The sequence below is a fragment of the Helianthus annuus genome, chromosome 8 (genome assembly GCF_002127325.2).
Source record: "Helianthus annuus cultivar XRQ/B chromosome 8, HanXRQr2.0-SUNRISE, whole genome shotgun sequence".
In the NCBI taxonomy this organism is placed as follows: Eukaryota; Viridiplantae; Streptophyta; class Magnoliopsida; order Asterales; family Asteraceae; genus Helianthus; species Helianthus annuus.
In genome coordinates this window covers 112463959-112536047 of record NC_035440.2, presented here as the reverse complement: position 1 = coordinate 112536047, position 72089 = coordinate 112463959, and the positions used below count along the sequence as shown (strand labels likewise).

At 38.3% G+C, this 72089-nt stretch overlaps 2 protein-coding genes across 5 annotated transcripts; both read right to left on the bottom strand.

Moving 5' to 3' along the window:
- Positions 1 to 27647: 27647 nt before the first annotated feature.
- On the bottom strand, positions 27648 to 37937 carry LOC110873682 (myosin-2). Of its 2 annotated transcripts, XM_022122674.2 has the most exons (24): positions 37095 to 37934; positions 36881 to 36982; positions 36634 to 36777; positions 36390 to 36540; positions 36272 to 36299; positions 35989 to 36157; positions 35843 to 35906; positions 35706 to 35719; positions 35537 to 35621; positions 35354 to 35457; positions 35123 to 35258; positions 34541 to 34647; positions 34302 to 34454; positions 34122 to 34211; positions 33237 to 33314; positions 32987 to 33142; positions 32729 to 32896; positions 31851 to 32056; positions 31622 to 31754; positions 30373 to 30502; positions 30146 to 30259; positions 29323 to 29438; positions 29019 to 29231; positions 27648 to 28450 (listed from the first exon to the last, which is right to left on the bottom strand). In XM_022122674.2, the coding sequence occupies exons 1-24, from the start codon at positions 37431 to 37433 to the stop codon at positions 27959 to 27961; spliced, it is 3492 nt and encodes a 1163-aa protein (XP_021978366.1). In that variant the 5' UTR covers positions 37434 to 37934; the 3' UTR covers positions 27648 to 27958. The 2 variants fall into 2 exon arrangements, with proteins under 2 accessions (XP_021978366.1, XP_021978367.1); XM_022122675.2 differs by lacking the exon at positions 36634 to 36777 and having other exon boundaries at positions 37095 to 37937.
- An 811-nt stretch (positions 37938 to 38748) lies between these two features.
- LOC110873683 (myosin-2) lies at positions 38749 to 51731 on the bottom strand. Of its 3 annotated transcripts, none has more exons than XM_022122677.2 (22): positions 50888 to 51729; positions 50674 to 50775; positions 50427 to 50570; positions 50183 to 50333; positions 50065 to 50092; positions 49782 to 49950; positions 49636 to 49699; positions 49499 to 49512; positions 49330 to 49414; positions 49147 to 49250; positions 48916 to 49051; positions 48334 to 48440; positions 48095 to 48247; positions 47915 to 48004; positions 47030 to 47107; positions 46780 to 46935; positions 46522 to 46689; positions 45644 to 45849; positions 45415 to 45547; positions 44166 to 44295; positions 43939 to 44052; positions 38749 to 38902 (listed from the first exon to the last, which is right to left on the bottom strand). In XM_022122677.2, the coding sequence occupies exons 1-22, from the start codon at positions 51224 to 51226 to the stop codon at positions 38847 to 38849; spliced, it is 2727 nt and encodes a 908-aa protein (XP_021978369.1). In that variant the 5' UTR covers positions 51227 to 51729; the 3' UTR covers positions 38749 to 38846. The 3 variants fall into 3 exon arrangements, with proteins under 3 accessions (XP_021978369.1, XP_021978368.1, XP_021978370.1); XM_022122676.2 differs by lacking the exon at positions 38749 to 38902 and adding an exon at positions 43314 to 43476 and having other exon boundaries at positions 50888 to 51731; XM_022122678.2 differs by lacking the exon at positions 38749 to 38902 and having other exon boundaries at positions 43774 to 44052; positions 50888 to 51728.
- Positions 51732 to 72089: the final 20358 nt, after the last annotated feature.

Sequence of the window (72089 nt, the reverse complement as noted above, 5' to 3'; positions counted from 1 at the left end):
TCGACAGAATTGTATCAGTTACACTTTACACATTCATCGGTTACGTACTCTAGTTCATACGATCTAAACCCTAATCCATACTTTCACAACATCGAATCAAGTCAATCATGAATATTTTTGACAATACAATCATATAAATCATCAAACAGTGATTACACAATAATCAACATCTATTGGAAACACAGAACTATCATATGATGAACTAGGGTTTACACATACTACAAGAATCAAAAATAGATGACAATCAAACAATCAATAAACAATGATTAAGCAATTACCTTGATTCGATTCTAGATGGATTGGCAATCAAACTTGATGCAAAAGACTTGTGAAACCAAGAAGGATGAGGAGATGGTTGTAGAGAGGATTAGAGGAGGTGAAAGTACGTGTTTTGATTCTTTGTGAATGATTAGAGAATGATTAGGGAAGGGGATTAGGGTTATGAGTTGTTAAAGTTTCACTATCATCCCTAAGCACCCTTAAGTATTATTTATTACAGTTTCAACACCACATTCCATTGTTTGTCAAATCTTTCACAAGTAACACATAACCATGCACAACCACAAAACACTATATTATATCAAAACGTATACAGTTTCATAGCAAACCAATTGTGCAAGCAAACAATTAAACAATCAATAAACGTGCAATAAATGCGTAATAGAAATCTTGGAAATTCGAGTTGTCACAACGACATTCTGATCTACTCCAAGAGTCAGGAGGAACACGAGCAGCATCTACGACTTATCTTGGAACTTCTTCGAAGGGAACTACTGTACGCCAAGTTTTCAAAATGCGACTTCTGGCTTCGTGAAGTCCACTTTCTAGGCCACGTGGTAAACAAGGATGGGATCCATGTTGATCCATCCAAGGTAGATTCGATCAGAAACTGGCCTGCACCACGTACACCAACGGAAATACGCCAATTCTTGGGTTTGGCGGGTTATTACAGACGGTTCATTAAAGACTTCTCCAAGATCGCACAGCCGCTTACACTACTGACACAGAAGGGTGTCACCTATTGCTGGGGTAATCCCCAGGAAACTGCTTTTCAGCACTTAAAGGATAGGCTCTGCAGTGCACCTATTCTCTCATTGCCAGAGGGCACGGATGATTTTGTGGTCTATTGCGACGCGTCGATTCAGGGTCTTGGTTGCGTATTGATGCAAAGGGATAAAGTCATTGCCTACGCTTTGCGGCAACTTAAAGTTCATGAACGGAACTACACTACACACGATTTAGAGCTGGGAGCTGTTGTATTCGCGCTTAAGATATGGTGACACTACCTGTACGGTACCAAGTGCACTATCTACACCGATCACAGGAGTCTCGAGCATATTTTCAAGCAGAAGGAATTGAACATGCGGCAACGTCGATGGGTTGAGCTACTGAACGATTATGAATGTGCCATCAAGTACCATCCAGGCAAAGCCAATGTTGTGGCTGATGCCCTCAGTCGAAAAGATACTACACCTAGGCGTGTACGAGCCTTACAGCTCACTATTCAGTCTAGTCTTCCTGCACAGATACGAGATGCTCAGGTAGAAACATTGAAACCAGAAAATGTCAGGGCTGAAGCCCTACGCGGCTCAAGGCAACGATTAGAACAAAGGGAAGACGGTGCCTACTATGTAACAGGACGCATTTGGGTTCCACATTATGGCAATTTACGCGAGCTGGTAATGGATGAAGCTCACTAGTCCCACTACTCGGTACATCCAGGTTCGGATAAAATGTATCACGATCTTAGAACTACGTACTGGTGCCCTAGCATGAAGGCCCACATAGCAACTTACGTCGGCAAGTGTTTGACCTGTGCGAGGGTCAAGACGGAGTACCAGAAACCCTCAGGCCTACTTCAGCAACCCAAGATACCACAGTGGAAATGGGAAGAAATATCCATGGATTTTGTTACTGGCCTGCCTAGATCCCAGCGTGGGAATGATACTATTTGGGTGATCGTAGATCGACTCACAAAGTCGGCTCATTTCTTGGCTATCAAAGAAACGGACAAGTTCTCTACATTAGCAGATGTATACTTGAAAGAAGTTGTTTCGACGCTTGGAGTGCCAACCTCTATTATTTCAGATCGTGATGCACGATTCACTTCAGAACTATGGCAAGCAATGCACAAATCTTTTGGCTCTCGATTAGACATGAGCACAGCTTACCACCCTCAGACGGATGGGCAGTCTGAGCGCACTATCCAGACTCTAGAAGACATGCTTCGGGCGTGTGTTATCGATTTCGGCAACAGCTGGGAAAAACATCTTTCGTTAGTAGAGTTCTCGTACAATAACAGTTACCACACCAGCATACAAGCCGCTCCATTCGAGGCATTGTACGGACGTAAATGCCGGTCACCTCTCTGTTGGGCAGAGGTGGGGGATAGTCAGATCACAGGTCCAGAAATGGTAGTTGATGCTACTGAACGGATTGCACAGATACGACAACGCATGGCGGCAGCTCGCGACCGTCAGAAAAGTTACGCTGATAAGCGCAGGAAACCGCTCGAGTTCCAAGTTGGGGATCGAGTGCTACTCAAAGTCTCACCCTGGAAGGGTGTAGTTCGTTTTGGTAAACGGGGCAAGCTCAATCCGCGGTACGTTGGACCGTTCGAGATCATTGAAAGAATAGGCAAAGTGGCCTACAGACTAAACCTACCAGCTGAACTCGGTGCAGTTCACAACGTTTTCCATGTGTCGAATCAGAAGAAGTGTCTGTCAGATGAGACCCTCATAGTTCCTTTGAAGGAACTCACTATTGACGAACAGTTGCATTTCGTCGAGGAACCTATTGAAATCCCGGACCGGGACGTTAAGGTCCTCAAGAACACTAGAATACCTCTTGTACGAGTTCGTTGGAACTCCCGTCGTGGCCCAGAGTATACCTGGGAACGAGAAGCCCAAATGGAACTCAAGTATCCCCAGTTATTCGGAAACCATGCAACCACTACTAAGGCTGAAGCTACTACAGAATTTCGGGACGAAATTCCAAATCAACGGGGGGATGATGTGACACCCCAGGAAAACCAGTAAACGATACAACTTAACTAGCTTCCTCAGTAACCGCATGCTAAATTTCGGGACGAAATTTCTTTCAAGTTGGGGATAATGTGACAACTCGAGTTTCCAAGATTCCACTTTCGCATTTATTGCACGTTCACTGTTTGTTTAGTGCTTACTTACACAATTTGTTTGCTTTGTAACTGTAGACGTTTTGATTTGATAAAGTGTATTGTGATTGTTGCATGGTTATGTGTTATTTTACGAATGATTTGACAAATGCATGAACTTGGTGATGAAACTGTAAATTATAGGTGGTGTGTGTGTTTTGTGTAAAGGATGATACTTAGGGGTGTTTAGTGGTAATAATGAAAATAAAACAAAACCCCTTAACCCTAAATCATTCTCACCAATTTCAATCATACGTCACTTCAAATCATTCTCTCTACAATCATTTCTCTCATCATTCTTGGCTATCATTCTTAGCTACACAAGTTCTCTTGCATCAATCTTGATCTTCCAATCCATCTAGAATCAATCTAAGGTAAACGTTTAATGATTATTTGTTGTTAATCCTTGATTATGTGATTCATGCAAAACCCTAGTTCTACAAACAATGACTCTGTGTTTATTGAAAATCCTGATTGTTTTTGCAATGGTTTGTGAATAGTTGTGTAATCAAATGCCTAACAATAGGATGCCTGGTACGTTAGAATTGTTTGATTGTTGATTAGATTACAGCTTTGCCAAAGTATGAAGATTAGGGTTTTGATCGTAGTCTGTAAATGTAACTGTTCCATTGATTCTGTAAAATGGTTTTGGAATTCACGCATGTTGAAAACTCGGAGTTAAGTGTCAGGGTTTTGTGAAGCCACAAGTCTGAGTTTGTAAGGATTATATGGTCCGAATTTCATTAATATGGTAATGATCCGAATTTCAATGAAATTGTAATAGTCCGAATTTTCACTAAGGATGTAGGGTCCGAATTTTCATCAAGGAAGCATGGTCCGAATTTCATATGTTATGCAAGGTCCGACTTTTTGTGATGTTATGTGAGGTCCGACTTTTGTAATGTTATGTAAGGTCCGACTTTTGTGGTGATATGTATAGTCCGAATTCTTGTAATATGTGTGATCCGAGATTTGTGTTGCTAGTATGGTCTGAGTTTTATTGATGCTCAACATATCTGAGTTTTATGGAATGCCATAAGGTCCGAATTTCATGAATAATGTTCTGTCTGAGTTTTCAATCATTAAAGGGATCCGAGGTTGTTGTTCGGTTCTTAAGTGTATTACTGTATATATTACTGTATGCCACTGTATGCCACTGTATGTTACTGGATGATACTGAATGTATGAACGATTTATGACATGTCATTCTGTACACAATTATCACACGGAACACAGTTGTTTGGACATCAAGGAATTGTAACCCTAGTTGAACGTAAACACTTACATCGAGTTATGTGCAATGTACCCTAGGTCGTGTGTAACGGACCTAACCATCAATTAACACTAGAAGCAATAACAAACCGAGCAAATCAAGGTGAGTTCACACTCTTACCAAGGCATGGGATTCCCGGTGGGTAGGGAATGGGATTGAAGGAAAAGGATTGATGAATTAGTTGGATTACACTGTTACTAGACTATCTACCATCGTCCTCGGATGCGAAGGATACATATGTAAAACCTACGTATACTTGTACTCATCACTGTCCTCAGGTTGCGAAGGACACTTACGTAAAACCTACGTAAACTTATACTCACTACTGCCTCGGGTTGTGTCAGGCACTTACGTAAAACCTACGTAAACCCCCGTGTACCACTGTCCTCGGGTTGAGAAGGACACTTACGTAAAACCTACGTAAACCTTATACGTACTACTGTTCTCAGGTTAAGAAGAACACTTATAGTTACAAATAGTCTAGTGTATATGCAACTATGGGAAGCCCCCACTAATAGAACATACTACCGGCCTAGTAGAGCCACATGTTACGAAACAAACTTACTATTACGAACTTACTTACTGTGAACTCGCTCAACTAGTTGTTGACTCTCTGTTACATGCCTTGCAGGTCGTTAGGTATACATGGAGCTTGCACTGGGAGGCGCGGTCGTTGTGGACAAGGATCGTGAATGCTTTGATTAAACATTTGACATTTCATACTTTACTTTTGTTGGGCTTTTACTCATATGCTTCCGCTAAACGTTGAATTTATACTTATGTTTTGAACACCTTTCATATGGATTGGTTTGGTTAAATTACATTTACTTTTACTATTTACGTTGTTCTATATGATTTGTGGCTTGATCCTGGTCAGTCACGCCTCCAAGCGGTAATACTCCGCGGGTGGGTTTTGGGGGTGTGACAATTATGCCCCAAATGGTTTTAAACCCAAACTATGCCTCATAAGGGCGTTTTGGTCATTTAAAAGGGTGTAAAAGAGTTTAAATGATTTCCTGAGTTACAGGCCTGAATACATCAGTAAGTATACTCATTTTATCAAGTTATAACAGTAGGGTATTAATCCTATGTGAAATTTATCAATCTTACTCATTCTAGGCACCGTAGGGGCATTTTGGTAATTTCACAAATGCTTAAAAGGCCAAAACTGGAATCTGAGTGTAAGATATTCTCCTACTGATAAAATATAAAAATTTTATTGAATACATCAGTAGGTTTCAACCCCATATGCTTAAAAAGGTTCTAGCACATGTTTATGCGTTAAAAACGCTTAAAAAGGTGATTTGGAGCCATTTCTGGGTTTTATATAGAAAGCTGATATTTTTTAAAATTCCAGAAGGTTAAAAATAATTTATTTAACATATTAGATCAGTAGAAAAAGGTTTGGGGTCAATAGGATTTACAAAACTCATTTTATAGCCTAAAAGGGCAAAACCGGCATTAGCCGAAATAAGCTTAGAACACTAAGTTATGCTCAGCCTAAAATCAAATAAAATTTTCTAAAAATCCCAAAATATTATCTTATAACAGTAGGTACAAAGTTTTGTATAAAAATTTGGGTTTAGATAGGCTATATGCAATTTATGCTATTTAATACTAAAGACGCTTCTAATTACGCTAATGAGCATAACTCTTAATCTACACCTCCAACTGATCTCAAATTTTAGGTGTAAGCATATAACTCAGTAGCTAAGGTGTCTACCCTTTTACATTTTCAAAAATCATATTTTAAGGTCATTTGGGCATAATGGTCAACATATAGGCATTTAACGGAACATGCATGTGAATAGGATCTCTAATGAACCAAGTTGCATAATCTCAGGGAGTTATACTAACATGTTGACACTTTTAGCCCCTGTGGTTTGTAATTCCACACTTTCTTTCATATTTAGCTTCGTATGATCCATGATTTGTTCGTTTGAAGGTATAAACATTATGTAGGGCTATTTTTGAATATATTTATCCATTGTTGACACTTTGGACCCTTATATTCGCACAGTTTCCCCGATTGTCAACTTTAGTCCCTCTAATGTATTCTTTCTCACGTTCAGAGCTTATGACACGTGTTTATACATTATTGGACATGAATTTTCGAGGTGTTACATCCTCACCCCCTTAAAAGAAATCTCGACCTCGAGATTTATGGAAACAATTGAGGGTATTTCTCTTTCATTGTGGACTCTAACTCCCACGTATATTCAGGACCTCTATGGGCATCCCATTTCACCTTGACGATATGCACAAGCTTCCTTCGAAGCCTTTTTACCTGTCGATCCTCAATCGACACAGGTTTCTCCACAAATTTCAAGCTCTCGTCTATATGCATATCTGCGTGTGGTATGACTAGTGATTCGTCAGCGAGACATTTCTTCAGATTGCAGACGTGGAATACATTATGAATACCACTGAGCTCTTCTGGTAAGTTTAACTTATAAGCCACTGACCCTATACATTCGATGATTTCGAATGGTCCTGTATACCTTGGGCTTAACTTACCTTTCTTACCAAATCGCATCACCCCTTTCCAGGGCGACACCTTGAGCAAAACTTTATCGCCTACCTCAAACTTGAGAGGTTTCCTCCTTTTATCAGCATAGCTCTTCTGCCTATCTCGGGCAGCTTTTAGGCGGTCGTGAATCTGGACAATCTTGTCCGTTGTCTCAAAGACTAAATCAGGACCTGATAATTAAGTGTCTCCCACTTCTGCCCAACAGATGGGCGTTCTGCACTTCCTACCATATAGTGCCTCAAAAGGTGCAGCCTGAATGCTGGTATGGTAGCTACTGTTATAGGAGAACTCGACCAATGCTAGATGCCTATCCCAACTACCACCTAGATCAATTACACATGCACGCAGCATGTCTTCCAAAGTTTGAATGGTACGCTCACTCTGCCCATCCGTCTGCGGATGGTAAGCTATACTAAAATTCAGTTGTGTACCCAGAGACTGTTGAAAACTCTTCCAAAAATGAGATGTGTATCTTGTATCCCTATCAGAGATAATAGATACTGGTACGCCATGTAAGGATACAATCTTATCCACATATAGTTGGGCTAACATATCGGAACTGAAATCTCTTTAATGGGTAGGAAATGTGCTGACTTAGTCAGTCTATCAACTATGACCCAAATAGTATCATTTCCTTTCTTCGTCTTTGGCAACTTGGTGATGAAATCCATCGTCACCATTTCCCATTTCCAAGTGGGAATTTCGGGCTGTTGCAGCAAACCTGCCGGTTTCTGATGTTCAGCCTTGACTTGAGCACATGTCAAGCATTTAGCTACGTAAGCTGCTATAGATTTCTTCAAGCCTATCCACCAATAGTTTGCCTTTACATCTTGGTACGTCTTGTCGGCTCCAGGATGAACAGAATATTTGGAGCTGTGGGCCTCCTTGAGGATAACATCCCAAAGTCCTCCATAAACAGGAACCCATATACATCCATTTAACCTTAATATTTCGTCTTTACCATAGGATAACTGTTCTTCAGTTACTCCTAACTTTTCCTCAGGATAATTAGCTTCCAATACAGCTTCCTTTTGTGCAGCTAATAACCTTTCATTTAGGTTGTTCTTGATTTCAATGCTTTTGGCATTGATTCTTATTGGCTTCACTCTTTCTTTCCTGCTTAAGGCATCTGCGACTACGTTACCCTTTCCTGGGTGGTATCTTATTTCACAGTCATAATCATTCAAAGTTTCCATCCATCGTCGTTACCACATGTTCAAATCCTTCTGGTTGAACAGATGTTGAAGGCTTTTGTGATCAGAATAAATCACACATTTAGTTCCCTACAGATAGTGCCTCCATAGTTTTAATGTGAATACAACGGCACCCAATTCCAAGTCATGGGTGGTGTAGTTCTTTTCGTGCACTTTCAATTGTCGTGAGGCATAGGCAATGACTTTGCCTTTCTGCATTAACACACAACCCATCCCGGTGTGTGATTCATCACAGTAAACTACAAACTCATCAATTCCATCGAGCAATGTCAGCACGGGAGCATTGCTCAACTTCTGCTTCAAAATATCAAAGGATTCTTGCTGCTTAGGCCCCCAGTTAAACTTGCTATTCTTGCGAGTGAGTAAGGTCAGGGGTGCTGCAATTCTTGAGAAGTTTTCAATAAAACGCCTGTAGTATCCTGCCAACCCTAAGAAACTGCAAATTTCCGTAGGCGTCTTTGGCTCTTGCCAGTTCATGACAGCTTCAACTTTAGCGGGGTCTACTTGGATACCACGCTCACTAACCACGTGTCCAAGAAATTGGACTTCACGAAGCCAAAATTCACACTTCGAGAATTTGGCGTAAAGTTTCTCTTGCCGAAGTAGTTTCAGAATGCAGCGAAGATGCTTCTCGTGGTCAGCTTGGTTCTTCGAGTAGATGAGAATGTCGTCGATAAAGACGATGACAAATTTATTTAGATAAGGCTTGCAGACGCGATTCATGAGATCCATGAATGCGGAAGGTGCGTTAGTGAGCCCAAAAGGCATCACTAGGAACTCGTAATGACCATAACGAGTCCTAAACGCGGTCTTGTGCACATCTTCATCTTTGACCTTCAGCTGATGGTAGCCTGACCTCTGATCAATCTTGGAAAAGTAGCTCGCACCTTGCAGCTGATCGAACAGATCGTCGATCCTGGGCAAAGGATACCTGTTCTTAATAGTGACCTTGTTAAGCTCACGGTAATCGATGCATAAACGCATCGAACCATCTTTCTTTTTGACGAACAAAATTGGTGCCCCCCATGGAGACGAACTAGGTCTAATAAAACCTTTGGCTAGCAAATCATCTAGCTGCGTCCTTAATTCCTTCATCTCTGTTGGTGCTAATCTGTAAGGCGCTCTTGCAACAGGTGCAGCTCCTGGAATGATGTCGATCCTGAACTCTACTTGCCTATCTGGTGGCAAACCAGGTAGTTCTTCCGGGAAAACTTCAGGATAGTCAGAAATGACAGGAATATCTTCAACCTTAGGCTTCTCCTCCCCAATGGTTACCTGTGCCATATAGATGACACAACCCCTCTTCAGACATCTGGATGCCTTGAGCATAGACACTTGCTCTGGCAGTCCATATTGGGTATCTCCCTGAATAACAAGTGGTTCACCAGACGGAGTCTTGATCACCACTTGCTTCTTATTGCAGACTATCTGGGCTTGGTTGTGCGATAACCAATCCATGCCTATCACAATATCAAATCCAGCCAACTTAAACGGAAGGAGGGACAAGGGAAAAGAGTGGTTCCTAATGGATATGACGCATCCATCTAATACAGTTGATGCGGTTTCTATGGTTCCATCAACTAATTCCTCTTCGTATTTCACACTTAAGGTTTTAATAGGTAATTTCAATAATTCACAGAACTTATTATCTACAAAAGATTTGTCTGCCCCATAATCAAATTATACTCTTGCTGTCACACCCCCAAAATCCACACGCGGAGTACTACCGCTTGGGAGCGTGACTGACCAGGATCAAGCCACCAATCATATAGAACAATGTATATAGTAAAAGTAAATGTCATTAAACCAAACCCATCCATATGAAAGGTGTTTAAAACATAAGTAATAGTTCAACGTTTAGCAGAAGCAAATAAGTAAAAGCCCAATCATAAATAAGTATGTAATGTCATAATGTTCAATCATAGCATTCACGATCCTTGTCCACAACGAATCGCTCCTCCCTGTGCAAGCTCCATATGTACCTAAGGTCCTGCAAGGCATGCAGCAGAGAGTCAACAACTAGTTGAGCGAGTTCACAGAAAGTAAGTTCGTAGCAGTAATTCGTATGTTCATTTAGTGGGGGCTTCCCACGTATGTATGTACTAATAGTGGGGGTTTCCCATGATTATATTTATTACTAATGGGGGCTTCCCATGTTTATCCTTACTAGACTATTGTAACCATGTGTTCTTCTTAATCCGAGAACAGGAATACGTACAAGGTCACGTAGGTTTTACGTGAGTGCCCTTCCCCGAGGACAGTGGTACGCGTGGGGTTTACGTAGGTTTTACGTAAGTGTCCTTCCGACCCGGAAGACAGTAGTAGGTATGAGTTTACGTAGGTTTTACGTAAGTGTCCTCCCGACCCGGGAGACAGTGATAGATACTAGTTTACGTAGGTTTTACGTAAGTGTCCTGACTAACCTGAGGACGATGGTATATAGTCTAGCAATAGTGTAAATACGAGTAATTATCCATTTCAAATCTTCCAACCCAATTCCCAACCCGGGAATCCCATGCCTTGGCTGTGTGAACTAACCTTGGTTTGCTCGGTATGCTATGTTATGTGTTCACAAGTAATCAGTCGTGTCCTATTGTATGCATGTGTAATAAATCAGTTCATGTTCGTAATGATACGCAGGTAATCTATGTCACAAGGCGTTTGACAGTTAACATCATGTATCACATAAACAACTAATCACATTGATGCAGCTTAAGCTTTACATTCAGGGTTTTTCTCAGTTGTTTTAACTCAGTTATTCATCAACAGTCTTAGTAATTGTAATCGTGTTACAACGTTACTCAGAATTACAGAACTAGCATGCATAGGAGGGTTTACATACGTGACAGTGTTATCACATCAACAGTGTTAACATACTAACAGACAACGAAACTCGGCTAGGTTAACAAGCATGTGAGTTATCATATTACATATCACTTAATCTACAAAAGTCGGATTATGCATATTATGTATAAAAGTCGGACTCCCCTATAACTCATTAAAAATCGGACACCCCTTGTCCCATATACAAAAGTCGGACCGATGGTCCCCCGTAAAAACTCGGACAGTGCTTGATGCCCTTTAAAAACTCGGACATAAGTGTGGGGGGGTAAAAATTCGGACAGGAGGGTTTGGGCCAAGAAACTCGGACCAAAAGGTGAGGGGGCTTCCCTGTTTGAAAGGTCAGACATGGGGTGTGGGGTTAAAACTCGGACAAAGCCACTAAGTCGGACAAGGGGAGGCTCACAAAACTCGGACTTCATTAATCTTAGCAAAACTCGGACTCAACCCTTAACATTAAAAGTCGGACAACCCATTTGCCTTTAAAACTCGGACAAACCCACAACCAAAAGAACTCGGACCCTTGTGCATCTTATAAAACTCAGACAACATGTTATCTTGTCTAAAATTCGGACCAGTATACGTATCTATATATGCTTCACAAAGTTCAGACTCCTTATTCATATATAAAACTTCGGACCTCCTTCTAGGGTTAAAGATCGGACAAGGTTCCATCATCACGAAACTCAGACAAATAATCAATCACACATACGAATGTTCCAGTTCCTTGCGATTGTATCAGTTATGTATCTGTATAGCAGTAATCAACACAACAATCAATATTTCTTCATATCATGCATCAAAATCATCAAGCAATCGATTATACAACTAGTCAATCATCATAATCACAATAATCAGAATCACATTAACAATTACAGAAACTTAGCATGTGAAGAACTAGGGTTTTTCATGAATCTCACAATCAACAATTAACAATAAACAATGATTAAGCATGTACCTTGGATTGATTCTAAATAGAAAGAGGAAATCAAAAGTGATTATGAACTTGTGCCAACGATGATGATTGATTGCCAGAGAAATCAGAGAATGAGAGTACGTGCTTTGTTTTTGTGTAATGATTAGTGAAAAGGGATTAGGGTTAAGTATGATTTAAGTTTCACTAATCACTCTATGCACCCTCAATTATTACCTATTACATATTACAGGCACAAGTTGTATATTTCACAGTTTCATCACCACTTTCCATTATTTGCCAAATCTTTTAGAATTAACACATAACCATTCACCATCACACAATACACTACATTGTATCAAGACGTTACAGTTCCACAACAAATCAATTGTGCAAATAAACAACTAAACAACAATAAACGTGCAATAAATGCGAACTAGGAATCTTAGAAATTCGAGTTGTCACACTTGCGTAGACATCATTAATGAGAAAAGTACCTGTTATGACATTGTCATCCTGAATAGCTTCCTTCGCATCCATGCGGAAGACCCTTGCATTGGTCTTCTTTCCCTCATCAGCCTTTTTCGCAAGTTTCAGGCAGTTGGGCCTAAGATGCCCCTTCTCATTACAATTAAAGCATGTGGCATCCTTGAGTTTCTTACAGTCTAATGCCTTGTGATCTGGGGACTTGCAAATTCTACACGCTTTTGGCTGGGATTGCGATCTTGACTCATACCTGCATTTCCCAAAATGGTGCTTCTTACAAACCTTGCACCTGGGTTTATCACCCGTCTGTTGATCACCCTTCTTGGATCCCGACCCTTTCTTCTGGTCGTTGTTTCCCTTGCGTTTCTTATCTGAGCGTCGCGAACCATCATCTTCGCGTTTCCTCTTCTTGGCATCCGAATTTCTCAGTGATCTCTGTCTAACTGCGTCCAGCGTGAGAGACAGAGATATGTCAGCTACTGATCGGAATGTAGTGGGCCGAGAGGCCTTGACACTTGCTTTTATTTCTAAGGCTAGACCCCCAATAAAACGGGCTATCCTCTTCGGTTCAGGTGTCACAAGGTAAGGAACTAGCCTCGACAAGGTATTGAACTTGTGAGATAAGCCTGGCAGTCCAGGTTCTTCATTACCAGAGATAGGAAATCAGACTCTATCCTTTCAACCTCATGCTGAGGGCAGTAGTTTTCCTTGATTAGGGCAACAAATTGTTCCCAAGACATGTTGTACAGAGGTACCTTTCCGGTGGCTTGAATCAACGACTTCCACCATGCTAGGGCTTCACCCTTGAAAGACTGCGACACAAACTTCACAATGTCTTTTTCAGCACAACCACTTATATCTACCACCGTGTCCATTTCATCTAACCAAGTCATGCAATCCACCGCCCCTTTCTCTCCAGTAAAATCTCGAGGCTTGCATGAGACAAAGTACTTGTATGTGCACCCCTTGACACGAGGCTTGTCATCCAATACTATCCTTTTGGATGGGATGCTGTTTTCGTTGGAGGAATGTATGTCATCATCTTTCTTAGACTCATTTTTCTTAGATTTTGGTGGAGTAGGTGGTGGCTTGCTGTGACCTCCCGAATGAGTTTTGGACTTGGTATGTGGTGTAGACAGAGTCCTACTGCGAGACTCACTATACTCACTGTTCTGTCGATCCAAAGCCCTTGTAACAGCGTTATCAACTAGTGCTTGCAACTCTGCACCAGTCAGCTGTATCTTAGCGTTCTTGTGGTTCTCCACCGGACGACTGCTTACTTCGTCCGACCCAGCCATGTAGCTTCAATTGCTACATAAAGAAATCGGCAAGGTTTTATTTAGAGGTTTTTACAGAATTTTATACTTTATTAACCATGGTTTTAAATAGCCATTACTGGTTAATTTGTTAATTATTTATTTATTTAGGACCTTTATTAAATCCTATATCACATTTTAATATTAGCATAAAATTCTAGTCCCAAGGACGGTTATAACCAAGATCTTTACAAAATCAAGGTATTCGGGTCTGAATCAGAGTTCATTACCCTATTCTAGACAGTGAGTTACAGACTTCTACTGTCTCTTGGTCCCAGAGGACATTAATTTATTACCCGTAGGCACTTCATCCCCAAGGGATGGTAATTTACTTATAGGGGATTTTAAATTAACCCAATTTTCAAAGATGGCCCATGTGATTTATACTGCATCACAATTTGCCCAATATGCTAACATACCTACAGATGTTGACATAAATTTGGAATCTTTTAGACAGGTTCTACCATCTTGGCCATGCCTGCGACGACATGTGGCTAGGTTTTACCCCTAAGATTCTTTTTATAATGCAGATCAACCCTAAATTGAGACGTTAATTATAGATATGAATCTAATTATGGAGGTACCATCTTGGCCTTGTCTTAAAAAGATATATGGCTAGGTCTTGTCCCTTTTTAGTTTTTTGCCATTTTATAATAATGGTAGATCTTCTTTATTAGGAATGTTATTTTTTCATTTTACTTTTTATTTTAAGTTTATGCATATACTTATAATAAACAATTATGAAAATTTAAATTCAATCATTCCATTAATAACGATTAAACAGTTCAACATTTGCCCTAAACGGGACTTCTACAAAATAACATGCCCACGCAGGGGCGAAACACAAACAAACAAACCCACGCAGGGGTTAACTGAAAGACATGCCCACGCAGGGGCAGAATACTAAAAGACAAGCCCACGTAGGGGCTGAATACAGAAACAACAAGTCCACGCAGGGACTGATTACAACTAAATAAATAAACAACAAGGTCTTCAATGACCCCTTCTTTTGGACTTCCCCTTGAGCAAGTCTGACAGACCCTTGAAGAAGCCTTGACGTTCCCTGCGATCTTCTCGAACCACTTGCTCAACTTGGTTCAATCTCTCGAGAACCTCTTGCTGGCGCTCTGGCAGGATTAGCTGCGGCTGGTACAGAGGTTATGGAGGTGGCGGACGCTGGTACCCATAAGTTGGGTAGCCAGTGGTCCAAAGACCACCATAGGGTCCCTCTGGGTGACGAGCGTTGTAGTCCCATGCTTCCTGATATGGGTCTACGTTGGCATAGTCGAACTGGGTATGAGTCGGCTGCTCAAAAGGGTTGTACGCCGCTGAACCGGCGTAAGCAGGTATTAGGTTGTCAAAACCCACCGGTGGTGCCATATGCGCAGAGTTGATCTCCGGAATGGGGTTCGATGGACCCCCTATCTGTGGTTCTTCTTCTTCTTGGAGTGGCGGGTAGTGACTGCCACTCGATGGCTGAGGAGTGCTAATGCGAACTCCTCCTTGCACGGACATCCGTGCGTTTGACCTTCTCCGCCTTGGTGGCTCCGAAGGCGGTTGTTGCTCCATTGGTGGTGGTGGTGGTGGCGTGACTGCCACAAATCGAGAATCCTCGGAAGGATCCTGTTGTTGTTGCTGCTGCTGCTGATACGGAGACGAGTGCTCGGATGGGTGAAATACCAGTCCCACTGTTTGAACCTCTCCTGGTAACTGTCGGGACCACGATAAGGTGATCCGTGAAAGGATGACCCGTCGGAGATTTCAATCGGGTGGTTTGGTGTTCCGGATGCTGGTTCCACGGGGTCCGTGTCTTCATCCATATCGTCAGCATGATCTCCTGAGAAATGATCCTCAGGTCCTAGTGGGTTGAATCCCACGGGTTCTGGAAAGATGTTAGCCGGGTTGAACCGGCTCTGAAAGACTGGGGTTGGGTCGCCATACGAATGGTGAGAATTCGATCTTTGTAAGGGTATGAATGAAGGTGGTTGGTTATTGGGCTCATTTTCCGAGTGTGGCCCAAAGGAATGCAAGTATGAAGGTGAGGAGCTGAGGGAGACCGATCGCCTCCCGGGCTCAACATAGAGCCTCCACGGCTCCTGCGGGCTAGTACTCATGGTAATAGAGGGTGTTCGCCGGTGCGATGGTCCGGCCTCGTGATCGTGGCTTGTGAAAGGAGCCTTTCCCCGTCCGCGTTTCATTCTTGGTGGCATGCTTAAACCTGTCAACATCAATAATACAACAACATATATATAAAAATAAAATAAGGACAAAAATGAAATAAAACAAAACAGAGTTTGTCCTATCTTCTTTGTCTAGACTCGGAACTCGAGGAATGTGCATTTATTTGACTGAGATTAAACACAAAAGGCTAGTGTTTAATTCACTCAGCGTTGGCTCTGATACCAACCTGTCACACCCCTATTTTTCCACGTGTCACCGGTGGGCCCGGTGGGGGATTCCGTGACGTAGTTGATATCGTCATAGTCAAACATACAATATATAAATGCACAGCGGAAGCAAAAAGAAAGATTTATTTCAACTTAATAATATTGTAATATCCAAGTATCACAAAATAGTCGAAATAGATCCACAGGCGGATCCAAAACAAAGAGGAGGCTTTTATTCAACAGACTTCATGCATCCTAAGCTTGCAAGACCTATACTGATGCTAAGGAGTGGCCAGCCTATTACGCGTAGTACCTGCACTTAGCCTTTTTGGAAAATACGTCAGTTTACACTGGTAAATACAATTTAACTGACTCATTTTGAAAAATGTTAAAATTGATTTGAATGCCCGCGGCACAAAACTTTTTATAACTGGGGATAATTATTTGCTTATAATCTTGTAAAAGAATTACATGTCTGTTATGCGTTCAGTTGCCCGGGTCTTACCGGGTTAAAGATTAATAGACACACCACTTAATATAATTCCGCCGCAAGACTTATCTCGACCGACGATTTATTGAAATGCACTACGGGTGTACGCCTACACCCGTGTGCTAAGGTCGTGGCCATTCTTTGAATGATGCCAAGGATATCCGGGACATGGTCATTAAACCCCCAAAGGCGTTAAACAAACAAAACAACATTTTGAAACGGGTTCTTTTGACAACACTTAACCACGGACCGGTTAAGGTCAATTACCCGACCAAGCGGTATTTTATATACCGTACCCCAAGCCCGTATAAGGGAAAATAAGTTAAAAGTATTTACCTGAGCAAGTATAATTCAAATACAGCAAGTACACGTAGCTTTTACTGGGCTCCTATATCTAGAAATGAAGGTTTTAAATAACCTATTAGAATCCTAACGGGTCCTTTAAATTAGCCTAAGCTTAGACCGGTTAGTTCTAAAATGAAGATTACGGTTTAAACGCACGATAAGGCGAAGACCGTCTTAGAATGTGGTTTTAACCCAACAAGCTTGCATACTTGTTTAATATGAGTAACTTAATCACATTCTGAATTTTGAGACTGAAATGATATGGTTTGACCCGTTTCGGCTAAAATGGGTAAACTAGTTACATAAGCCGATCCGAACGCGTAAAGTACGTAACGAGCAACCATAAGAGTCATATCCAAGTTTCCTAAGTTAATATGCCTTAAACATGTTGTGATATCAGAAAGATACTTTCCATTATGCCCCAAATGGTTTTAAACCCAAACTATGCCTCATAAGGGCGTTTTGGTCATTTAAAAGGGTGTAAAAGAGTTTAAATGATTTCCTGAGTTACAGGTCTGAATACATCAGTAAGTATACTCATTTTATCAAGTTATAACAGTAGGGTATTAATCCTATGTGAAATTTATCAATCTTACTCATTCTAGGCACCGTAGGGGCGTTTTGGTAATTTCACAAATGCTTAAAAGGCCAAAACTGGAATCTGAGTGTAAGATATTCTCCTACTGATAAAATATAAAAATTTTACTGAATACATCAGTAGGTTTCAACCCCATATGCTTAAAAAGGTTCTAGCACATATTTATGCGTTAAAAACGCTTAAAAAGGCGATTTGGAGCCATTTCTGGGTTTTATATAGAAAGCAGATAATTTTAAAAATTAAAAAAGGTTAAAAATAATTTATTTAACATATTAGATCAGTAGAAAAAGGTTTGGTGTCAATAGGATTTACAAAACTCATTTTATAGCCTAAAAGGGCAAAACCGGCATTAGCCGAAATAAGCTTAGAACACTAAGTTATGCTCAGGCTAAAATCAAATAAAAATTTCTAAAAATCCCAAAATATTATCTTATAACAGTAGGTACAAATTTTTGTATAAAAGTTTGGGTTTAGATAGGCTATATGCAATTTATGCTATTTAATTACTAAAGACGCTTCTAATTACGCTAATGAGCATAACTCTTAATCTACACCTCCAACTAATCTCAAATTTTAGGTGTAAGCTTATAACTCAGTAGCTAATGTGTCTACCCTTTTACATTTTCAAAAATCATATTTTCAGGTCATTTGGGCATAATGGTCAACATATAGGCATTTAACGGAACATGCATGTGAATAGGATCTCTAATGAACCAAGTTGCATAATCTCAGGGAGTTATACTAACAAGAATATAGGTCCAAAAGGAGCTCTAAGGCAATTCTAAACTTGGCTTAAACGGGTCAGAACTGAAAGTCAAAGCGTAAGTCAAACTAGGCGACTTTCGGCTCCAAACCGAGCCTAAACTGAAAATTGTCGAGTTGAACATGTTGGGACATGTTCTTACATTTATTACCAAGTTATATTAATGATCAAACAGGTTGCATGTACCCTACATTGCTAATTATGCATTAATTTGGATTTAAACATTCTGTTGACTTTTTAAGATAAGCTTTGACTCGACAATTAACATAGTTAAAGTGGGAATCTGGAAATACCCTTTTAAGGGTTTGTTACCCACATAATTACCTACTTATAGGTATTTTTAATTCGAGATATTAGTGAGTAATTATTGACTAATCTCGAAGTCAAACCTTACTTACGATGGTTTGACTTTTAGCTAATTAACTAAGCTAAAACGAATTTAGAAAGGTTAAGGACACTTACAAGAGTCCTAATTAGGTTTAGGGACCACTAGGAAGTTGGCTTGCTGATCAGAGAGCTCCAGAAGTTGAGTTGTGAACTTATGCAAATGAGTGTTCAATTGGTTACAACTTCAAGCTCCTTATATAAGGGTATTAATTGCATAAGATGGTGCCAAACAACTCTACACATGTTGTAAGATCATCACATCTGTCCCTAATGCATGAAAACCAATTTGCACAGCCCCTGGTATCATTTTACAGGCCCTTAAGTCGGTTAACAGACCTGAACTGGCAGTTGTCCAAGAAATCTGTCGCTGGCACTCTGACGCCGGCCGCGTAAGGTCATAGGGGACCTTTACGCGGGCCGCCTAGACCTGCAGAACCTGCCAAACAAGTTTCATAATTTACATTTCAGCCCCTGGTCCTTTGTAATGTGGTTTTAAGTCCCCTTCTTGCTATTTCAGCCCTCTAACCTTATTTTTAAGGGCTCTTGGACCTTTACTAACTTAGTTAAGTCCTTGACCAACTTTGTAACCACTCATAAGGCCTTAGAATTCAACGTTTACGCTTTTAACCCCTCGTACACGAATTTGATCATAACTTTCTCATACGATAACGAAACTTTATGAAATTCTAACCACATATTCTAGTGAGTATATTTTATCGTTACAAAGCTTCGGGTCCGCCAAAAGGTCACTCAGAGGTATACTTTGCACATGTTGACACTTTTAGCCCCTGTGGTTTGTAATTCCTCACTTTCTTTCATATTTAGCTTCGTATGATCCATGATTTGTTCGTTTGAAGGTATAACCATTATGTAGGGATATTTTTGAATATATTTATCCATTGTTGACACTTTGGACCCTTATATTCGCACAGTTTCCCCGATTGTCAACTTTAGTCCCTCTAAAGAATTCTTTCTCACGTTCAGAGCTTATGACACGTGTTTATACATTATTGGACATGAATTTTCGAGGTGTTACATCCTCACCCTCTTAAAAGAAATCTTGACCTCGAGATTTATGGAAACAATTGAGGGTATTTCTCTTTCATTGTGGACTCTAACTCCCACGTATATTCAGGACCTCTACGGGCATCCCATTTCACCTTGACGATAGGCACAAGCTTCCTTCGAAGCCTTTTTACCTGTCGATCCTCAATCGACACAGGTTTCTCCACAAATTTCAAGCTCTCGTCTATATGCACATCTGCGTGTGGTATGACTAGTGATTCGTCAGCTAGACATTTCTTCAGATTGCAGACGTGGAATACATTATGAATACCACTGAGCTCTTCTGGTAAGTTTAACTTATAAGCCACTGACCCTATACATTCGATGATTTCGAATGGTCCTATATATCTTGGGCTTAACTTACCTTTCTTACCAAATTGCATCACCCCTTTCCAGGGCGACACCTTGAGCAAAACTTTATCGCCTACCTCAAAATTGAGAGGTTTCCTCCTTTTATCAGCATAGCTCTTCTGCCTATCTCGGGCAGCTTTTAGGCGGTCGCGAATCTGGACAATCTTTTCCGTTGTCTCAAAGACTAAATCAGGACCTGATAATTAAGTGTCTCCCACTTCTGCCCAACAAATGGGCGTTCTGCACTTCCTACCATATAGTGCCTCAAAAGGTGCAGCCTGAATGCTGGTATGGTAGCTACTGTTATAGGAGAACTCGACCAATGCTAGATGCCTATCCCAACTACCACCTAGATCAATTACACATGCACGCAGCATGTCTTCCAAAGTTTGAATGGTACGCTCACTCTGCCCATCCGTCTGCGGATGGTAAGCTACACTAAAATTCAGTTGTGTACCCAGAGACTGTTGAAAACTCTTCCAAAAATGAGATGTGTATCTTGTATCCCTATCAGAGATAATAGATACTGGTACGCCATGTAAGGATACAATCTTATCCACATATAGTTGGGCTAACATATCGGAACTGAAAGTCTCTTTAATGGGTAGGAAATGTGCTGACTTAGTCAGTCTATCAACTATGACCCAAATAGTATCATTTCCTTTCTTCGTCTTTGGCAACTTGGTGATGAAATCCATCGTCACCATTTCCCATTCCAAGTGGGAATTTCGGGCTGTTGCAGCAAACCTGCTGGTTTCTGATGTTCAGCCTTGACTTGAGCACATGTCAAGCATTTAGCTACGTAAGCTGCTATAGATTTCTTCAAGCCTATCCACCAATAGTTTGCCTTTACATCTTGGTACGTCTTGTCGGCTCCAGGATGAACAGAATATTTGGAGCTGTGGGCCTCCTTGAGGATAACATCCCGAAGTCCTCCATAAACAGGAACCCATATACGTCCATTTAACCTTAATATTCCGTCTTTACCATAGGATAACTGTTCTTCAGTTACTCCTAACTTTTCCTCAGGATAATTAGCTTCCAATACAGCTTCCTTTTGTGCAGCTAATAACCTTTCATTTAGGTTGTTCTTGATTTCAATGCTTTTGGCATTGATTCTTATTGGCTTCACTCTTTCTTTCCTGCTTAAGGCATCTGCGACTACGTTAGCCTTTCCTGGGTGGTATCTTATTTCACAGTCATAATCATTTAAAGTTTCCATCCAGCGTCGCTACCTCATGTTCAAATCCTTCTGGTTGAACAGATGTTGAAGGCTTTTGTGATCAGAATAAATCACACATTTAGTTCCATACAGATAGTGCCTCCATAGTTTTAATGTGAATACAACGGCACCCAATTCCAAGTCATGGGTGGTGTAGTTCTTTTCGTGCACTTTCAATTGTCGTGAGGCATAGGCAATGACTTTGCCTTTCTGCATTAACACACAACCCATCCCGGTGTGTGATTCATCACAGTAAACTACAAACTCATCAATTCCATCGGGCAATGTCAGCACGGGAGCATTGCTCAACTTCTGCTTCAAAATATCGAAGGATTCTTGCTGCTTAGGCCCCCAGTTAAACTTGCTATTCTTGCGAGTGAGTAAGGTCAGGGGTGCTGCAATTCTTGAGAAGTTTTCAATAAAACGCCTGTAGTATCCTGCCAACCCTAAGAAACTGCGAATTTCCGTAGGCGTCTTTGGTTCTTGTCAGTTCATGACAGCTTCAACTTTAGCATTTCATTAAAATCAAAAATCCAAAAGGATTTTAAGTGTGTTTTAGCATAATTTTTTTGAAAAATTCAAAAAGATTTTCGACAACTGATGTTGAAGAAACTGATTTTCAAAATTTCGAATGCTAAACATGATGAACATTTCATGAGGGGAAGTTTATTTAACTTGAATAAAAATATTTTGCCTTCAAGTGGTTCATCAAAGATTAACATTGTTAAATCATTTTGGATGAATACCTGCAAATGATATATAAATTTGTCAAATGTTAAAGTTGTGAAACTTATGTTTGTGGAAGAGAATATGCAGGAATAAAGATTGATAAGAGCCAGGTTACGATACCTGAGGACTCTATGATTTCAAAAAGCCAAGCTGCGATCCCAGCATATCGAAAGAGGGAGTCTGAAGACACCTAAGAGAAGGTTATATGTTGGTGCTAAAGAAAAGAGAAGAGAGAAGATTAAGGAAGTTTTACACTGTCAGATACTTCAAAGAAGAGCAGACAGACTGATAAAGACTGAAGACGTTGAAGACTCAACACTTAAGACTCGTCAACATCCGAGGGGGAGTCTGTTGGTGCATACGTCTGTCGACTTCGTCTTGTATCGAGTCTTGTATGTTTGTATATAGATAGATCAGGGCACGAAGTTCGAGAAATCATGTCAATAGGATAATTTTGCATGAAATAGGTAATTTCGCTTGAAATGACCATGTGTAATTTCACACGAAATCACCATGTAATTTCGCACGAAATTATAATTTCGTTTGAAGTGATTTCGTTTGAGCCATGTTCATGCGAAATTAGGCAGTCTATAAATAGGAGTCTGGTAATTTCGTTTGAGTGATTCGTGTATGTGTGATTCCGGAGCCGAAGTGCTGCCGAAGTGTCGTTTCGCTGTAAAACTTTGTTAAATCAATCAGAAAGACATTTAAAGTGAATATCTAGCTGAATCGAACTCGATATGTCTGTTTCCGCCTTTCATATTGAATAGAACGCCTCTGAACGACTCGTTTCGGTCGGTAAAATGATCCTATAGAAACTGCTATTGGGAATAACAGATGTTCGCAACAATAGCAACTCAACAGTCGTTATAAAAAACAGAAATTATGAGAACAGACAATACCTTTAAACAGTGGATGAATCTTTTGCCAAACAGATGTTTTAAAAACAACTGTTTTCAACAGACTCTTAAAGATTTTTGTCAATTTTTTTCAAAATACCTATTTTTTAAGAATGTTCAGAACTTCTATTGTGTTAATGGTTGACAATTCTTTGAAAACTGCTGTTGGGAATAACAGATGTTGGCAACAGTAGCAACTCAACAGTTATTACAAAAAATAGGAATTATGAGAACAGACAATACCTTTAAACAGTGGATGAATCTTTTGCCAAACAGATGTTTTAAAAACAACTTTTTTCAATAGACTTTTAAAGATTTTTGTCTATTTTTTAAGAATGTTCAGAACTTCTATTGTGTTAATGGTTGAATATTCTTTGGAAACTACCGTTGGGAATAACAGATGTTGGCAAAAGTAGCAACTCAACATTTACAATAGTCGGTATCAACACTAACAACTGTTGATGCTCAAATTAGTAAAAACAAAATGCTCTACAAAGATTAATAGAATTAAAATTTACATATCACATATGACGATAGATCAACAATTACATTGAGAACTGAACAACGAAATAATAATCTTCAGCTCTTGAACAGTAGCTCTATCCTCATATACTTGATCCTCAACTTGCTTGATAAAGCGATACTTTAAATCATAAGAACCTAAAGAAGGAGATGATGACATTTCTAACTTGTATATTTCTTCAACTCTGATGTAAAAGAAGGATATAATGGTAGTAAAACGTGATGAAAAGCTTCTGCACTGTTTTTTAAGTCTGAAGTGCAGAAAGACATCACCATTGGGTTTCTGGACACTTGGACTCTCGTAAACAGACCAAGATGCAGTCCATCAAAACACCTCTTCAACTCTTGAACAGTAGCCATATCCTCATATACTTGATCCTTAACTTGCTTGATAAAGCGATACTTTAAATCATAAGAACCTACAGAAGGGTATGGTGACATTTTTAACTCTTGAATGCGGAGCCAAATTCATATATGTTATTTAACTTGTATATTTCTTCAAGTCTCATGTAAAAGAAGGATATAATAATCGTAATAAAACGTTATATATCAAGAAACCGTAAGAACAAAAATAAAAATAAAAAAAACAGGTTCTCATAATTACCATTAACTTCTTCATTTATCATAAAGAAGTACTCCACTTTCTGCACTTCAGACTTCAAAAACAGTGCAGAAGAACTCCCCACTGCTCGCTCGGAAAAAAAACTGAAATATATCAACACCTTAAAATAAATATTATCAACATATATCAACAGTTTAAAAGAATCCAAAAACCTAAAATAACCCACAACTGATTGTTTGAATTTTAAACAACTCTGATTAGGCTGAAATATAAACAGAGAATTAGAACAGATCAGTTCAAATTTTAAGATTCAAAATCAGAGAAAAAAACATACCCTCAACGATGTTGCAACAATGATGTTGAAAAAATTTCGTGAAGTACAAAAAGCTGTAATCGCAGATGCACAGAGTGAATATGCAAAGTCGAGGTCAAAGGTGAGTGTGTGAAACTGAGCTTCAATGAAACAACGATGTTGGAACAATGATATTGGAACAAAGAACTGTAATCGAAGATTAACCAGCTCAATTATGAGAGCTATGCATTTGAGTAAGAGAGATATGATCGCAAATATAAAGGAGAGAGATAAATTGAAATTTAAATGTGGAGCCAAATTCATATATGTTATGTATAGGGAGGCAGATTCATATGTAGTTTGAATTTTGAATTTTGAGCCAGGATTTTGATTTTAAATTTTGAATAGGTGTCAGCAGGAGAGGCTGTCTAACAAGGCTTTTCTTATGTCATTATTGCATCATAATCCTTAATATATAAAATCACTTTAATTTTGAAAGGTCTGGCCCACATCTAGAAAATCACTTTAAAATCAATTTAAACATCTGCCCACATCTACAAATGGGCAGCTGTTTATAAAACCACTTCAAACAGCTGCCCATTTGGGATTTCTCCTTTTATAGAAAATATATATAGATATATCAAAAAAATTTACAACTGAAAAAACGAATAATTCTTTTTGTTCTCGAAAAAAAAAAAGTGTGCTCTCCCTACAACACTCCCCTATATGCATGTGTGTAGAGGTGTACAAATCGGTTTCGGTTGTTATTAACTGAACCGGTTTTTTTAAACCGGTTTCGATTACTAACCGATTTTTTTACTCAAAACAATAATTGGTCCAACCGGTTAAGGTCGATTTTTAACCGGTTTATTAAAAAAAAGGTTTTTTACCGGTTTTTTTTTATAACCTTCGGTTTTAAAACCGGTTTCGAAGATAAATATCCCTAACCAGTCTACAACCGGCGGTTCGGATCGCTTCTAAAACCAGTTAAAAAAACCGGTTTCGGTTTTAAAACCGAATTTTTTGTACACCTCTACGTGTGTGTGTGTGTGTGTTTTGTAGGCCCATGATATGCCTTGTAATAACACTTACACTTATAAGTTTCACTTTTGTTTCAAGGAAATTCAACTCTGACATATAATGACATATAAGTAAACTCGCTTATCCTTAGCTTTGTATCTGTCACTTCAAAACACTTTATAATATTTTATTGGAATAGTCCTTGGCAACATAAATGAAAGTTAAGGGTGTTATTGAGTTCATGTCACTAGAATGATTACCAATTTGTTATAATTTAGATTATTTAAATTCAATTTTCCTGATTTAAATTACCATTATTTTTAATTTTATATTTTTGGCGGGGGTTCTTTGGGGATTTGATTTAGAACCGCCTACCTTACCTTTTTTAAATATATAGTTAGAAGGAGAAAATTTAATGCGGATAACTTCGTATATTTACTCTAAATTCTATTTTGAGACAAGATCATGTTACATAAAGAAAGTTATATTTGCTAAATTTAAGACTAGTTAAATAGTGGCTTGCAATGAACAAGTTTGCATACAAACCAGCCTCGTCAACTTACACTTCACCATTCCAATACTCTCATCATCTATGGAGGACGAGGAGATTTGCGTCCCCGTAACATTCTCCAAAACCACTGCCTCTTTTCAGCGATCGGACGATGACCCTAAATCTGCAACTGATTGTAAGGTTTCTTACACCACAACCGCTTTTTTTTCCGGTTTAGAGTTTGTTTATAGGGAAAATTTGAAACAGTTTTGATCGTAGTGATCCGCTGGATGTGAATAGTGTTGATGGGGATCCGCTAGTTCAATGTTTGTGTTGAAAAGTCAATATACGAACTTTGCCAACTTCACAATTCACATCGGCTAGTTTAACTAGCAGATCACTTACGATTAAAACATGCTTTAAAGGTTACCTAAAACCATGGAACAAATTCTAAACCACCTAGACCAAAACAAATTCGTCTTAGCGTCAGTTTCTATTTTACTTGTAGGTAGTCCCGGAAACTTTACATAGGTGATCTATGTCAGCGTGACATGGAAACGTGGCATCCGCTTACGTACAAGTAGCAGATCTCAAACTAAACTAAACTAAACTAAACTAAACTCAACAAATCTAAAGTTTTAATTATTTTTTATTCCATTAATCAATATAAATTATTTTTTATTCCATCAAGATGACATGATGTTGAAGGAGCTACAAATGGAGTGTAAAATCTGCTTTGAGAAGCATGACCCTTGGCAAATGTTCAAGAACTCAACTTGTGCACATTCCTTTTGTTATGACTGCACCACACAACATGCAACAACAAAGATACAAGAAAAACACAAAACTATTGCATGCCCTGAAACCAGCTGCACTTCCACATTGGATATCAACACCTTGAGACTAATCATTCCCAAAGAGACTCTCATCAAATGGGATGAATTCTTATGCGAGTCGACGATTCTCGACTCCCAAAAGCTCTACTGTCCATTTACCAATTGTTCAGTTCTGCTGATCAATGATGAAACCAGAAATAGTGTTACGAGAACCGATTGTCCTGTGTGTCGACGCCCGTTTTGTGCAGTTTGTCGGGTCCCGTGGCATTCGGAGTTCAGTTGCAAGGAATTTGGGAAACTGAAAGAGAAAAAAGAGGATAAGTTGGCAGTGGCACTTGCAAAGAAGAAGAAGTGGAAGAAATGCCCAAACTGCAATTTTTATGTGGAAAAAGTTGTGGGTTGTATCCATATAACTTGCAGGTGTAAGTGTGACTTCTGCTATAATTGTGGAGCTATGTGGAATCTTTATCATGGGTGCGGACAAAGGTCTTCGCGGCTATGGAGATGGTGGTGCAGGGTCAGCTCAACCTTTTTAAGGGTCCAAAACAGATTCTAACATCGGGGCACTTTACATAAAGAAAATCGTTTTTTTGCTTTTATCGTAACACATGGAAATATGGTGACACATATGTGTACGATTTCTAAAGGCACACAATCGCACATATTAGAGTTGGAGTGAGTTTAGTGATAAGAAAACGCTTCCAAGTATGCTAATTATATGCTATCCTTGTCAAAACCGAAAATTGGACGAAGTTAAACCCCTTAATTTTTTTAACAGCGATTCCAAGATCTTCTAGGATAAATATCTAACGTGTGAACCGTTAAACCCCACGAATGGCAAAATGTCTTATTCCAACACTTTCTAATGTTAACAATAGCAAGAACTGCATACATATTCAAATAATCAAAAAATATGATGTATGATATAATCAAGAAAATTAGAATGAGAAAGAAAAACCACTCAATTGTATCTTGAACCCAGTTTTAAATTACATGCTTGATCCATAATACAGGCAGTCTTCTATATCATACAAAATTTAAACAAAAAAACAAATCACAACACTCTTGAGCCCTACTCTTATACACAACCCGCGCCCAGACCAACCAGTTGATTCACATAACTCCATCCTTCGATCAACGCCACAAAAACGGTCCAACATCATGGGGCCAGTAACAAACCCGTTACATGGTCATTGAAGTATTAACCACGAAACAATATTTTCGCCAAACGCATAGGGGTGAATATGTAATTTCACACGACCCTTTCTTTCCCCCTCTTGCTTAACTTCCCCCACCAGTTTCTCGTCTGCTTATCACCACCACCACCAACACCGCCATTTTCGGCATGTACACCCTTCACAAGTCTTGTTTTGGCTTCGCGTAACCGATTCCTGTACTCTTTTTTCCAAATCTCGAATTTCTTTTTTAAGTTATTATAATCTTCAATCTGTTTTGAAGGAGGACGTCCACGATTCACATTAGTAACAGCTTTAGCATCACTATCAAAATTCTGTTTTCTTTGCTCGAATTCTTTGGATAAGTTATCAATCGTGTCGGAAATAACAACATTGCTTCCGCGTCTACTGTTTCCGATTCTGACAGGTGTCATTTGCGAAGGAGTTTGTATTCCTGATATGGTATCCTCAGAATCGTAAAAATTGGGTGACAGTGAATCAACGGGTCTTCCAATTTGCACATCGGAAATGCCGGAACCAAGAGTCTTCTTGGCTGCAGCAAGATTCATCTGGCATGAACAAATATTACAAATCAAGATTTTAATATAAAGTATATGTACAACAAATACATGTGAAGCTTATATGAAAAGATATTTGGCCAGAAAAAATATATATTATTAGTAAATAGAGTAAAATATCATTTTGCGTCCCTCGCCAGTTTTGCGACTTTCGTCCAAAGGTTTGTTTTTCCTCATCTAGATCCAAATGGTTTGAAATCTTGTCGTTTTCATCCGGCTCGTTAACAATCCATTTTACTCCGTTAAGTGAGATGTATTTCCGTCTCTTTTTGTTAACTTAAAGGGCAATTCGGTCTAACGGATTCGGTCAGGGGTATTTTAAATGCTTCTACATAAGTTGAAAAAGACCGAATTGCCCTTTAAGTTAACAAAAAAGACAAAAATAGCCCTGACTTAGCGAAGAAAAATGGATGGAGTTAACGAGCCGGATGAAAATGGCAAGATTTCAAACCTTTTGGGTCCGGGTGCGGAAAAACAAACCTTTGGACGAAAGTCGCAAAACTGGCCAAACCTCAGGGACGAAATCACGTTTTACTCTAGTAAATAAGTAAAAACTTACTTGTAAAGATGCCATTTGGCTCTGCCACATCTCCTCAACGGCCTTCATTTTGCTTTCGTATTCCGACCAACGTATTTCAAACTGTCGTATTTGTTCCCGCAAAGCAGTATTTTCAAGCTCCCTTTCACTCAACAACGATTCCGCCTTCACTACTCGTTTTTGCAGCTCTTCAATATTTTGTGGTAAAACATGTACATTTTCCTGTAACAAATCCTAGACAGACCAATATCCTCAAATAAATACAAGTAAAAAGTAAAAACACACTTGCGTGTTCTTTTAATAAAAATAAGGCATGTAATAATACCCTCAATTCTACATGTTTCCTGCTTGACTTTCGCTGGCTTCTTGATCTATCAAGGCCTGATTTTTTCCAACTTTGCATGTGATTGAAATGCTTCCGAGCCAACCACCCACGAACAACTGTGAAAATTAAGGATGAAAATAATAAAATAGAGTAAAGTACACGGATGGTCCTTGTGGTTTACCAAAATTTTGGATTTGGTCCTTCGCTTTCTTAAACTACACGGATGGTCCCTGTGGTTTACCAAAATTTTGGATTTGGTCCCTAGCTTTCTAAAACTACATGGATGGTCCCTGCGGTTTACCAAAATTTTGGATTGGTCCCTAGCTTTCTAAAAGTACATGGATGGTCCCTGTGGTTTACCAAAATTTTGGATTTGGTCTCTAGCTTTCTAAAAGTACACGGATGGTCCTTGTGGTTTGCACTTTGTAACGCATTTAGTCCCCAATTTTTTTCAAAAATACATGGATGGTCCCTCTGGTTTGCACTTTGTAACGCATTAGTCCCTAACTTGGACATGCTAAAACCTTTAGATTGTTGGTTGGGAACTAAATGCGTTACAAAGTGCAAACCATAGGGACCATCTGTGTACTTTTGGAAAGTTAGGGACCAAATCCAAAATTTTGATAAACCACAGAAACCATCCGTGTACTCAACATAATATTTGAATAAACGTTTTAGGGGGTTGGGTGCATTAAAAACTAATAATGCCGCAAAGGCGACTTTTTACCTATTTGACCCTTTACATTTTCATTTGACCCGTTTGAGATAATAGTCATAATACACAACCCAAATCACCATCCGTAAGTTTTAATGTAACATGTACCTGATTGTATATGTACAACTGTTGTCATGTGTTCATCAAGTGAACTTAGTGCAATCCCATGGTTCTGTTTCTTCAAAACATTAAACTCCCTTCTTGCATTTTCACCACGAATAACTGCATGAAAACAAACAAACTTAATTCTTAGTCAAAGTTGAACCGTATTATTTGTGATTGATCTGATAAAATGAATACGTAAGAAGAATGAAATTTATGAAATGAACTCTTACATGACTGCAATGTCACAATTCCAAACTTCAACTCATGAAAATCAACAAGAACTCGACCACCAAGGAAACGGTTATCGAGTTCACGAGTACTTCCTAGAACTTCTTGTCTCAAATTCTCCAATGCATCAACCTATATATGCCCACATAATTCCACCAATAAAACAAACATGCAAATTATTGAATTATTTGGTTTTCTATATATTTTTATTATTATTATTTTCTTAACTGGTTTTCATTGTCTGAAATTAACAGATTTAATCCTTGATAATCTGATTATTTAGGGGTCAAATAATTGGTTTTGAAAGATCAGTTGCAGACCAGCTACAACAAAACCGATTGTCTAAGGGTGAAACAAAATTACATGGTCACCCCTTTTAACTAATTTAAGAGACTTTAAATCCCAAATAATTTCTTGAATAATCTTACATGGTCACCCCTTTTAACTAATTTAAGAGACTTTAAATCCCAAATAACTTCTTGAATAATCTAAAAATGTTAAAATTCTAAAAAACCTAGAAGTGTAGAGGCAAAAGGTGATAGTTACTAAACAGGGTCACAAAGTCCTATTTTATAGGCAAATCCTATTATATTTACACATAGATATTATTTCACAAAACCTTCATATTGTCATTTACCTATTAATTTCTATATAGTTTAAATTTTGTCAAACACTCAAACAACATATTATTACAATGTCACTTCATAAAATATAAAAGACTGTCGTTTTAATCTTGAAACTTCTTTGAAGCACAACAATTGTTCAAATAAAAATGGCATATACATATTTTCAAAACTAAGAGCTTTATATGAAATTTTACATGTGGAACATGACACACCAACTGATATATTTAACTATATCAAAAAAAAAAGAAAAAATAAACCTTTATTCTTTTTTAAATCATATATTACATAAAGAATAATGTCAACCATCTTTGTGATATACTGCTTCATCATAAATAAGTTTTCTAAAACCAAAATTAGAGAGAAGCCATTTAAGGGTAAAAATGGCACAACAAAGAATTAAACGGGTCAACTATATTATGTGATTAAACTGTGACTATTCCAATCTTGTCTTAAAGATATAGTTAAAAAGGCTAAAAATTATATAAATACATGAAATTTTCAATTCAAAAATCCTCATTTTCAAAGTTTGCGTTTGGCCCATAAAGAGCCTTGACAATTTGGTTCTGATTGTTAAATATCAAATAGCCACTCTCAAAACACACATCCAAACACTTTAAAAGCTGACCTGTCCTCGGAAAAACAATTTTGTAAATCCAACTTGGTACATTTGCGTGGGTACTCGATGCTGCTGCAGAATAGCAACCGATGTACTCAATGGATCCATACACATAACATTCGTCGATAAAAGGCAGCCAAACCTGATAATTCATTAACACATTATAATTTGAAAGACAACCAACATAATGACATAATATAAATAAAATGATAATATATGAACAAGTTTTATTTTGTACCGGCTAGCAAATTCTTGATGTGTGAAGCGTAACGGGTATCTTGATTTTGATATTTGCATTACCTCCATAACTTGGCTACATTTAAGTTGTTCCCATACGATGTCGCTTTCGTAGATTCCAGGAAGTTTTTTGGTATTTGGTTTTATGCATCGAATGAAGTGTTGCTTTGAATTCTCCATTTGGTTGATTAATTTGGACAAGTGATCCTACAAACATCCAGATAAGCAACAAATTATATTTGAAATGAGTAAATAAGATATTATTAGTCTTTTGAAAGGGTAAATGTAGCATTATAAAATTTAGAGTAAAATGTCATTTTCATCCCTGAGGTTTGGCAAGTTTTTCGACTATGGTCCAAAGGTTTGTGTTTCTGCATCTGGATCCAAAAGGTTAGAAATCTTGCCATTTTCATCCGGCTCGTTAACTCTATCCATTTTTCTCTGTTAAGTCAGGGGTATTTTCGTCTTTTTTATTTAGTAAGGTTTTTTGAATACTTGTACATAAAGTGAAAAACACCAAATTGCCCTTTAAGTTAACAAAAAGACGAAAATGCCCCTGACTTAACCGAGAAAAATGGATGGAGTTAACTAGCCGGATGAAAATGGCAAGATTTCAAACCTTTTGGATCTAGATGCAGAAAAACATACCTTTCATCCAAAACTAGCCAAACCTCAGGGACGAAAATAGCAATTTACTCAAAAATTTATAAAGAAATATGAAAGTTAGAACTTTTAAAATGATAATATATGAAATTAACCCATCAAAGCATTCACGAATGGGAATGGCGAGTCAACCCACTCTATTTTGACCCGTTACCCAACCCATTAATTTTGCCACCTATAATCTCACGGGGTCAAATTTAAAAAAGGGAACTTTACCATGAACTTTGACCCAACACTTTGACCTGCTGCTTGGACCTGGTTCATCACACCAGAGGCCGAACCCGAAAGGTTCAAGGGTTTCTTACAAGATGACAAAAGTTGGATGGTATCAAACTGTAATTTATCACTGTCCTTTTCCAACAACCCTGAAGCATCATATTGAACCTGTACACATTCCATTACTTGGTCACATAAGCAACAAACATACAAAAATAATTATCAAACGTGCGCATGACAATAGTAACAATGAAGAACCTCTCGCGCATAGTGGCGAACCCTGAAAGCTCCTTCTTCACAGCTAATACAAAGATTATAACTTAGGTGTTGTTTAATCTTTTCGGTGAATGTCGTATCTGTGGCTATGGAGGAATTTGAACACTCATTGAGCATTGATATTATCCCCATTGGTTTCTACAAAAATCAAATTATGTGAAACAAAAAGTTAATAAATAAATTAAAAACACATTCCTTGTATCTTATGACGATAAATAAACAAAACGAATACCTTCTCAAACAGATCCAAACACTCTTGGTTGTCTTCAAACTCTACTTTTTTCCAGTGGATTCCTTCTAATTCGTACTCCTAATAATTATACTAGAAACGATTAATATCCCTTCAAGACTAACATGAACTAAAACATTATCATAATTACTAGTAAAATTTATTAAAGAAAAGGGCAAAGTGCAAGTAATAAAATAAAGAGTAAAATGCCATTTTCGTCCCTAAGGTTTGGCCAATTTTGCGACTTTCGTCCAAAGGTTTGTTTTTTTGCATCTGGATCCAAAAAGGTTGAAATCTTGTCATTTTCATCCGGCTCGTTAACTCCATCCATTTTTTCTCCGTTAAGTCAGAGGTATTTCCGTCTTTTTTGTTCACTTAAAGGGCAATTCGGTCTTTTTCACTTTATTTAAAAAGACCGAATTTCCCTTTAAGTGAACAAAAAAGACGGAAATACCCTTGACTTAACGGAGAAAAATGAATGGAGTTAACGAGACGGATGAAAATAGCAAGATTTCAAACCTTTTGGATCCAAATGCGGAAAAACAAACCTTTGGACAAAAGTCATAAAATCTCAGGGACGAAAATGACATTTTACTCTAAAATAAAAAAGAACTTGATACTTGTTTTACGATTTTAGCAATCAACTTTAAATTAAGAGCGAAATAGAATTTAATAGCTATTTTAAAAATATTTTTTTTAAGAAATCAATCATCTATTCAAGCTGCAGGCATGGTATTAATCGGTGCGACACCAGCAATTTACAAGTAAAATATTAAACAGACGGTTTCATGCAGTTAGCCTGTATTGAAAATATTTAAACATAAGATTCCATGAAATAAGTTATGATACAATTTGTATCCAACTATCCATATATATATATAATTATACCTCTTGTTCAAGCTTACAAAGATGGCGAATGAAGTGCTGCTGCAGTCTCTCATCAGCGTAGTTTATAAACAACTGCTGTAAGCTATTTCTCTGAAAATAAAGTAATGTTCATATGACAGGGTACAGTTGAAATGTTGTATTATAAATAACTGTTATTTATTAATATTAGAAAAAGTGTACCTGCAATGACTCAAATCCGTACGTGTCTAATATGCTTATGGCGTGTCGAGTATGTTGTGTGTTTCCTTTAAGTGATGTATTAACTTCTTCAATGAGCCAATTAAACAGGCTCTCATAAACAAAATTTGCCAATGTGTTTCTTTTGTCAGTTGCCTATATAATAAAGAATAAATTGACATGTTACATTATTCAAAATTTAATTATTATATATTTATATAAAAAAAGCGAAGTTGATGTACCTGCTGCAATGTCAATGGTTCGGTCATATTATGAGCTCTGTTGGTAGATAACACCATCATGAGGTCATCCATCTTGCAGCCCATTAACCTAGCAGCACTTCGACTCGCTTCAAATATACAAAAAAGAAAAAGATACTATATAAATTTACAAATTAATATTCACAGAAAGAAATCTAAAAAATTTTGAAATGAAAACTTGAATACGCGATTTAAGAGTAAAATGCCATTTTCGTCCCTGAGGTTTGGCCAATTTTTCGACTTTCGTCCAAAGGTTTGTTTTTCTGCATCTGGATCCAAAAGGTTTGAAATCTTGCCAGATGAAAATGGCAAGATTTCAAACCTTTTGGATCCAGATACGGAAAAACAAACCTTTAGGCGAAAGTTGCAAAACTAGCCAAACCTCAGGGACGAAAATGGCATTTCACTCCGTGATTTTATGATAATACTAGAATAGAGACACAAAGAAAGGTCTAAATTTTACAAATTGACCAAAACAAAATGCAATTGTAAGAATTCCAATTACAGTCAGAAGTAGGGTCAATTTATCCAAACACTAAAAAATTATTAAAAACTTTAGTTTACCTTCATCAGCCACAGGCTCAACAAGTTCTTCATCGATTGCTGCAAATGAAATATTCCCAAGCCATAGAATTGCAGCAAGCAATTCAAATATGTTTTCTTGATCCAGACCATGAATTCCAAGTGTATCAAAGGCATCCTGCTTGAAAAAAATATATCCTAATTAAATTATCATGTTTTATGTTTGAAAATAATAAGCATACGGTTTTCCTGATATTAATATTTTCAAATTACCACTAGCTTTATAAAGTTGTGGGCATCATCAACACCATTAATTTTCAAGCATCCACTCTGATTAAGAAACTTGTACTCGCTTGACATTTTTAAATTCAGCTTATCTGTAAACGAAAAATAAAATTAATAATAAGAAATATGAGTATAGTGCAGATATCAATAATACAATGTAACTTCATCAACCTTTAAGAACAGGTGGGGCCCCAGCACACATCTGATAAAATACATGGTACGACCGTTCTCCACGACATATTTGAGATACTCTTGACTGTGCAAAAAAAAAAATACTCTCACGTGTTAAACTCCAGAAATTAGAATCATAGATAGAACCCAGTATTACAAAAGCAAATACCTTTTCAAAAAGATCTGTGTGTTAAGTCACCGGTTTTGATTTTAGCATGAAAAGTTCAAATCAGTAGCCAAAGTCAGCAAGTCAAATAAAGCTTTCAGATTAATGAACATATAGCAAACTATTTGTTATATGCTTACATGTTTGGATACAAGCACCACTTATCATCCCCTCTGCACTATAATGTATATCTATTAATTTCCCCTGCCCCACAGAAAATTCCAAATTATATATGTTAGTTTCAATAATAATATCATAGCAATAAAACACTTGGAATAGAACTCACAAATCGGCTAGAATTCCAATTTCTGGAAGTCTTTGCATTCCCGAAAGCTTCCAGGATACAACTGGTTTGAATTAGTTTAGATTTCATCTCATAGTTCTGGCTTTTAACCGATGCCAGATATTGCATTGCAAACTTTGCAGTTTCTGTCTTCCCAGCTCCACTTTCGCCACTATAAAAAAACGTTACTAAGTAAAGAGAGACATAATCGGGTGTTTGGATGTGCGTTTGAGAGTGATAATCTGAATAATCAATTTTTACCATTCAAAGTACAGGATGAACTAACCTGATAATAATAGATTGATTCACACCATCTGCAATGATTATTCAGAAACAAGTATTAACATTTAAGATTAAACAATTCAGTTAAACTCTTTCATTTGTTTGTCAACAGTTCAACACACCTTTCATCATATCATTGTATGCAGCATCAGCCACAGCATATACATGAGGATTATCCAAAATCTTCTCTTTATACACCGCCACAAAATCATCTCCGTAAATATTTACATCCTTGAAGGGATTAAACGCTAATAATACAGGGCCCGCCTTACTCTACAGAAGCAAACCAACATAATTCAAATCCTAACTTTAACAATCATACGAGCAAATAACATCTAAATAACACAATCTTAAACGAATACATACATAAATTATATCGCGATTGTATCTATATTGAAGACTATGAAGAACCGATGGTTCGTTTAAATAACTAAGTTCAACAAGATCATCAACTCCATCAAGAACATCCGTATTCGCAGGTAACAACTCTCGTCTAGACACCGTAATCATCTAAACAAAGTTAACAAATACCAACACGAGTAAACCATAAGTTACCATCAAACTAGTATCATTTGTGAACAAATTATAACTTGCTAAACACTAACAGACTCACATTCCCATTCGAAACCCTAACAGTCACATCTTCACCAACCGCTGATTCGATTTTCCCTAACTCCCACCGATCGTTTCGCGACTTACACCACACTCCAAGTTTCTGTAACAAACAACTCCAAAGTTGATCAAACATTAAAAACCTAAAATTAAAAGTAAATTCAACTCAATTTACTAGTGATTTTCTTTTTTTCTTATTTTAACATTTTTATTACATTTCTAATGAAATAACCAATACTGTCAACCGAAACTGATGACGTGGCGGCAGCCGCAGCTCCGATCATCTTCTTCCGTCCAAAACCACAACCACCACCACCACCACTGCTTCTGCTGCTGCATTTAACATCTAGTTTTTCGTTGTTGTTACTTGTATCACAAGAAACAACATGCTGTACTGCAATTGTGGACCGGATCAGCCGCTTCGGGAGGCGAGCTTTGGAGATCGGTCGTGACGGTAACGCCGGCGGCAAGTCCGGTGAACTCTCGCCGGAGTTGTCTCTCAGGCGGAGAGAATCGAGCATTACTTCCAACGAACTCCGAGATGAAAGTAACATTTTATGAAGGGATTTTGATACCGGAAGCTTGAACTGGATTGAGGAAACCCTAGATTAACGAATGAAATGAAATCATTGTGGTTTGAAGTTGAATCACTGTTTTTAAACCCTAATTTAGTGATTCAGATCAATAGATTGGTGGTTGAAGTGGAGATATTTTGAATTTGTTTGAAGGAGGTAAAGTTGGTAGCTATAAAGGGAATGTCTTTTGACTCTTTGTGTACAGTGTACTTGATGACTTCAACATGGAACTGAATGTTCAGGAGTAATTTCTACTTTCAAATATGAAAAAGAAAATGAATATCGGGGTTCTGATAATACTCATACTGGTCTATACTGGTCTCGGATGTTATTCGGTCGGTGTTGAATTGTTTTGTTATGACATCGGTAGTTTACGATAAAGAAAAGTACTATTTTGAATAAAACATTTATTTTGGGATTTCTAGTGTTTATAACTTTATATATCTTTTATTGTAAATATAAATAATAGTTTAATAGAATAACGAATAGGTAAAGAAAAATATGAATTAATTTATACTATAGTAATACTTGAGCAGTATTTGAATTTTTTTTTTCAACGGCAAGGAACGATGTGCCAACCAGCGTGACATGCAGTGTTGTGGCTACGGTCGACTACTCGACCGTCGCCAGCCCGTTGGCTCTCCCACTCGTCCGGAGGCACGACAGTGGAATAATTAGTAAAACATCGCCTCCCATTAGAGACGAACCGGCGCCACCTGTATTCGTCCTTCATACCTGGATATCACAGAATAATGAAAAGAATGATAGTTAAATCTGGTTCACAAGAAACACAAAGTTTTCCAACCTCATTGTGCATGTATTTGAATTTTACTATTTTAGTATGGAAAATTATTGTCATAGGAATTAGGAAAGGACACGTTTAAATTTCAAATTATTGGCGCACTCACTTGATTTCCACGTAACTCCAAGTCTACAACAACTTAAATTGAATTTTGAGAATTAAAATTAAAAAAGTATAAAGCTTGACTTTTTATACCCCTATGACTGGCAAGCAACTCGACGTGATAAGATAACTATTTAAATTAATTATATTATAAAGATTTCTATAGGTGCCATTACTTTTTTTAAGCTGTAAAGTAATTTCATTACTATTGGACCACAGTAGCAAGATATTAGTAGTTGCTACTTACTACGACACATGTAAAATTATACTCACAAATCAATAAATGGTGAAATTATAACTATCATTACTCGTAATGATTAATTGATTATAATAACAAAACAAATTTGTCATTTTAGTTTATGGGGTTCGGTCATATTAGTCACTTTAGTCTGAAAAGTTGATTCGCATTTATGTCCTTAGGCTGGAGGGTGTGGTTGGAGCTCTTTAAGGGCTTTATCAGGCCACGTAAACGCCACCTAGGATTCACCTCAGCCATGGGGCTTTATCACGCCCCCTTTAACTTGCATGGTGTGGATGGAGCCACCTATTAAACAAATTTTAAAAAAAAAAATTCATTGGGTGAAATGACATGGGCCCCACCTGATAAAGCCCTTCAAGCTCGTTATCATGATGGAGCCTATCAATGGCGCCCCTTCTTAAAATGATGGGTGTGGGTGTATAGCGCCGGGGGGCGCTATAGAGTGTGAGGTGGCGAGGGTGGCGCCCCCACACCCTCCGGCCTTATAGTTTGTAATTTTTTGTAATTTTCGTTCAACCACATACTCCATCCGCTTTATAGCATGCGTACACATAAGATATAAACTAAATTGCATAACTCAACCTTTATGTTATACTCAAAGTGCACTTCATACATTTCACTATGAAATCGGCAAAACTCAACCTTTATGTTCATGTTTTGTTACATCCTTACCACTAGCGTCGTTTATTTTCTTGGTTAACTGTGTTAGTGGTAAAGGTATAGGATGAAAATAAACGGCGTTAGTGGTAAAGGTTATAGGATGTAACAAAACATGAACATAGAGGTTGGGTTTTGCCGATTTCATAGTGAAAAGTATGAAGTGCAGTTTGGGTATAATATAAAGGTTGATTTATGCAATTTAGTCTCAGATATATCTTGAAGCTAGGATGTAAGTCGGTAAACATATGTTAATTGCATGTATCATAGCTTATTTTTTTATGTATGAAAATCACCTGCTATATAGAGGTTGAGAAGGAGTTTTTATGGTTTGATAATGAGACCACTCCTATTGGTGCCTTTTTTGAGTAGTGTCATGGCTTTTTGATTAAAAAAAATAAAAAAGCAAACAAAATCCACAACCTGGTCGTGCTTGTGACCCCAAGGTTGCAACCCAACTTAGAGCCACTTGTCACCCTTTTATTGGTTGTATTTATTATTATTATTATTTCCTTTTTTTCTTTTAAATCATTTAGTTTGTATATAATTAGATTATTAATAATAACTTATAAAATTTCAATGTTTTTAAAAATTTAAAACCACAGTCTTGTTTAGTTTTTTTTTTTTTGTGAACATTCGTATATAAATTTTATTAAAAAAATATTTTTTAACAAAAAAAGGTATTTTTTAAAGTTTTTTTAATTATGTATTTGAGCATATCTGGCAAAAATTTTCCGATGATGAATAATTATGTAATTTCTATCTTATGTACTTGTACTTTTACCTTGTATCACGCTTGTAACTTAAATTATCTATCTAATTAAGTATGTTTGATGAACGTGAATATTTTTTATTAGCTTTAATAAAAAAATTGTATTTAAAATAATATTTTTTTAAATAAGCATTTTTATTATTTATAATAAATTTATAGAATAAATTAAAACTTAAATCATATTTGTTAGTAAAAAATGTTGGGTTGGGTTGGGTCACTAATGGGTGTAAAAGGTTGAGTTAGGTTAGGTTGTGTAGGTGGAAGAGAGAGAAATACATATTTTATTGTAAGGTTGGGTTGGGTTAGGTTGGGTCACTTATAAAAGTTAATAAGTCATAAGTTAAAAGCAATCCCAAACATCCCATAAAATGGCATTTTACGTTTTATATAAATAAAATAAAAGGATAAGCAAAAGAATAAATTAATATAGAGTTATAAGGAAGGTCAAATTTCACGATATGGGAAAGTCGGAAAGAGCATGATAGAAAATGATATAATTAATAATTAATAATGCAATAATTATTTATTTGTCAAATTGTGTTTGGACATATATACACTACTTGTTTTATTCTTTTAACGTTTATCACTATGCTTTTCTAGTCCCCATCTCTATTTTCCTTCCATTTGTCGCTACAATATATCTCATCAATAGATTTTAAGTGTTATTTTTTAAGTATAGCACTTTATTAGACATGCAACGTTATTATTATTAGAGTAAATTACATTATGTGTCCTTTATAAGTATATCAGGAATTATGAAATGTGCCCTTTAAAAGATTTAATTTCAGTTTATGTTCAAAATCACTATGTCATGTAACACTTTATATGTTTTAGGGCTAACCCAGTTAAAAAACTCAGTTAACCAATATAATTAAGGGTAAAACGATCCATTCACATCTTTGACTCTAAAACTCCTATTTGACTTATATCCCTCTGTGACAACTGGCACCAAACCGGTAATTTCCGTACACTTTAATTATTGCTTGATGATTACAATTATGTGCTTTAATGTCAACATTATCTGATTACATAGGTGAATTTTATGCACGTTTTATACTACAAAAATTACATTATGCAATAATGAACTACGTTGCGTCAGAAATACTAGTAAACTCACACTTGGAGAACTTGGCATAGAGTTGATTTCCCTGGAGTAGCTCAAGAACCAAACGTAGATGTTGCGCGTGTTCAGATTTCGAATTGGAATAAATCAAGACATCGTCGATGAACACGATGACGAAACGGTCTAGAAATGGCTTACACACGCGATTCATCAGATCCATGAAAACCGCGGGTGCGTTGGTTAAACCAAAAGGCATGACAACAAATTCATAATGGCCATAACGAGTTCGAAATGCGGTTTTGGGGATGTCTTCCTCTTGAATGCGCAACTGATGATAACCTGAGCGTAGATCGATCTTCGAGAAACACTTAGCACCTTGTAGCTGATCAAACAAATCGTCGATGCGAGGTAGAGGGTAACGGTTCTTAATGGTTAGCTTATTCAATTCCCGATAGTCGATGCACATCCTGAACGACCCATCCTTCTTTTTAACGAAAAGGACTGGCCCAAGGAGAGGTGCTCTGGCGAATAAAGCCTTTTTCCAGTAACTCCTGGAGCTGGTTCGAGAGTTCCCGCATTTCAGATGGAGCGAGTCGATAAGGAGCTTTGGCCACGGGGTTAGCTCCAGGAATGAGGTCGATACGAAAGTCGATATCACGACCTGGCGGTAGTCCAGGAAGATCGTCAGGGAACACCTGAGGAAATTCACGGACCACTGGAACGTCTTTGACTTCAGCCTTCTTTTTCTTTTCCTTCTCCGCTACTACAATGTTGGCCAAGAAAGCTCTGTATTCCTTGCGGAGATACTTGCTAGCTTGGACACACGACATGAGCTTAAGACCTTTCGAAGCGGTTTCACCGTACACACATAATAAATCACCATTCGCGAGCGAGAATCGAATCATTTTATCAAAGCACACAACTTCAGCATGGTTTTCGCGAAGAAAGTCCATGCCTATTATGATGTCGAAACTTCCGAGTTGCATCGGAATGAGGTCGATTGGGAAGATGTGATTGTTGAGCTCGAGAGTACAATCGCGGAGAACAGAATTAACGGCGACAGTTCTTCCAGTAGCGACTTCAACTTCGAAGGACGAGGGGAGATAAGAGCGCTTACGACTAAAGAGCTTCTCGAATTCAAACGACACAAAGCTGTTATCGGCTCCAGTATCAAACAAACATGATGCATAAATACCATTCACAAGGAACGTACCATTAACCACGTTGTTGTCAGCCTGGGCTTGACGAGCGTTGATGTTGAAGGTTCTGGCATGGGCTGCTTGTTGTTGCTGCTGAGGTTGTTGCTGCTGCTGCTGGGGCTCTTGTTTCACAGCCTTGTTTGGGCACATGTTTGCAAAATGGTTAGGGTCACCACATGCAAAGCAGACTCGAGCATTGACCGCGGGTGCTTGAGCTGCGTGTTGGCCTTGAGGGGCTGGGAGTAGAGCTTGATAAGCAGTGGCTTGAACTGGGGCTTGACGAGGACCATAGCGACAATTGGCATTGAAATGACCGTAGAGGTTGCAATGAGCACAGAAACGACAGGCAAGTCCCACCGGATGATGATATGAGCATGTCGGGCAGAGCGGGTGGGGACCTGTGTAAGCGCGCTTTGCTGGCGATGCATTGGTCACTGGTGTTGGTCGATGATGAGATTGCTGTTGAGCCGGTACGGCTTGTAAAGGAGCAGCAGTTGTAGCGACAGCACAGTTTTTGTTGCTGGAGCTGTTGTTGTTGTGCTTCTTCTTGCGACATGATGACTTAGATGGTTGAGCAGTGGTGGTGTCGGCTGTTGGTGCAGTAGTAGCTTGATGTGGAGACTTGGAGGGCTTATCCCAGAAACCAGCTTTTACTCGCTTGTCATTGATCTCGGCGGCGAGCAAGTAAGTTTCCTCGATCGATGAGGTTTTCGCGGCGTGAACAAAATCGGCTACACAATCGAGTAGAGCTCGAATGTACTTCTTGATGGCCATGTCTGGCGTCTTGACTTGATCGAGACAGATAATGCTAAGCTGCTTAAAGCGAGCAGTCAAGGCAGCGTTGTCTCCGTCCTTCTGCTTGATGTTCCAAAACTCGTCCTCCAGCTTTTGGCGTTCATGGGGAGGGCAGAATTCGTCCATCATGATGGCTTTTAGCTCTTCCCAAGTCAGCTCATAAGTTGCATCATTCCCGCGTTTGTTTCGTTCGACCATCCACCAGTCTAGAGCTCGAGACTGGAAGACGCCGGTTGCATTTAGGGTACGGGGATTTTCAGGACAGCCGCTTTGGCGCAGGGTGACTTCGATCGAATCAACCCATTGAAACATGGTGGTAGGGCCATCTTCTCCGGTAAACTCTTTTGGTCCGCATGCCTTGAACTGTTTGAAGCTGAAAACAGTCTTGTTAGCATCTTTAGGAGCTTCAGTTCGCGACTCCTTGTGGTTTGCACTTTGTAACGCATTTAGTCCCCAATTTTTTTCAAAAATACATGGATGGTCCCTCTGGTTTGCACTTTGTAACGCATTAGTCCCTAACTTGGACATGCTAAAACCTTTAGATTGTTGGTTGGGAACTAAATGCGTTACAAAGTGCAAACCATAGGGACCATCTGTGTACTTTTGGAAAGTTAGGGACCAAATCCAAAATTTTGATAAACCACAGAAACCATCCGTGTACTCAACATAATATTTGAATAAACGTTTTAGGGGGTTGGGTGCATTAAAAACTAATAATGCCGCAAAGGCGACTTTTTACCTATTTGACCCTTTACATTTTCATTTGACCCGTTTGAGATAATAGTCATAATACACAACCCAAATCACCATCCGTAAGTTTTAATGTAACATGTACCTGATTGTATATGTACAACTGTTGTCATGTGTTCATCAAGTGAACTTAGTGCAATCCCATGGTTCTGTTTCTTCAAAACATTAAACTCCCTTCTTGCATTTTCACCACGAATAACTGCATGAAAACAAACAAACTTAATTCTTAGTCAAAGTTGAACCGTATTATTTGTGATTGATCTGATAAAATGAATACGTAAGAAGAATGAAATTTATGAAATGAACTCTTACATGACTGCAATGTCACAATTCCAAACTTCAACTCATGAAAATCAACAAGAACTCGACCACCAAGGAAACGGTTATCGAGTTCACGAGTACTTCCTAGAACTTCTTGTCTCAAATTCTCCAATGCATCAACCTATATATGCCCACATAATTCCACCAATAAAACAAACATGCAAATTATTGAATTATTTGGTTTTCTATATATTTTTATTATTATTATTTTCTTAACTGGTTTTCATTGTCTGAAATTAACAGATTTAATCCTTGATAATCTGATTATTTAGGGGTCAAATAATTGGTTTTGAAAGATCAGTTGCAGACCAGCTACAACAAAACCGATTGTCTAAGGGTGAAACAAAATTACATGGTCACCCCTTTTAACTAATTTAAGAGACTTTAAATCCCAAATAATTTCTTGAATAATCTTACATGGTCACCCCTTTTAACTAATTTAAGAGACTTTAAATCCCAAATAACTTCTTGAATAATCTAAAAATGTTAAAATTCTAAAAAACCTAGAAGTGTAGAGGCAAAAGGTGATAGTTACTAAACAGGGTCACAAAGTCCTATTTTATAGGCAAATCCTATTATATTTACACATAGATATTATTTCACAAAACCTTCATATTGTCATTTACCTATTAATTTCTATATAGTTTAAATTTTGTCAAACACTCAAACAACATATTATTACAATGTCACTTCATAAAATATAAAAGACTGTCGTTTTAATCTTGAAACTTCTTTGAAGCACAACAATTGTTCAAATAAAAATGGCATATACATATTTTCAAAACTAAGAGCTTTATATGAAATTTTACATGTGGAACATGACACACCAACTGATATATTTAACTATATCAAAAAAAAAAGAAAAAATAAACCTTTATTCTTTTTTAAATCATATATTACATAAAGAATAATGTCAACCATCTTTGTGATATACTGCTTCATCATAAATAAGTTTTCTAAAACCAAAATTAGAGAGAAGCCATTTAAGGGTAAAAATGGCACAACAAAGAATTAAACGGGTCAACTATATTATGTGATTAAACTGTGACTATTCCAATCTTGTCTTAAAGATATAGTTAAAAAGGCTAAAAATTATATAAATACATGAAATTTTCAATTCAAAAATCCTCATTTTCAAAGTTTGCGTTTGGCCCATAAAGAGCCTTGACAATTTGGTTCTGATTGTTAAATATCAAATAGCCACTCTCAAAACACACATCCAAACACTTTAAAAGCTGACCTGTCCTCGGAAAAACAATTTTGTAAATCCAACTTGGTACATTTGCGTGGGTACTCGATGCTGCTGCAGAATAGCAACCGATGTACTCAATGGATCCATACACATAACATTCGTCGATAAAAGGCAGCCAAACCTGATAATTCATTAACACATTATAATTTGAAAGACAACCAACATAATGACATAATATAAATAAAATGATAATATATGAACAAGTTTTATTTTGTACCGGCTAGCAAATTCTTGATGTGTGAAGCGTAACGGGTATCTTGATTTTGATATTTGCATTACCTCCATAACTTGGCTACATTTAAGTTGTTCCCATACGATGTCGCTTTCGTAGATTCCAGGAAGTTTTTTGGTATTTGGTTTTATGCATCGAATGAAGTGTTGCTTTGAATTCTCCATTTGGTTGATTAATTTGGACAAGTGATCCTACAAACATCCAGATAAGCAACAAATTATATTTGAAATGAGTAAATAAGATATTATTAGTCTTTTGAAAGGGTAAATGTAGCATTATAAAATTTAGAGTAAAATGTCATTTTCATCCCTGAGGTTTGGCAAGTTTTTCGACTATGGTCCAAAGGTTTGTGTTTCTGCATCTGGATCCAAAAGGTTAGAAATCTTGCCATTTTCATCCGGCTCGTTAACTCTATCCATTTTTCTCTGTTAAGTCAGGGGTATTTTCGTCTTTTTTATTTAGTAAGGTTTTTTGAATACTTGTACATAAAGTGAAAAACACCAAATTGCCCTTTAAGTTAACAAAAAGACGAAAATGCCCCTGACTTAACCGAGAAAAATGGATGGAGTTAACTAGCCGGATGAAAATGGCAAGATTTCAAACCTTTTGGATCTAGATGCAGAAAAACATACCTTTCATCCAAAACTAGCCAAACCTCAGGGACGAAAATAGCAATTTACTCAAAAATTTATAAAGAAATATGAAAGTTAGAACTTTTAAAATGATAATATATGAAATTAACCCATCAAAGCATTCACGAATGGGAATGGCGAGTCAACCCACTCTATTTTGACCCGTTACCCAACCCATTAATTTTGCCACCTATAATCTCACGGGGTCAAATTTAAAAAAGGGAACTTTACCATGAACTTTGACCCAACACTTTGACCTGCTGCTTGGACCTGGTTCATCACACCAGAGGCCGAACCCGAAAGGTTCAAGGGTTTCTTACAAGATGACAAAAGTTGGATGGTATCAAACTGTAATTTATCACTGTCCTTTTCCAACAACCCTGAAGCATCATATTGAACCTGTACACATTCCATTACTTGGTCACATAAGCAACAAACATACAAAAATAATTATCAAACGTGCGCATGACAATAGTAACAATGAAGAACCTCTCGCGCATAGTGGCGAACCCTGAAAGCTCCTTCTTCACAGCTAATACAAAGATTATAACTTAGGTGTTGTTTAATCTTTTCGGTGAATGTCGTATCTGTGGCTATGGAGGAATTTGAACACTCATTGAGCATTGATATTATCCCCATTGGTTTCTACAAAAATCAAATTATGTGAAACAAAAAGTTAATAAATAAATTAAAAACACATTCCTTGTATCTTATGACGATAAATAAACAAAACGAATACCTTCTCAAACAGATCCAAACACTCTTGGTTGTCTTCAAACTCTACTTTTTTCCAGTGGATTCCTTCTAATTCGTACTCCTAATAATTATACTAGAAACGATTAATATCCCTTCAAGACTAACATGAACTAAAACATTATCATAATTACTAGTAAAATTTATTAAAGAAAAGGGCAAAGTGCAAGTAATAAAATAAAGAGTAAAATGCCATTTTCGTCCCTAAGGTTTGGCCAATTTTGCGACTTTCGTCCAAAGGTTTGTTTTTTTGCATCTGGATCCAAAAAGGTTGAAATCTTGTCATTTTCATCCGGCTCGTTAACTCCATCCATTTTTTCTCCGTTAAGTCAGAGGTATTTCCGTCTTTTTTGTTCACTTAAAGGGCAATTCGGTCTTTTTCACTTTATTTAAAAAGACCGAATTTCCCTTTAAGTGAACAAAAAAGACGGAAATACCCTTGACTTAACGGAGAAAAATGAATGGAGTTAACGAGACGGATGAAAATAGCAAGATTTCAAACCTTTTGGATCCAAATGCGGAAAAACAAACCTTTGGACAAAAGTCATAAAATCTCAGGGACGAAAATGACATTTTACTCTAAAATAAAAAAGAACTTGATACTTGTTTTACGATTTTAGCAATCAACTTTAAATTAAGAGCGAAATAGAATTTAATAGCTATTTTAAAAATATTTTTTTTAAGAAATCAATCATCTATTCAAGCTGCAGGCATGGTATTAATCGGTGCGACACCAGCAATTTACAAGTAAAATATTAAACAGACGGTTTCATGCAGTTAGCCTGTATTGAAAATATTTAAACATAAGATTCCATGAAATAAGTTATGATACAATTTGTATCCAACTATCCATATATATATATAATTATACCTCTTGTTCAAGCTTACAAAGATGGCGAATGAAGTGCTGCTGCAGTCTCTCATCAGCGTAGTTTATAAACAACTGCTGTAAGCTATTTCTCTGAAAATAAAGTAATGTTCATATGACAGGGTACAGTTGAAATGTTGTATTATAAATAACTGTTATTTATTAATATTAGAAAAAGTGTACCTGCAATGACTCAAATCCGTACGTGTCTAATATGCTTATGGCGTGTCGAGTATGTTGTGTGTTTCCTTTAAGTGATGTATTAACTTCTTCAATGAGCCAATTAAACAGGCTCTCATAAACAAAATTTGCCAATGTGTTTCTTTTGTCAGTTGCCTATATAATAAAGAATAAATTGACATGTTACATTATTCAAAATTTAATTATTATATATTTATATAAAAAAAGCGAAGTTGATGTACCTGCTGCAATGTCAATGGTTCGGTCATATTATGAGCTCTGTTGGTAGATAACACCATCATGAGGTCATCCATCTTGCAGCCCATTAACCTAGCAGCACTTCGACTCGCTTCAAATATACAAAAAAGAAAAAGATACTATATAAATTTACAAATTAATATTCACAGAAAGAAATCTAAAAAATTTTGAAATGAAAACTTGAATACGCGATTTAAGAGTAAAATGCCATTTTCGTCCCTGAGGTTTGGCCAATTTTTCGACTTTCGTCCAAAGGTTTGTTTTTCTGCATCTGGATCCAAAAGGTTTGAAATCTTGCCAGATGAAAATGGCAAGATTTCAAACCTTTTGGATCCAGATACGGAAAAACAAACCTTTAGGCGAAAGTTGCAAAACTAGCCAAACCTCAGGGACGAAAATGGCATTTCACTCCGTGATTTTATGATAATACTAGAATAGAGACACAAAGAAAGGTCTAAATTTTACAAATTGACCAAAACAAAATGCAATTGTAAGAATTCCAATTACAGTCAGAAGTAGGGTCAATTTATCCAAACACTAAAAAATTATTAAAAACTTTAGTTTACCTTCATCAGCCACAGGCTCAACAAGTTCTTCATCGATTGCTGCAAATGAAATATTCCCAAGCCATAGAATTGCAGCAAGCAATTCAAATATGTTTTCTTGATCCAGACCATGAATTCCAAGTGTATCAAAGGCATCCTGCTTGAAAAAAATATATCCTAATTAAATTATCATGTTTTATGTTTGAAAATAATAAGCATACGGTTTTCCTGATATTAATATTTTCAAATTACCACTAGCTTTATAAAGTTGTGGGCATCATCAACACCATTAATTTTCAAGCATCCACTCTGATTAAGAAACTTGTACTCGCTTGACATTTTTAAATTCAGCTTATCTGTAAACGAAAAATAAAATTAATAATAAGAAATATGAGTATAGTGCAGATATCAATAATACAATGTAACTTCATCAACCTTTAAGAACAGGTGGGGCCCCAGCACACATCTGATAAAATACATGGTACGACCGTTCTCCACGACATATTTGAGATACTCTTGACTGTGCAAAAAAAAAAATACTCTCACGTGTTAAACTCCAGAAATTAGAATCATAGATAGAACCCAGTATTACAAAAGCAAATACCTTTTCAAAAAGATCTGTGTGTTAAGTCACCGGTTTTGATTTTAGCATGAAAAGTTCAAATCAGTAGCCAAAGTCAGCAAGTCAAATAAAGCTTTCAGATTAATGAACATATAGCAAACTATTTGTTATATGCTTACATGTTTGGATACAAGCACCACTTATCATCCCCTCTGCACTATAATGTATATCTATTAATTTCCCCTGCCCCACAGAAAATTCCAAATTATATATGTTAGTTTCAATAATAATATCATAGCAATAAAACACTTGGAATAGAACTCACAAATCGGCTAGAATTCCAATTTCTGGAAGTCTTTGCATTCCCGAAAGCTTCCAGGATACAACTGGTTTGAATTAGTTTAGATTTCATCTCATAGTTCTGGCTTTTAACCGATGCCAGATATTGCATTGCAAACTTTGCAGTTTCTGTCTTCCCAGCTCCACTTTCGCCACTATAAAAAAACGTTACTAAGTAAAGAGAGACATAATCGGGTGTTTGGATGTGCGTTTGAGAGTGATAATCTGAATAATCAATTTTTACCATTCAAAGTACAGGATGAACTAACCTGATAATAATAGATTGATTCACACCATCTGCAATGATTATTCAGAAACAAGTATTAACATTTAAGATTAAACAATTCAGTTAAACTCTTTCATTTGTTTGTCAACAGTTCAACACACCTTTCATCATATCATTGTATGCAGCATCAGCCACAGCATATACATGAGGATTATCCAAAATCTTCTCTTTATACACCGCCACAAAATCATCTCCGTAAATATTTACATCCTTGAAGGGATTAAACGCTAATAATACAGGGCCCGCCTTACTCTACAGAAGCAAACCAACATAATTCAAATCCTAACTTTAACAATCATACGAGCAAATAACATCTAAATAACACAATCTTAAACGAATACATACATAAATTATATCGCGATTGTATCTATATTGAAGACTATGAAGAACCGATGGTTCGTTTAAATAACTAAGTTCAACAAGATCATCAACTCCATCAAGAACATCCGTATTCGCAGGTAACAACTCTCGTCTAGACACCGTAATCATCTAAACAAAGTTAACAAATACCAACACGAGTAAACCATAAGTTACCATCAAACTAGTATCATTTGTGAACAAATTATAACTTGCTAAACACTAACAGACTCACATTCCCATTCGAAACCCTAACAGTCACATCTTCACCAACCGCTGATTCGATTTTCCCTAACTCCCACCGATCGTTTCGCGACTTACACCACACTCCAAGTTTCTGTAACAAACAACTCCAAAGTTGATCAAACATTAAAAACCTAAAATTAAAAGTAAATTCAACTCAATTTACTAGTGATTTTCTTTTTTTCTTATTTTAACATTTTTATTACATTTCTAATGAAATAACCAATACTGTCAACCGAAACTGATGACGTGGCGGCAGCCGCAGCTCCGATCATCTTCTTCCGTCCAAAACCACAACCACCACCACCACCACTGCTTCTGCTGCTGCATTTAACATCTAGTTTTTCGTTGTTGTTACTTGTATCACAAGAAACAACATGCTGTACTGCAATTGTGGACCGGATCAGCCGCTTCGGGAGGCGAGCTTTGGAGATCGGTCGTGACGGTAACGCCGGCGGCAAGTCCGGTGAACTCTCGCCGGAGTTGTCTCTCAGGCGGAGAGAATCGAGCATTACTTCCAACGAACTCCGAGATGAAAGTAACATTTTATGAAGGGATTTTGATACCGGAAGCTTGAACTGGATTGAGGAAACCCTAGATTAACGAATGAAATGAAATCATTGTGGTTTGAAGTTGAATCACTGTTTTTAAACCCTAATTTAGTGATTCAGATCAATAGATTGGTGGTTGAAGTGGAGATATTTTGAATTTGTTTGAAGGAGGTAAAGTTGGTAGCTATAAAGGGAATGTCTTTTGACTCTTTGTGTACAGTGTACTTGATGACTTCAACATGGAACTGAATGTTCAGGAGTAATTTCTACTTTCAAATATGAAAAAGAAAATGAATATCGGGGTTCTGATAATACTCATACTGGTCTATACTGGTCTCGGATGTTATTCGGTCGGTGTTGAATTGTTTTGTTATGACATCGGTAGTTTACGATAAAGAAAAGTACTATTTTGAATAAAACATTTATTTTGGGATTTCTAGTGTTTATAACTTTATATATCTTTTATTGTAAATATAAATAATAGTTTAATAGAATAACGAATAGGTAAAGAAAAATATGAATTAATTTATACTATAGTAATACTTGAGCAGTATTTGAATTTTTTTTTTCAACGGCAAGGAACGATGTGCCAACCAGCGTGACATGCAGTGTTGTGGCTACGGTCGACTACTCGACCGTCGCCAGCCCGTTGGCTCTCCCACTCGTCCGGAGGCACGACAGTGGAATAATTAGTAAAACATCGCCTCCCATTAGAGACGAACCGGCGCCACCTGTATTCGTCCTTCATACCTGGATATCACAGAATAATGAAAAGAATGATAGTTAAATCTGGTTCACAAGAAACACAAAGTTTTCCAACCTCATTGTGCATGTATTTGAATTTTACTATTTTAGTATGGAAAATTATTGTCATAGGAATTAGGAAAGGACACGTTTAAATTTCAAATTATTGGCGCACTCACTTGATTTCCACGTAACTCCAAGTCTACAACAACTTAAATTGAATTTTGAGAATTAAAATTAAAAAAGTATAAAGCTTGACTTTTTATACCCCTATGACTGGCAAGCAACTCGACGTGATAAGATAACTATTTAAATTAATTATATTATAAAGATTTCTATAGGTGCCATTACTTTTTTTAAGCTGTAAAGTAATTTCATTACTATTGGACCACAGTAGCAAGATATTAGTAGTTGCTACTTACTACGACACATGTAAAATTATACTCACAAATCAATAAATGGTGAAATTATAACTATCATTACTCGTAATGATTAATTGATTATAATAACAAAACAAATTTGTCATTTTAGTTTATGGGGTTCGGTCATATTAGTCACTTTAGTCTGAAAAGTTGATTCGCATTTATGTCCTTAGGCTGGAGGGTGTGGTTGGAGCTCTTTAAGGGCTTTATCAGGCCACGTAAACGCCACCTAGGATTCACCTCAGCCATGGGGCTTTATCACGCCCCCTTTAACTTGCATGGTGTGGATGGAGCCACCTATTAAACAAATTTTAAAAAAAAAAATTCATTGGGTGAAATGACATGGGCCCCACCTGATAAAGCCCTTCAAGCTCGTTATCATGATGGAGCCTATCAATGGCGCCCCTTCTTAAAATGATGGGTGTGGGTGTATAGCGCCGGGGGGCGCTATAGAGTGTGAGGTGGCGAGGGTGGCGCCCCCACACCCTCCGGCCTTATAGTTTGTAATTTTTTGTAATTTTCGTTCAACCACATACTCCATCCGCTTTATAGCATGCGTACACATAAGATATAAACTAAATTGCATAACTCAACCTTTATGTTATACTCAAAGTGCACTTCATACATTTCACTATGAAATCGGCAAAACTCAACCTTTATGTTCATGTTTTGTTACATCCTTACCACTAGCGTCGTTTATTTTCTTGGTTAACTGTGTTAGTGGTAAAGGTATAGGATGAAAATAAACGGCGTTAGTGGTAAAGGTTATAGGATGTAACAAAACATGAACATAGAGGTTGGGTTTTGCCGATTTCATAGTGAAAAGTATGAAGTGCAGTTTGGGTATAATATAAAGGTTGATTTATGCAATTTAGTCTCAGATATATCTTGAAGCTAGGATGTAAGTCGGTAAACATATGTTAATTGCATGTATCATAGCTTATTTTTTTATGTATGAAAATCACCTGCTATATAGAGGTTGAGAAGGAGTTTTTATGGTTTGATAATGAGACCACTCCTATTGGTGCCTTTTTTGAGTAGTGTCATGGCTTTTTGATTAAAAAAAATAAAAAAGCAAACAAAATCCACAACCTGGTCGTGCTTGTGACCCCAAGGTTGCAACCCAACTTAGAGCCACTTGTCACCCTTTTATTGGTTGTATTTATTATTATTATTATTTCCTTTTTTTCTTTTAAATCATTTAGTTTGTATATAATTAGATTATTAATAATAACTTATAAAATTTCAATGTTTTTAAAAATTTAAAACCACAGTCTTGTTTAGTTTTTTTTTTTGTGAACATTCGTATATAAATTTTATTAAAAAAATATTTTTTAACAAAAAAAGGTATTTTTTAAAGTTTTTTTAATTATGTATTTGAGCATATCTGGCAAAAATTTTCCGATGATGAATAATTATGTAATTTCTATCTTATGTACTTGTACTTTTACCTTGTATCACGCTTGTAACTTAAATTATCTATCTAATTAAGTATGTTTGATGAACGTGAATATTTTTTATTAGCTTTAATAAAAAAATTGTATTTAAAATAATATTTTTTTAAATAAGCATTTTTATTATTTATAATAAATTTATAGAATAAATTAAAACTTAAATCATATTTGTTAGTAAAAAATGTTGGGTTGGGTTGGGTCACTAATGGGTGTAAAAGGTTGAGTTAGGTTAGGTTGTGTAGGTGGAAGAGAGAGAAATACATATTTTATTGTAAGGTTGGGTTGGGTTAGGTTGGGTCACTTATAAAAGTTAATAAGTCATAAGTTAAAAGCAATCCCAAACATCCCATAAAATGGCATTTTACGTTTTATATAAATAAAATAAAAGGATAAGCAAAAGAATAAATTAATATAGAGTTATAAGGAAGGTCAAATTTCACGATATGGGAAAGTCGGAAAGAGCATGATAGAAAATGATATAATTAATAATTAATAATGCAATAATTATTTATTTGTCAAATTGTGTTTGGACATATATACACTACTTGTTTTATTCTTTTAACGTTTATCACTATGCTTTTCTAGTCCCCATCTCTATTTTCCTTCCATTTGTCGCTACAATATATCTCATCAATAGATTTTAAGTGTTATTTTTTAAGTATAGCACTTTATTAGACATGCAACGTTATTATTATTAGAGTAAATTACATTATGTGTCCTTTATAAGTATATCAGGAATTATGAAATGTGCCCTTTAAAAGATTTAATTTCAGTTTATGTTCAAAATCACTATGTCATGTAACACTTTATATGTTTTAGGGCTAACCCAGTTAAAAAACTCAGTTAACCAATATAATTAAGGGTAAAACGATCCATTCACATCTTTGACTCTAAAACTCCTATTTGACTTATATCCCTCTGTGACAACTGGCACCAAACCGGTAATTTCCGTACACTTTAATTATTGCTTGATGATTACAATTATGTGCTTTAATGTCAACATTATCTGATTACATAGGTGAATTTTATGCACGTTTTATACTACAAAAATTACATTATGCAATAATGAACTACGTTGCGTCAGAAATACTAGTAAACTCACACTTGGAGAACTTGGCATAGAGTTGATTTCCCTGGAGTAGCTCAAGAACCAAACGTAGATGTTGCGCGTGTTCAGATTTCGAATTGGAATAAATCAAGACATCGTCGATGAACACGATGACGAAACGGTCTAGAAATGGCTTACACACGCGATTCATCAGATCCATGAAAACCGCGGGTGCGTTGGTTAAACCAAAAGGCATGACAACAAATTCATAATGGCCATAACGAGTTCGAAATGCGGTTTTGGGGATGTCTTCCTCTTGAATGCGCAACTGATGATAACCTGAGCGTAGATCGATCTTCGAGAAACACTTAGCACCTTGTAGCTGATCAAACAAATCGTCGATGCGAGGTAGAGGGTAACGGTTCTTAATGGTTAGCTTATTCAATTCCCGATAGTCGATGCACATCCTGAACGACCCATCCTTCTTTTTAACGAAAAGGACTGGCCCAAGGAGAGGTGCTCTGGCGAATAAAGCCTTTTTCCAGTAACTCCTGGAGCTGGTTCGAGAGTTCCCGCATTTCAGATGGAGCGAGTCGATAAGGAGCTTTGGCCACGGGGTTAGCTCCAGGAATGAGGTCGATACGAAAGTCGATATCACGACCTGGCGGTAGTCCAGGAAGATCGTCAGGGAACACCTGAGGAAATTCACGGACCACTGGAACGTCTTTGACTTCAGCCTTCTTTTTCTTTTCCTTCTCCGCTACTACAATGTTGGCCAAGAAAGCTCTGTATTCCTTGCGGAGATACTTGCTAGCTTGGACACACGACATGAGCTTAAGACCTTTCGAAGCGGTTTCACCGTACACACATAATAAATCACCATTCGCGAGCGAGAATCGAATCATTTTATCAAAGCACACAACTTCAGCATGGTTTTCGCGAAGAAAGTCCATGCCTATTATGATGTCGAAACTTCCGAGTTGCATCGGAATGAGGTCGATTGGGAAGATGTGATTGTTGAGCTCGAGAGTACAATCGCGGAGAACAGAATTAACGGCGACAGTTCTTCCAGTAGCGACTTCAACTTCGAAGGACGAGGGGAGATAAGAGCGCTTACGACTAAAGAGCTTCTCGAATTCAAACGACACAAAGCTGTTATCGGCTCCAGTATCAAACAAACATGATGCATAAATACCATTCACAAGGAACGTACCATTAACCACGTTGTTGTCAGCCTGGGCTTGACGAGCGTTGATGTTGAAGGTTCTGGCATGGGCTGCTTGTTGTTGCTGCTGAGGTTGTTGCTGCTGCTGCTGGGGCTCTTGTTTCACAGCCTTGTTTGGGCACATGTTTGCAAAATGGTTAGGGTCACCACATGCAAAGCAGACTCGAGCATTGACCGCGGGTGCTTGAGCTGCGTGTTGGCCTTGAGGGGCTGGGAGTAGAGCTTGATAAGCAGTGGCTTGAACTGGGGCTTGACGAGGACCATAGCGACAATTGGCATTGAAATGACCGTAGAGGTTGCAATGAGCACAGAAACGACAGGCAAGTCCCACCGGATGATGATATGAGCATGTCGGGCAGAGCGGGTGGGGACCTGTGTAAGCGCGCTTTGCTGGCGATGCATTGGTCACTGGTGTTGGTCGATGATGAGATTGCTGTTGAGCCGGTACGGCTTGTAAAGGAGCAGCAGTTGTAGCGACAGCACAGTTTTTGTTGCTGGAGCTGTTGTTGTTGTGCTTCTTCTTGCGACATGATGACTTAGATGGTTGAGCAGTGGTGGTGTCGGCTGTTGGTGCAGTAGTAGCTTGATGTGGAGACTTGGAGGGCTTATCCCAGAAACCAGCTTTTACTCGCTTGTCATTGATCTCGGCGGCGAGCAAGTAAGTTTCCTCGATCGATGAGGTTTTCGCGGCGTGAACAAAATCGGCTACACAATCGAGTAGAGCTCGAATGTACTTCTTGATGGCCATGTCTGGCGTCTTGACTTGATCGAGACAGATAATGCTAAGCTGCTTAAAGCGAGCAGTCAAGGCAGCGTTGTCTCCGTCCTTCTGCTTGATGTTCCAAAACTCGTCCTCCAGCTTTTGGCGTTCATGGGGAGGGCAGAATTCGTCCATCATGATGGCTTTTAGCTCTTCCCAAGTCAGCTCATAAGTTGCATCATTCCCGCGTTTGTTTCGTTCGACCATCCACCAGTCTAGAGCTCGAGACTGGAAGACGCCGGTTGCATTTAGGGTACGGGGATTTTCAGGACAGCCGCTTTGGCGCAGGGTGACTTCGATCGAATCAACCCATTGAAACATGGTGGTAGGGCCATCTTCTCCGGTAAACTCTTTTGGTCCGCATGCCTTGAACTGTTTGAAGCTGAAAACAGTCTTGTTAGCATCTTTAGGAGCTTCAGTTCGCGACTCCTCAGAAGATTTGCTGACGATTTCATACACATCGCTCACAGCTTTTGCCACTCGCTTGGCGATGATTGCAGCAAGACGACGGTCTCTCTTTTCTTGGCGGGTAAGAGGGGTTCGGTGTCCAGATGACGACATGGTCTGCAACAGACATCGTCGTAGGTCTCAGACACATCAAAATCGAATCTCACCTCACACGTCTACTACTTACTAAAGCTCAGGAACACGTCGAAACATGTATCACATAAACACATAAGCACATAGTCACAGATTTACGTAGTCACAGAAGCACATAAGCACGTAGAGCACAGAGACACATAAGCACGTAGAGCACAGAGACACATAAACATAGAAACACTTTTAATCACAGATGCAGTCAGAATACAGAAACCTATCATTCAAAGCTCGCGTGTCGTTCGTGTATCGTGATCGCGTATAGCATATCGAGTGGCATAGTATAATCGTATAACAAGTCGAGTATAGTATAAGCGTATATCGTAGCATAATGTGGTTTAGATTTGCAGCGACTTGTTAGCGTATTGAGATAGAAGAGCAATGCGAGTCGTGTGTGTCGATCGAAGTGATAGCGAAATCGAATAATTCTCCAAAAATTCAAACACATAAACAGGTAATTACACATAAAGCACATAAAATCGACGAATCATCAGAGTAAGCAGTTGCGGGCTCAGAATCAAAACACATAAAATCGAGAAATAGATTGTTTGTGGCTAGTAGACGTTGACTACCCAAGGCGATTCGACTATTCACAATAGACTTGTCGTCACATTTCGACTTTCGGGATCGTGTCTCTGCCTCGTTTCTTGGGCATTCATCACGCATTCCCTAGGTCATACTCGTGAGTTCAGGTCGTTGGAGTCCGTCGAGGCCTTGGTGAGATGAAATAAAATCAGAATAAGTTGTCAAGGTTAGGGTTTCACCCCTAGCTTAGCAACTTCTTCCTTGTTTTAACAAAATTGAGGAGATTATTCATCAAAATATGGATTTCACTCCTGATTTGATATAATTCTCCTCGTTCGTTATTTAAAAATAATGAGGAAATCATTGATAAAATCAGCATTGACCAGGCAATTTAGTCGAGAGTTTGCGGCTTTCACACCTAATCTTGACTAAATCGCTTGAGTTTATTTGAAAATTCGAGTGCAGTATACCGGGGAATAATAGAATATAGCACATAAGCTGGGTCTGTTGGTCCCTAACTATAGTCTAGGTCTCCAAGACAGCGACCCGGACTAGGTCGTGTCTAGCCTAATTCCCTATAGTTATGGCTCTGATACCAATCTGTCACACCCCAACCGATGGCGGAATCATCGGGGCTTGGCACTGAGCGAAACAGATTGTCCAGAAGTTTCCACAACAGCTATCATTACCATTCAGTTTAAATAATACGTCCCATACCGTATCCCAAATAGTAAAACAAATTATTACAGATAACAACTAGTCAAATGTTCTGTTCCGACAACTCAGATTCAAATATAAAAATTATTCAAATGCTTCTAGAGACTCGATCTGCAAGATCTACAGACAACTATGCTCTAGACGCTTATTCTAAGCTTGCCTTCCTAGCAGATAAGCATCCTAATTGCCTGTCACATACGTTAAAATAAAGTCAATACATAAAATGTAAAGGTGAGCATACAAGTTTGATATAGCATATAGAGTTCGAAATAGTTCACGCATAACCAGCATGTACACAGAGGAAAACGAAGCATGTTAATTATCGACATGGAACTATCGATACCAATGACTGCGGGTTGACTGCCCGAGGCAGTTCGCAATACATGATTACCACCATAATCCATGCAAGTAATTGTCCTTAACAACCCCCGTGTGAACGGATGCTGAGTCCAAACTATAGTACTATCATCGTTAAGGCAGGTAGACAGCATTCCACGTGTAAACATAACAACAAGCATTTATTTTGGTCACATAATACATGCAGAATGGTTAGCGTTTAAATAATTGAGTAGTGTGTTCGATTGTGATTTAGATAAGTAACGTATGTAACACCCAAAAGTGCTAAAGCAAAAAGGGTTCGAGTATACTCACAACGATTGATGGATTGAAGGGAGCGCTTGAGAGTAGGGTTAGCCTGAATAGTTCGATGGCATAACGATGAGTAACGCGTAAAACGATTACAAGTGTTGATGGGTCGAACAGCCTGGTCGATCGAACGGTAGGTTCGATCGGACGGGTTGTTCGTTCGGTTTGACAGTCCGTTCGGACAGCCTGTTCGGTCGGCCGGTAGGCTCGATCGGTTGGGCTGTTCGAGTGGATTGTTTCTTCCTTTGAGTAGGACGTGTTTGTGTATGATGGCTTGATCTTTTGAAGTTTTCGTTGTAGTATTTAAGAACATTGAAGTGTCCCTACCCTTTCAGGTCGATCGATCGAACGGGCCGTTCGATCGGCCGGCTTAACCGATCGGCTAGGTACTTCACTAATGAGTCCTCAGCAGGATGTCACCTGATCGGACGGCATGTTCGATCGGGTGGCACTCCAATTCGTCGAACGAGTTGAAAATCGGTTAAGTGTTGAAGCATAGTATCTCATGATCCGAAGAGTAATTCAACCCAAACCGTAGTTCGATCGAACAGCACTTCGTTCAATACTAGACTTCATGAAATTGTTAAAGTGTGGGGCCATGTGCTAGCCGATCGGCTGGCCTGGTCGATCGGCTGACATGTCCGATCGATTGGGCTGTTCGTTCGAACAGCCTGTCCGATCGGTCAGCATCCTGACCTGGTCGGCCTGTTCGTCTAACTCTTGGCTATTCTGACGGTTTGACGTTATATCAAAGTATTTTGACAACAAGTTGAACCATGGAACCTTATTTCTTACTTGTTTCCCCTGCTCGGACAGGAACCACCCAAGTCCGGCTGGTGAACGGTTCGGAACGGAGTTTATAGTTTAACCCGAAATCAATGAACCTTGTAGATAGAATCTGAATCCTGAACCACACAACTATTAGAATGATTAGTGAGTTGGCTCAAGCTCCGTTTCTACCGGTTTGAAGGCATTGAGTGTAAAAGAGTTGAAAGAAAGTTGGAAAATCCATCTTTCGATTCTTTACATCGTGTAAATGTTCAGATCTATGATAGATCTTTGTTCGTTCATGTGGAAATCGGTTAGATCTAAGCTATTTTTAGTGGATTGAGGCCGAAACATGAAGTTCTTCAAGAACACCATGATGACATCATCCTAGAATGCTTGAATCTTGGTGATTTCACGGTTAAAAGTTAAGATTTGAAAGATAGAAAGGTGTAGGAGCGTATATTGATTAAGAAAGTACAAGATTTAGTATGAAATCTTACCGGGATTGAGAGAAATCTGAGAAAAGAAGAGGAGCACGAGCTGGTCGGTCAGAGAGTTTCTAAAAGTGGAAAGAATGACAATGACAGGGCTATTTATAGGCTTCCCAAAGAGGAAAGGGCTAGCCGATCGGCCAGGCATTCCGATCGGACAGCCTGCTCGATCGGACAGTCCGTCCGATCGGCTGGGCTGTTCGATCGGCTAGGAGCCTGATCGATCAATAGCCTGTTTCGAGCGTTCGGTGCGACGATTTCTGATATTTCGATTTTGATTGAAGACGATATGAATACGCTAGAGTTTCCTATTCAAATTACTTTTAATCCCAACCACTATATCTACATACAAGCATCTATATCTTGCACTGTCTCTTCTCCACCAATTATCATGATTCGAGTTCGATTGAGTTCGATTGAGTTTCGAGTTTCGATTCGATTGAGCACCATAAATAACATAAAGTAACACGCACAAGTAACACATAAGGCACACACACACGTATAATAACCCAAAGTTGCATAATTCAAGTTTCGAGTTCGAAGATGATTCGATTAGCTTGATTATTGATTGATTGACTTTATCGCATTGTTACTTCCTATTATTCACAGTCGTAATGCGGTTCGCGTCGATGAGTAAACTTTGATTAGTTCGATCACTTTGATTAATAACACTTACTCCACATAATACAACTAACGAAAATGCACACATAAAATAGACTAACTATAGTCAAAGAAGTCAATCTTGACTTTGACTTTGGCTTTGACATTCGGTAACACGGGGTGTTACATTTCAGACAGAGATGGACGCTTTGTCTCAAGAATCTGGCAATCCTTTCAGGAAGCCTTTGGATCTCAACTAGATCTAAGCACGGCATTCCATCCTCAAACAGACGGCCAGAGCGAATGAACCATACAAACATTAGAAGATATGCTTCGTGCATGTGTCATGAACCTAGGTGGCAGCTGGGATACTCACCTACCTTTGGTTGATTTTCCTACAATAACAGTTATCATACAAGCATCAAAGCCACTCCGTTCGAAGCTCTGTATGGCCGCAAGTGCTGATCGCCCTTATGTTGGGCAGACGCTGGAGACAAGCGAACGGTTGGCCCTGAACTTGTACAAGAGACAACCGACAAGATTACGCAGATCCGAGAGCGCATTAAGGCGGCTCGAGATCGACAAAAGAGCTACGCTGATCGAAGATGGAAACCATTGGAATTCGAGGTGGGAGACAAAGTGTTGTTAAAGGTCTCACCTTGGAAGGGCATAGTCAGATTTGGAAAGCGTGGAAAGCTGAACCCACGATACATCGGACCATTCAAGATCTTGGAAAGAATTGGTACCGTGGCATACAAGTTGGAATTACCGGAAGAACTCAATGGAGTACATGATACGTTCCATGTATCCAACCTCAAGAAGAGTCCAACACAAGAAGACGTGATCATCCCTGTGGATGAAGTGCATATTGATGACACCCTCCGATTTACAGAACAACCCGTTGAGGTTACCGACTGGAAAGTCAACAAGACCAGAAGGAGCAGTGTCAAACTTATCAAAGTACGTTGGAACTCTAAGCACGGACCCGAGTACACGTGGGAACGTGAAGACCAGTTCAAAGAGAAGTATCCCCACCTGTTCAAGAAGACTCGTGCGAGAGTTAGCTCAGCCTGAATTTCGGGACGAAATTCTTCTAACGGGGGGAGACTGTGACAACTGGCACCAATTTCCGTACACTTTAATTATTGCTTGATGATTACAATTATGTGCTTTAATGTCAACATTATCTGATTACATACAATATAGGTGAATTCATGCATGTTTTATACTACAAAAATTACATTATGCAATAATGAACTGCGTTGCGTCAGAAATACTAGTAAACTCACCGGTAAGACACATTGTGTCAACAATTCTGCAGAAGGCAGTCAGACAATAAAGTTGGAGCCTAGGTGTAGGTCCAACGACAAGAATACACTAAAACCCAAGAATACATACAAGGGTTAACATGTAGATATTACGGAAGCTAAAATACGCACTAAAAAGCACTCGAAACGCACTTTAAGTGCAGAATTTTATTAAATTCAGCTCAAATCAGCTTTTTAACCTCAAAATACCATGCAAAATTTACATTTTATCATCCAGAGTACTTCCCTAAGTGTTGGGAATTAAAAGGGTTACAAAAGGGCACTAAACGGTGCAATTTAGCACCTTAACGAACCGGTATTTAACCGAACAACCGGACATAACCCGGAACATCAAAATATTATTAGAAGCATTGTGTTAATGTTTCTGAACTAGTTATGGTCCCCGAACACTCTAACACCCACTAGAAAGCAACTAACTAATATATAGAAGCACATTACATGAAATCTAACTAGTCCTTACCATTTAGTTGGAAAAACTTACAACCAACCCCCCCCCCAACCGAATTCGGTCCCAAGGACCCACACAAATCACCACCACCATACCTCTAAGACTTTATTAAGATCTTGGTAGATTTTATTAGAATTACTTAGATTATATTTGATATTATACCAAGAATATTCCAACAAGATGCCATGGAAAATCCTTATAAAATCTAAGCAAGATCACCTACTTACCATCACCCATCTTCCTCCCATCTCTCCCTCCTTGCTCACGGCTACCACCCACCACCACACTACCACCATTTTCGGCTATCAACCACCCAATCCAAGGCTATTTCATGGTGCTAGAAGGTCGCTAACGGAGCTTGGTGGACTCGAATCTTGAAGAACGTCAACCTTTTGCTTTTAACCACTCAATTTTCACCAAAGTTCTTCCTTAGCTTTAAGCTAGTTGTAAGCATCTTGAACACTCTCATTTGCTTCTATTTTTAGTGGTTAAAAGACTTGTCATGTTGAAAATCTTAAGAACATTAAAGAATATGAACATGAAACTTGAACATAAAGCTTATATACATGATGAATCTTGATGAAATAGTGATGTTTTGCTTGTGTGTGATGTTTGTTGTTGTTGTTGTTTATTTGAGATGATGATTAATCATCACATGAAACTTGCTAGGTGATGTTTAAACACTTAATCTAGCAAGTTGGGGGATGATTATGTAGCATCCTAAAATAATCATCTCCTTTGTAAGACATGAACTTGAAGAATGAATGATTTCTTGGAAAAATATTAAACAAAATAAGCTAGCAATCTTGTGAATCTAAGATTCATGAGTGGTTTTTTTCTAAAAGAACCAAGTTTAAAGTATGATTTTTAAAAGAGCTTGGTTTTTACTTAAACCTACACTATTTTTATTAGAAAGACAAGTGTATAAACACTTACGAAACAAGAAAAATACAAAAGAAACATTTTTAGAAAAATCATCCTACAAGATGTAAATGACTAAATCATTCAAGAAAGTTATTTACAAACAAATGACCATGTTTTTAAAGGGTAACAAGACTTACTAAATACCCTAGTAAGTTACTACACATTTTTATAAATCTTCACGTTCATGAAATAGAGAAATAAGTGTATGTTGTTGATGATTGTTGTTGAAATTGATTGATGATGATTTTTAAAAGAAAATAAACACATGTTTTGAAAACATGGGAAACCTCCATTTTTAGGGGAAACTCTGTCAAAATTTTTATAAATTTTGACACTTAGAAAAATATATAAGTTTTGAGAAACTTATTCCCTAAAAATGTATACCAAGGAATTTACCAAGGTTTCTCTAATTTTTGAAGTTAAGAAACGATGATTCCTTCAAAATTAAAAATTGATATTAAGTATGTATATTTTTGAGAAATATATATATATATATATATATATATATTGATCACCAAATTTTGTGCTAAGTGTATGTAGTATGTACTATACGTGATAGTGTATTAGGACTTGAAAATGCACTAAATACTCTTAAGGAGTGAAAATACAAAAATACACCACATGCTTAGACACATACAAGAAAATATATTTAGGAAAATATATTTCTTCATAGAATAAATAACTTGGACAATGAAGCTTTAAACAGAATACATAACTCGGGTGCAAAGTGCAAAATACAAGAAACTTATGTTTATTTTTGAGAAAATAATATAAGTAAGACACATAGTTAAAAATACAAATTATTTTTAACACAAGAAAACATATACAAAAGATAGTGACTTGTACTTATGCGATACAAGTCTAGTGACTAACGTTAAGAAACACGTATAGGTCACGATGTTAATTAAGCAAATCCGGTGAAGTTTACGACGCAAGGAACGCAAAGTTGTGAGTTCATGCTTCCCCTTTTCTTTTAACTGTTTTTAGTTTTATAACTTCGGGGGTGAAATACATGTTACAATGTTTATAAATGGTATGATGATACGAGATATGATACATGATACGAGAAATCGTGTCACGAATAGGGTACCATAAGCACCATTAGTCAACAATATACCTAGACCGTAGAACAAAAGGTTAGATCTAACGGGTGTCGGGCAGCCACACTCTTGGTGAGAACGAGTACCAAGCAGTGCTTTTGTGTCTCAGAATATGCCAAATAGAAAAATGCCTAAGGTTTGATTGCTTCCTATGTCGTGTCACATGTTAATGGCCTTGCAACCCATTAACAACTTAATACATACATGAATACTTGATTTATACATGAATACTTGTTTTACACAAAATACATACCATGTTTTTCATACAAAGTATACAAACGTTCAATACAAGAACTGCATGAATTCACACCAACATTATGTTGACGTTTTTTTTCCAAAACTCACATGTATTTCAGGTAACTATAAGTGGATGTGCGTGCGGCTTTACTCATGCTTGTGGATGTCGCTTATGTTTATCTTTAAATAAAGTTGTAAACTTTTAAGACAATGTTTCATGCTATCTCGCGATGTAAACGATAACTTATGTTTTTTTTTTCAAATTATGAAATGTTTGGTATTTGAAGTTATTTTTATGAGCATGTAGTATGTTTACCTTTCGTATGCAATGAGAACCTTTCATGATCATACCTCGTGCTTCCGCCGCAGAAAAGGGTGTGACAGATTGGTATCAGAGCTGCGATTGTAGTGAACCAGGATTCCTTCTCGAGTCTAGTCTACAATCTCTAGGATCCTTTCACGAAAACAATTTTTCAAAAAGTTTTCATTGAATAAAACTTTCCGCGACATCCACTACCTGAAACTGTATGCAAAGAGTCAAGAAACGACACTACGAGACTTAGGGTGCACAGAAGTAGCACTTGTCTTTAACTGAGAAATTACTTGCAATTATGTGTGGTAATTAGCATATACATATACTAGAAGTAGAATACCACTAGTATACGTGACTTTGCCTGAAAGCAATGGCCTATCTGAAGGAAGTGATACAAGGATGAAACGAACTGTGCGGACTGTGCAAGGAGTTACGTAATTATGGATGCATACATAATTATGGAACTCAGTGCACAGAAACCACATAAAGTCTTGTCACGTATAGATTCCCTCAGTACAAGAAAAAGGTCAAGCGTACACTCTTTGGAGTAATTACCTAGGGTATAAAGACAAGAACCGCCAATGTGAAGTAAGGTTTTTACCTAATTATACATGCTTGTTGCTGTATGAATTGATTTATACATTTGGCGGATTGTTTGATGTCACTTATGTGGTATATGCGTGCATATATATATATATACTACTACTGTCTCGTATGACGATATCAAACAAATGTCTAACCCTACTGTGTTGTGTTCTTTCAGAACATGGCACCAAGAAGAGCTGTGAACGCTCGTGATCAACCCCCTCCTCCCCCACTGCCGAAGACTGCGGAAGAGCTGAATGCTCTACTGGAAGAGAGGATCTCCGCAGCTATCGCCCAGTACGAGGCGAACCGTACTGAACAAAGTGGAGGACCAAGCAATGCTAGGCGTAACGGACATGGAGATTCGTCTGGAGGAAACGCGGTGCAAGGTTGCACCTTCAAGCAGTTCCTCAACTGCAAACCACTGAACTACGATGGCACTGGAGGTGCAGTGGCATTTGTACGTTGGACGGAGAAGACTGAAGCCACTATCCGCATGAGCAAGTGTACCGCGGATCAACAAGTCACTTTTGCTACTGGGTTGTTTGTTGATGAAGCTTTAACTTGGTGGAATTTGCAAGTTCAAACTATGGGTGATGATGCCGCGTATGGCATATCTTGGGACGAACTGAAGGAGAAGATGAGAGAGAAGTATTGCTCTTGTGCAGAACTCCAGATGTTGGAGACTGAGTTTTGGCATCTGACCCTGGAGGGTGCTGACATCACTGGATATACCCGAAGGTTCCATGACCTGTCAAGAGTGCTTCCCTACATGGTGACTCCTGAATTTAAGCGCGTTGAACGCTACATCTGGGGATTGGCCCCGAAATTTCGCAGTTTGGTAACTTCAGCCAAGCCCGCAACAATCACTGAAGCTGTAACTCTGGCTGTCAGCCTTACTGAAGATGCGGTTCGTATGAAGAAGTTATCGTTGAACCCAACAGAGAAGACCGAGACACATGCTGAGTCGTCCGGTGACAAGAAGAGAAAGCATTCGAATCTGAATCAAGCAACTCGCAACAACAAGGGTTTCAACAACAAGAAGCATGACACCAACCCACCTAAAGAGGCAAGAACCCTTGCAGCAGCAAATGATACTGTAGCCAAACGATACCAAGGCACCCTGCCTAAATGCCAAAAATGCAAGTATCATCACGAAGGATTTTGTCGCATTTCAAGGTGTGACAAATGTGGTAGGTTGGGTCATCAAACAGAAGACTGTGGGGGAAAAGGAAACAGGAACGGAAATGGAAATCGCAACGGTACTGGTAATAGAAACAACGGTGGGAACGGAAATGGCAATGGTAACCGGATTGGGAATGAAGCTGGACGAAACCAAGGATGCTTCAGTTGTGGAAGCAATGAACATTTCATGAAGGACTGCCCAAAGAGAAACAATGCTCAGGCTCGAGCATTTGTGATTGGAGCAAGGGACGCACGCGAGGACCCTAACGTGCTCACCGGTACGTTTCTCGTTAACAATCACTTTGCATCCATATTATTTGACACTGGTGCCGATTATAGTTTCATGTCTGTGGAATTTAAACGAATGCTTAGGATAGAGTCTAGTAGATTGGATATTCCTTACTCCATAGAATTAGCCAATGGTAAACTTGTTGAATCGGGTGAAATTGTGAGAGGCTGCACACTAGAACTTGGTGAACGAAGATTTAGCATCGACCTCTTACCTATTCAATTGGGTAGCTTTGATGTAGTAGTCGGAATGGACTGGTTGTCCAAGAACAAAGCTGAAGTCATTTGTCATGAGAAAATCATTCGCATCCCTTTGGCGAATGATGAAACTCTCATCGTACATGGAGAAAGACGAGACGCGCCTCTGCGAATCATCAGTTGCATGAAGGCACAGAAGTGCTTAAGGAAAGGATGTGTTGCTTTCCTAGCTCACGTTGTAGACAAGAAGGCGGTGGAGCCGAAACTCGAAGACATTCCTGTGGTGAAGGAATTCCCTGAGGTCTTTCCCGAAGATCTGCCAGGACTACCTCCGCAACGACAAGTCAAATTCCATATAGACTTGGTCCCAGGAGCCGCTCCTGTAGCCAAGGCACCCTATCGGCTTGCACCATCCGAAATGCAAGAGTTATCTACACAACTCCAGGAGTTGTTGGATAAAGGATTCATAAGGCCAAGCTTCTCGCCTTGGGGAGCTCCAGTATTGTTCGTGAAGAAGAAGGATGGAACACTGCGGATGTGTATCGATTATAGAGAACTGAACAAGCTCACAATCAAGAATCGATACCCGCTACCGAGGATTGACGACTTGTTTGACCAGTTGCAAGGATCAAGCTATTATTCCAAGATCGATCTTCGGTCTGGATACCATCAGTTAAGAATACAAGAGGAAAGCATGCCAAAGACTGCATTCAGAACTCGTTATGGGCATTACGAGTTTCTTGTGATGCCATTCGGACTGACGAACGCGTCAGCGGTCTTTATGGATCTGATGAACCGCGTATGCAAACCATATCTAGATAAATTCGTGATTGTATTTATCGATGATGTCCTGATTTACTAGCAAACAAAAGAAGAGCACGAGCAACACCTTAGAACTATTTTGGAATTACTGAAGAAAGAGAAACTTTAAGCAAAGTTCTCAAAGTGCGAATTTTGGATTCAGGAAGTTTAGTTTCTGGGTCACGTTGTGAACGAGAAGGGCATTCATGTAGACCTATCCAAGATTGAAGCAATAAAGAATTGGGAAGCCCCCAAAACCCCAACTGAAGTTCGACAATTTTTGGGCTTAGCGGGCTATTACCGGCGATTCATCGAGAATTTCTCAAAAATAGCTCAACCGCTAACTGCCCTCACGCAGAAGGACAAGAAGTACGACTGGGGTGACAAACAGGAAGAAGCCTTCCAACAACTCAAGAATAAGCTATGCGATGCACCGATACTATCCTTACCCGATGGCACTGAAGACTTTGTGGTATATTGCGACGCTTCACGACAAGGTTTGGGTTGCGTGCTCATGCAACGCCAAAAAGTCATCGCTTACGCTTCAAGACAGTTGAAGGTACATGAAAAGAATTATACCACTCACGACCTGGAGCTAGGCGCAGCGGTATTCGCCTTGAAGATCTGGCAACACTATTTATATGGTACTCGATGTACAATCTTCACAGATCACAAAAGCCTACAACACATCCTTGATCAGAAGGAATTGAGCATGCGTCAGCGGCGATGGGTCGAGCTGCTAAATAACTACGACTGTGAGATTAAGTACCATCCTGGAAAGGCAAACGTTGTAGCGGACGCATTAAGTCGAAAAGAAAGAGTTAAGACCCTAAGGGTTCGAGCATTGGAAATGACTATTCGAACGCACCTCACTACACGCATTCGTGACGCACAACAAGAAGCCCTTAAGATGGAAAACCGTAAGGCTGAATACCTCCGAGGCATGTTGAAATATATGGTGCCAAATGAAGAGGGAGCCTTATGCTTTAAGAAACGTATTTGGGTTCCGCTCTATGGTGGCCTACGAGAAGTTATCCTTGATGAATCACATAAATCTAGATACTCGATCCATCCAGGATCGGACAAGATGTATCAAGACTTGAAAGAATACTATTGGTGGCCAAGACTTAAAAGCGATGTTGTTGTTTACGTAGGAAAGTGCCTAACCTGTGCCAAGGTTAAGGCTGAATATCAGAAACCGTCCGGCCTACTGCAGCAACCAGAGATAACCATGTGGAAGTGGGAGCAAATCTCGATGGACTTCATAACAAAACTACCCAGGACCCCTAGAGGGCATGACATGATATGGGTGATAGTTGATCGATTGACGAAATCTGCGCATTTCCTACCGATCCGAGAGAAGGATAGCACTGGAAAGCTTGTTGAGATATACTTAAAAGAAATTGTGGCACGTCATGGAGTGCCTATCTCAATCATTTCATGTCACACCCCAACTGATGGCGGAATCATCAGGGCATGGCACTGAGCGAAACAGATTGTCCAGAAGTTTCCACAACAACTATCATTACCATTCAGTTTAAATAATACGTCCCATACCGTATCCCAAATAGTAAAACAAATTATTATAGATAACAACTAGTCAAATGTTCTGTTCCGACAACTCAGATTCAAATATAAAAATTATTCAAATGCTTCTAGAGACTCGATCTGCAAGATCTACCGACAACTATGCTCTAGACGCTTATTCTAAGCTCGCCTTCCTAGAAGATAAGCATCCTAATTGCCTGTCACATACGTTAAAATAAAGTCAATACATAAAATGTAAAGGTGAGCATACAAGTTTGATATAGCATATAGAGTTCGAAATAGTTTATGCATAACCAGCACGTACACAGAGGAAAACGAAGCATGTTAATTATCGACATGGAACTATCGATACCAATGACTGCGGGTTGACTGCCCGAGGCAGTTCGCAATACATGATTACCACCGTAATCCATGCAATTAGTTGTCCTTAACAACCCCCGTGTGAACGAGTACTGAGTCCAAACTATAGTACTATCGTCGTTAAGGCAGGTAGACAACATTCCACATGTAAACATAACAACAAGCATTCATTTAGTCACGTAATACATGCGGAACGGTTAGCGTTTAAATAATTGAGTAGTGTGTTCGATTGTGATTTAGATAAGTAACGTATGTAACACCCAAAAGTGCTAAAGCAAAAAGGGTTCGAGTATACTCACAACGATTGATGGATTGAAGGGGGCGCTTGAGAGTAGGGTTAGCCTGAATAGTTCGATAGCATAACGATGAGTAACGCGTAAAATGATTACAAGTGTTGATGGGTCGAACAGCCTGGTCGATCGAACGGTAGGTTCGATTGGACGGGATGTTCATTCGGTTTGACAGTCCATTCGGACAGCCTGTTTGGTCGGCCGGTAGGCTCGATCGGTTGGCTGTTCGAGTGGATTGTTTCTTCCTTTGAGTAGGACGTGTTTGTGTATGATGGCTTGACCTTTTGAAGTTTTCATTGTAGTATTTGAGAACATTGAAGTGTCCCTACCCTTTCAGGTCGATCGATCGAACGGGCCGTTCGATTGGCCGGCTTAACCGATCGGCTAGGTACTTCAGTAATGAGTCCTCAGCAGGATGTCACCTGATCGGACGGCATGTTCGATCGGGTGGCACTCTAATTCATCGAACGAGTTGAAAATCGATTAAGTGTTGAAGCAAAGTATCTCATGATCCGAAGAGTAATTCAACCCAAACCATAGTTCGATCGAACAACACTTCGTTCAATACTAGACTTCATGAAATTGTTAAAGTGTGGGGCCATGTGCTAGCAGATCGGCTGGCCTGGTCGATCGGCTGACATGTCCGATCGGTTGGGCTATTCATTCAAACAGCCTGTCTGATCGGTCAGCATCCTGACCTGGTCGGCCTGTTCGTCTAACTCTTGGCTGTTCTGATGGTTTGACGTTATATCAAAGTATTTTGACAACGAGTTGAACCATGGAACCTTCGTTCTTACTTGTTTCCCCTGCTCAGACAGGAACCACCCAAGTCCGGCCGGTGAACGGTTCGGAACGGAGTTTATAGTTTAACCCGAAATCGGTGAACCTTGTAGATAGAATCCGAATCCTGAACCACACAACTATTAGAATGATTAGTGAGTTGTCTCAAGCTCCGTTTCTACCGGTTTGAAGGCATTGAGTGTAAAAGAGTTGAAAGAAAGTTGGAAAATCCATCTTTCGATTCTTTACATCGTGTAAATGTTTAGATCTAGGATTGATCTTTGTTCGTTCATGTGGAAATCGGTTAGATCTAAGCTATTCTTGGTGGATTGAGGCCGAAACATGAAGTTCTTCAAGAACACCATGATGACATCATCCTAGAATGCTTGAATCTTGGTGATTTCACGGTTAAAAGTTAAGATTTGAAAGATAGAAAGGTGTAGGAGTGTGTATTGATTAAGAGAGTACAAGATTTA

Excerpts from the sequence above, each read along its gene's own strand:
- LOC110873683 (XM_022122676.2), bottom strand. The coding sequence starts at position 51,226 with ATGTTACTTTCATCTCGGAGTTCGTTGGAAGTAATGCTCGATTCTCTC. Across the intron at positions 50,776-50,887 it reads TTGGTTATTTCATTAGAAAT|AAACTTGGAGTGTGGTGTAA; the intron begins GTAATAAAAATG and ends TGTTTGTTACAG. Across the intron at positions 45,850-46,521 it reads GTGTTGGGTCAAAGTTCATG|GATCACTTGTCCAAATTAAT; the intron begins GTAAAGTTCCCT and ends GGATGTTTGTAG.
- LOC110873682 (XM_022122674.2), bottom strand. The coding sequence starts at position 37,433 with ATGTTACTTTCATCTCGGAGTTCGTTGGAAGTAATGCTCGATTCTCTC. Across the intron at positions 36,983-37,094 it reads TTGGTTATTTCATTAGAAAT|AAACTTGGAGTGTGGTGTAA; the intron begins GTAATAAAAATG and ends TGTTTGTTACAG. Across the intron at positions 30,260-30,372 it reads AATTGTGACATTGCAGTCAT|TTATTCGTGGTGAAAATGCA; the intron begins GTAAGAGTTCAT and ends GTTTTCATGCAG.